The 69802-nt window shown below is 50.5% G+C and overlaps 3 protein-coding genes and 1 pseudogene across 3 annotated transcripts in view; 3 read left to right on the top strand and 1 right to left on the bottom strand.

Moving 5' to 3' along the window:
• Window positions 1-661, top strand: part of LRRN4 (leucine rich repeat neuronal 4) — a 6603-nt gene extending 5942 nt beyond the window's left edge. The window contains exon 5 of the mRNA XM_088531286.1: window positions 1-661. This exon is cut by the window's left edge and continues 561 nt beyond it. Coding sequence (XP_088387412.1) covers window positions 1-626 — 626 coding nt within the window. The 3' untranslated portion in view covers window positions 627-661.
• A 44657-nt stretch (window positions 662-45318) lies between these two features.
• On the top strand, window positions 45319-54216 carry CCT4 (chaperonin containing TCP1 subunit 4). The gene is made up of 15 exons (XM_088531284.1): window positions 45319-45385; window positions 45464-45734; window positions 46185-46237; window positions 46523-46612; window positions 47369-47477; window positions 48884-49026; window positions 49720-49841; window positions 49930-50062; window positions 50430-50569; window positions 50865-50961; window positions 51241-51351; window positions 51600-51730; window positions 51826-52060; window positions 53599-53712; window positions 54042-54216. The coding sequence occupies exons 2-15, from the start codon at window positions 45614-45616 to the stop codon at window positions 54054-54056; spliced, it is 1614 nt and encodes a 537-aa protein (XP_088387410.1). The 5' UTR covers window positions 45319-45385; window positions 45464-45613; the 3' UTR covers window positions 54057-54216.
• Window positions 54217-55410: 1194 nt separating this feature from the next.
• On the top strand, window positions 55411-65423 carry FAM161A (FAM161 centrosomal protein A). The gene is made up of 7 exons (XM_088531228.1): window positions 55411-55446; window positions 56702-56976; window positions 57413-58585; window positions 59002-59169; window positions 62589-62688; window positions 64092-64246; window positions 64852-65423. Exons 1-7 carry the CDS (start codon window positions 55411-55413, stop codon window positions 65282-65284), a joined length of 2340 nt encoding a protein of 779 aa, XP_088387354.1. The 3' UTR covers window positions 65285-65423.
• A 3360-nt stretch (window positions 65424-68783) lies between these two features.
• Window positions 68784-69802, bottom strand: part of LOC148593377 (uncharacterized) — an 11834-nt pseudogene continuing 10815 nt past the window's right edge.

Below are 69802 nucleotides of genomic sequence, written 5' to 3'. Positions count from 1 at the left end.
ATCAGACGACAGAAACCCCAGTGCAACCAGCGTACACCTCCTGTGACTACAACCCTTGCAGGCACCTTCAGAAGCCGTGCAGTGAGCTCCAGAGTGCATCCCAGTGTTTGTGTCCTGGCATTTCGAGAGAAGATGAGGTTCCAGATCCGCCAAGACTCAGAGACGTGTCTGAGGTTACAGACAGCTCTGCACAGATACACTGGTGCGCCCCAAATTCGGTTGTTCACACCTACCAGCTGATGCTTCATGCCCAAGGCAGTGAGGAGGGGCAGGTTGTCCTGGACAATATTTATTCCACAGCACGGCAGTACACTCTGTATAACCTAATACCATACACCACTTACCACATCTGCGTGACTGCTTTAAACAAAGCAGGATCAAGCCAGACAGCAAGTCAGGAAGTTTCAAATAATCCATGCACCAAGTTTAAAACGAAGCTAAGCTACAAGTCTGTCTTTGCTGCTCTGGCTGCAGCAAGCGGACTCTTTCTCATTTCCACTATTGTATTGTCTATATGTCTGTGTAAGGCACAGAAAAAGCCTTCCAGTGAGCAATTTGGTACACACCTAGTCTCTTATAAGAACCCAGCATTTGATTATCCCTTAAAATCGCAAACAACCAACTAGCAAATGCTCAACACATTCAAACTCACTGTCTTTATTACTCTGGTGTGTTTCCCTGAGACTCTCAAAGTGTTCTTCAGCAAATGTAGGAAACAGCAGACTTTATTAGGGAAAGGAATACTGAAGGAGAAAAAAAAACTCACAAAAAAACTGAAGGTAGCTGAACAGAAAGAAGACTTTGGGCTCTTGCTCATGCGCTAAATAGCAGCAAACTTGGACACTAACCTTGCAAAGTTACCTTTTATAATAATCTACAAATGGCACACTGGACATTCCACCCAGTGAAATGTTGTCTTGCCAGCTGTCTGCCTCCAGAAGCTCTTACGGATAGCCTGGGCATAAGCATAATCCAGGGCTTATTTATCCAAGAAAGATAAATAGCAACTTCACTCTTGTCAATAAAATCAGTGTCTGAGCTCTTCTAAAGCCTATTTAAAGGTATCACCCAGAAAGATAGTATTACTGGAAGGAGCAAAATAAAGAACTGCTTGAACTCAGCTGCATGGTGCTGTGCACATCCAACTGCAGTAAATAACACCAGTGATCACAACTGCTCAGTCCACCTGCAGATCAGGAAGAAGAAACATCAAAATTAAGTGCAAATACAGAGAGCAAGACCCTGCACAATCCTTAAGGGAAGGATAATTGTTTTGTTGTGACTTCATATGATGTCCTCCACAACAGAGGCTCCTACGTGCTACCGCGGTACCAGTTACAGGCAGTGAGCAGGTAGCAAGGAGCCTGAAATACAGCAGTGACCCACAGAAGGGGAAAGTGCGTTTGCCTTTGCTTCACAACAGATTTTAAATGGACTCCCCAGTTCCATCTACAGATTTAGCAAGCAGATGATTTACCTCATGCAGAGGCAAAGATCAAAATAATGAAATATTTTAATGTGTATGTTGCTATGACTCAAAAAACTGAAATCCCATCCACTAGCAGCAGAGATTTTTATGTATTTATGCAGATATTTTTCAGATGTACCTTTGGGTGCTAATTTATGCTACAAAGATTATAATAGATGCTGAGAATCCAAGTTTTTTCAGCAGCTTTGGGAGATCTTGCCATTAGAGAGAGTTTTTATAAGAGCTGTTTTTATAAGAGGAGGATTTTTTCCTAATCAAACATTTCCCTTTAATTATCGCTGTTTGAAGTCCCCTGTGTTTATGTTCCAGTAACTGCATGTTTCTGCTGCTGTATAGATACAACCTGTAAATTCCCTCCAGATCTGTGAGAATGAAGGGTGCTATACAGTATAAAAGAGTTTCTGTTCTCTGTCAGTTATTTTTATTGTCTCCCTCTATTAATGAAAATAAAAGCTACAGAGTAAGATCTACAGCCTGTTTCTTTACTAAGGAACTGACCTTTTGTTGACTTAATCATTTACAGTGTTTAAGCAGAGAAACGAACTCCAATACTTTGTTGTTTTGGAGACTTAAGTATATAGTAAAGCATAATTTTTATTACGGAAAATTTGTGTTATTTGATGTCATGATAGTTTTCATACTGCATGCGCCTGGAGCAGGGGGCACCATCCTCCCCGCTGAGGGCTTGCAGCCCCCTCATGCAAACCTGGCCTTTCCCTACACCAGTGCTGGGAACCATGCGTCTTCACAGAGGTGCCCGGGGCCAACTCCTGCTGTGCCCATCCTCAGCTGCTGAGCACCCCGTGACTAGAGCTTACAATCAAAGTGATTTGCAAACGAAGCAACCAGGACAGCATCAACTTTCTCTTCAGAAATCTCTTTTGTTTTCGCTTGCTGCTAGACTAGAGCTTTTTTGGTTTGCACTTTTTACACATTTATCACTCTTTCATATTTTTCATATTTTTCAGGCCCCTTTTCTTTTTTTCCTCTGCTTTTTCTGGGAATTCTAATAAATAGGCAAAAAAGCGATATTTCAACTTTGGTCAAAATGAGCAGGAGCCTTGAGTCATTTACTGTGTTTTTCCAAACTGGGGCAGGGGTCAGATACTTCCCTGTGTTTGTTCAACACAGCATCCAGAGACCTTGACTGGGGTCTCTGGTATTGCTATAAAAAGAAACGCAGTGGACCAAAATAAGAGATTTCTGAATAGCAATATATTCTTGAAGATTAACTTAAGATATGATCCTGCAACTAGAAATAAAGAAGACTGTTCCACTTTAAATGGAGCTAGTCCAAAGCAATAAGACATCATCTACAACGAGATTTTGAGAGAATGCTTCTATCTACGCTGTACTAAAACGTAACATACTGCAAAAGTGACCTAGAAAGCCACAACACTCATTGGAAGAAGGCCTTTGAGTACCACAGATCTAGTCTCTAGGATGAGTTGCTCCATCACCTTTCCTACGATGGAGGTGAGGCTGACCGGCCTGTAGTTTCCCAGGTCCTCCCTCTTGCCCTTTTGGAAGACTGTAGTGACGACTTTCTTCCAGTCCTCAGGAGCTTCTTCCGCCCTCCATGATCTTTTGAAGACGATGGAGAGAGGCTAAGTAATAAGACCCACTGGTTCCCTCAGCGCTCTTGCCGCACCCCACCCAGGCCCATAGATTTATTGGTGTCCACTTTGCGTAAATAATCCCTAACCCAGTCCGCCTCACCCAGCGGAAAGTCCTCCTCTCTCCTGGTTATCTCTCTTTTCTCCGGGCTCTGCAGGTCATGGAGACGAGCCTTAGCAGGAAAGACAGAGGCAAAGGCGGCATTTAGTAACTCTGCCATCCCTACATCCTCCGCTACCAAGGCACCCACCCCATTCAGCAGCGGACTAACATTTTCTCTAGTCTTCCTCTGGCTGCTGATGCATTTTTAGAAGCCTTTCCTCTTGTCCCTGACATCCCTCGCTGACTCTAATTCCAAAAGGGCCTTGGCTTTCCTCGTTGCATCCCTGCATTCTCTGACAATGTTCCTCTGTTCTTCCCATGTGTCCTGGCCCTTCTTCCATATTATGCATGTGCTCATTTTCTCAGTAACTTTACCCAAGAGTTCCTTGCCCATCCACACAGGTCTCCTGCACAGTGCACAAATGTTTATTGCATGTTTATTGCACTGACCCGAGCTTCAGTGGACCCTGGGCTCAGCGCGGGGCTCATTAGTCAAGCTTCTGCCCTGGCACGGAGCTCTCCAGTGTCTCGTAGCAGCTCCCCCTGCCTCATGGGCTCCACCAAGTTCAACTAGACTACAGCCAGCAGGAGCTGGGGAGTCCCCCGCTATCTGCAAGGCTTCCCCAGGCGTCTCCCTGAGCACAAGCCTGAGCTGCTCTATTCTGCCACTTGTCAGGCCACCTCCTGGCTGCTCAGCTCATTCGCTCTTCCTGAGGTGCCTGAGGATGTTGCAATGGAAGCCAGTGCTCGGGGAGGTGTTGCTGCTGCCAGGAGCAGGGTCAGAAGCAGCACTTCCTGCAGCTCTGTGCTGGTGCTCCCTGCCTGCCTGGCTGTCTGATGAAGGTGAGAGGAGAGGCCAAGGGAGAGGCACTGGTATCCTGCGTCTCTCCCCGATGATGCTGGCCTCAAGTCCCTTAGTGCAGCACACAGACGTTTTTGCACCACCCCAAGGGCACAGGGGCACCGGCCTCAGCCCGCTGATGTTCCGCCTGGCCCGGCTGGCAAGCAGCAAAGCAAACAGGTAGTACCGTCTGGACACAGTCCCGGGCAATGTGCTGGAGGTGCCCTTGCTTGAGGAGTGGGCAATCTCATTTCCAGAGGTCCCTTCCAACCTCAACCATTCTCTCATTCAGTGATTCTGTGAGTATGTGCTCTCTCACTAACTATTGGCTCAGGGAGGGGCAGGAGGTGTATATTTGGCCCATCACTTTCCTGCCCAAAATCAACTTCCTTACATGGACTTTCCACACAGAGACAGCGCTGATGGATGCAGGGCCTTTTTAAGAAGTAAACTATTTGGCGTCTCATCCCCACTGGCCTTCCCTGCATGGACTGCCGGGCAAAGGCCACGGCCTGCACAAGGGCTTGGCCATGAGGCGTCTCTGCTGCCGCTGGGTTTGTGCTGCCAGAGCCGCCTTGGGCTTCTCCTTGTGGTGCAGGGAAGCCTTGGTGTTTGGGTGACCGTAGTGTCAGTGCAGCACTGGGGTGTCACCAGCAACAGGGGTACTGCCATGACATCGTCACATCATAACCCCAGGCCCTGGGGTGTTGCCAGGCCCAGGGATGTCAACATGACATCCTATCGCATCACAATCCTGGGCCCTGGGGTGTCACCAGGCCCAGGAACGTTGCCATCACAACATCACATCACAATTCCAGGCCCCTTATAAAGGTGGCGCTGGGGCAGCCTCGGGTGTCTCTTTGCCCATGAGCAAGCAAGTTTGCGAGCGAGCGGGCAAAGAGCTTGTCGGAGGACGAAGGAGTGAGGCAGCGGGGTAAGAGCTGGCTCCTGGGCTCCCGCCCCAGACCCTCTGCCCTCACAGCTCTCCCTGTCCTCGACGGCATCCCCATAGCCACCAACCACTGCCAGGAGTAAGAGCAGGAGCTCTGGATGTGCTGCTGCTGGGGCTGCAGCCAGGCATGGGCTGTCCCTGCCTCAAGATGCCAAGGACATGGACCGGAGTCACGGGAAGGTCCCCACAATGAGGGCCCGCAGCCTTGGGGATCAATCTGGGCACTTGTGGCCAGGGATCGGGCGTCCTGGTGCGGCCACGGGAAATTCAACCCAGCAGCGGCCACTGGGGCGGGCACATGGAGTGAGCGCACGGCGCCCTTCTCTTTCCAGATTTCTTCTCAGTGGCCTTCGCTCCTCTCCTGGGGTGGCAAATTGCCAGTTTTGTTCTCCGACGCGGACATTGCTGCTGAGGGTGAGCCCCAGAGCAGAAGGGCCAGGACCGGGAGGGAAGTACAGCGGGTGGGAAGGGAGCTGCTGAGCGGGACTGTGGCTGCTCCGTGGCCTGGGGCAGGCAGGCTGAGCATCACTGCTGGGGAGCACCATCATGAGCTGCTCTGTGTTTTCTTTGCCCTCTGCAAACAGGACTTGAGCTCAGAGGTGGCACACAGCTGCGGGCCGAGGCTCAAGCGCCTCGGCGCCATGGAGCCTCGTGCGCGAGCTGTGAGCGAGCTGGTGGCAGTGAGCCTCGTGCTCTTCTGCCTGCTCGGGGTCCCATGGACATGCAGTGTCCTCACGACCTTCATCTTGGTCGTGATGTTAGTGCCAGGCCTGAGGCTCCGCTGGCCCCAGGTAAGTTTTCAGGGTGCACAGGCTGCCTCCCGCTCGCGCTCTCCCTCCCTTCCTCCCTCCCTCCCTCCCCATACAGCCCTGCCCAGAGCCAGTCCTGGGCGCCGCAGGGCTGCTCCCCACTAACCCGGCGCTCCCTGGGCCTCTGCAGGAGCCCATGGGTGCTTCTGGCAGCGTGGGCAGCGTAGCCAGCATGGAGGAGCCCCAAGGTGAGTGGCCCCGTCCCCGAGTGCAGCCGCGGTAGCACCTCCCTGTGAGCAGCCCTACCGCCGGCGCCCACACCGCTGCCGGCCCGGGCTGCACAGGGGCTGCTGCCCCACGTTGCTCACGGCCTCTCGACTCCCTCTCTCACAGCCTCCACACTCCCCACGGTGGTGCCGGAGGAGCCTGCAGGGAGGGAGACAGCTGGGTAAGTGGAGCACCAAGGCATCCTGCTGGGAGACAACGGGCAGCCCCGGGCCCCCTCCTCACCTCCCTTCTCCCTCCCAGGTGCCCACACACGGATGGCGAGGTGGCTCGGGGGCCTCAAGACACATCCCTGCCTCGCCGTCGTGTGCGCTTCGGGGCCAACCAGATGGTGCTCCTCGGGGAGGGCGAGGAGCACGAGCTCCTCAACTGCCTGCCCCGGAAACCGCATCTGGACTGGCCCCCCAACATGGTGCGCAAGTCCATCTTACAGCGCACCTCGGCACCCATCCTGCTGGCCGCTCGGGCTCCCTCACCGCCTGAGTCCATCAGCAGCGCCAGCAGCGAGGAGCCCTCGGGAGCAGCAGGCCTCCGTCGCTGGGACACCGTGGAACTGTGGTCCCCGGACGCCGAGGCTCCCTCTCCTCCTGCAGCCGGCACCGGCTGGAGAGCTGTGCTGGGCTCCCTGCTCTGTCCTGGATGCCCTTGCGGGGGCTTCCGAGCGCTCAGCAGGGGGCTCCGAAGATGCGCCGCAGCCCTCAGGAGGAGACGAGGGCGCCGCCGGGCCAGGAGGAACATCAGCGGGCCGCTGTAAAGCTCGCTCAGCCCGGCGCCCCTGTGCCCTTGGGGTGGTGCAAAAGACATCTGTGTGCTGCACCAAGGGACTTGAGGCCAGCATCATCGGGGAGAGGTGCAGAACACCAGTGCCTCTCCCTCGGCCTCTCCTCTCACCTTCACCAGACAGCCAGGCAGGCAGGGAGCACCAGCACAGAGCTGCAGGAAGTCCTGCTTCTGACCCAGCTCCTGGCAGCAGCAACACCTCCCCGAGCACTGGCTTCCATTGGAACATCCTCAGGCACCTCAGGAAGAGCAGAGGAGCTGAGCAGCCAGGAGGTGGCCTGACAAGTGGCAGAATAGAGCAGCTCAGGCTTGTGCTCAGGGAGAGGCCTATGGCTAGAGGAGGCCTCCCCAGCTCCTGCTGGCTGTGGTCCAGTTGAACTTGATGGAGCCGACGAGCCAGGAGGAGCCGCTACGGGGCGATGGAGAGCTCCGCATCGGGGCAGAGATTCCACTAATGAGCCCCGCACTGAGCCCAGTGTCCTTCTCACCTCGGGCCAATAAACACGCAATAAACATTTGCACACTGTGCACTGGGCGTCAAGAGTGATTCTTCTTCCCTAATCTCACCCTCCTCTCCATCACAACAGTCCCAGAGGCAGGGATCATGGGGATGGAACTGCATCAAGTACCCCTGCTCCTGACCCTGCTCACGGCAGCAGTGATGCCTCCCTGAGCACTCTGCCCAGCGCTGCAAGCATGGGAGCTCCGGCTGCGGGACCAGCTCCTGCCAGGCCAGGCCCCTCGGCAACTGCAGTCCAGGTAGCTGTATCTCCAGCCCTGAACAAGCCACGCAGACATGCCAGCTCAAGCCTGGGAAGGAGGAGATCAGGGTAGTCACGTGCATTCCCAAGGCCTAACGACTCTGGGAGCTCTCTATGATGGCTGGCTACAGGAGGGGAGAGATGAATGTGTGGTCTACCTCATCTTCAGCAACACTTTGGGCACTGTCTCCCTTACTCGGCTTGTGAAATGGCAAAATGCCACAGCTCAGGGTTGTGCTCTGCAGAAGAAAGTCTAACGGGAGGCCTGTGCCCTGCCAGGTCAGCCCTGGCTCCAGTCTTGTTCAGCTGTCATCCAGGAGAGGTGCAGGATGAGGTCCACTTCGCCTAAATAATCCCTAACCCAATCCTCCTCGCCCAGCGGAAAGTCCTCCTCTCTCCTGGTTATCTCTCTTTTCTCCGGGCTCTGCAGGTCATGGAGACGAGCCTTAGCAGGAAAGACAGAGGCAAAGGCGGCATTTAGTAACTCTGCCATCCCTACATCCTCCGCTACCAAGGCACCCTCCCCATTCAGCAGCGGACTAACATTTTCTCTAGTCTTCCTCTGGCTGCTGTTGCATTTTTAGAAGCCTTTTCTCTTGTCCCTGGCATCCCTCGCTAACTCTAATTCCAAAAGGGCCTTGGCCTTCCTCGTTGCATCCCTGCATTCTCTGACAATGTTCCTCTGTTCTTCCCATGTGTCCTGGCCCTTCTTCCATATTATGCATGTGCTCTTTTTCTCAGTAACTTTACCCAGGAGCTCCTTGCCCATCCACACAGGTCTCCTGCACAGTGCACAAATGTTTATTGCATGTTTATTGCACTGAACCGAGCTTCAGTGGACCCTGGGCTCAGTGCGGGGCTCATTAGTCAAGCTTCTGCCCTGGCACGGAGCTCTCCAGTGTCTCGTAGCAGCTCCCCCTGCCTCATCGGCTCCACCAAGTTCAACTAGACTACAGCCAGCAGGAGCTGGGGAGTCCCCCGCTATCCACAAGGCTTCCCCAGGCGTCTCCCTGAGCACAAGCCTGAGCTGCTCTATTCTGCAACTGCTCAGGCCACCTCCTGGCTGCTCAGCTCATTCGCTCTTCTTGAGGTGCCTGAGGATGTTGCAATGGAAGCCAGTGCTCGGGGAGGTGTTGCTGCTGCCAGGAGCAGGGTCAGAAGCAGCACTTCCTGCAGCTCTGTGCTGGTGCTCCCTGCCTGCCTGGCTGTCTGATGAAGGTGAGAGGAGAGGCCAAGGGAGAGGCACTGGTGTCCTGCGTCTCTCCCCGATGATGCTGGCCTCAAGTCCCTTAGTGCAGCACACAGACGTTTTTGCACCACCCCAAGGGCACAGGGGCACCGGTCTCAGCCCGCTGATGTTCCGCCTGGCCTGGCTAGCAAGCAGCAAAGCAAACAGGTAGTACCGTCTGGACACAGTGCCGGGCAATGTGCTGGAGGTACCCTTGCTTGAGCAGTGGGCGATCTCATTTCCAGAGGTCCCTTCCAACCTCAAGCATTCTCTCATTCAGTGTTTATGTGAGTATGTGCTCTCTCACTAACTATTGGCTCAGGGAGGGTCAGCAGTTGTATATTTGGCCCATCACTTTCCTGCCCTAATCAACTTCCTCACATGGACTTTCCACACAGAGACAGCGCTGATGGATGCAGGGCCTTTTTAAGAAGTAAACTATTTGGCGTCTCATCCCCACTGGCCTTCCCTGCATGGACTGCCGGGCAAAGGCCACGGCCTGCACAAGGGCTTGGCCATGAGGCGTCTCTGCTGCCGCTGGGTTTGTGCTGCCAGAGCCGCCTTGGGCTTCTCCTTGTGGTGCAGGGAAGCCTTGGTGTTTGGGTGACCGTAGTGTCAGTGCAGCACTGGGGTGTCACCAGCAACAGGGGTACTGCCATGACATCGTCACATCATAACCCCAGGCCCTGGGGTGTTGCCAGGCCCAGGGATGTCAACATGACATCCTATCGCATCACAATCCTGGGCCCTGGGGTGTCACCAGGCCCAGGAACGTTGCCATCACAACATCGCATCACAATTCCAGGCCCCTTATAAAGGTGGCGCTGGGGCAGCCTCGGGTGTCTCTTTGCCCATGAGCAAGCAAGTTTGCGAGCGAGCGGGCAAAGAGCTTGTCGGAGGACGAAGGAGTGAGGCAGCGGGGTAAGAGCTGCCTCCTGGGCTCCCGCCCCAGACCCTCTGCCCTCACAGCTCTCCCTGTCCTCGACGGCATCCCCATAGCCACCAACCACTGCCAGGAGTAAGAGCAGGAGCTCTGGATGTGCTGCTGCTGGGGCTGCAGCCAGGCATGGGCTGTCCCTGCCTCAAGATGCCAAGGACATGGACCGGAGTCACGGGAAGGTCCCCACAATGAGGGCCCGCAGCCTTGGGGATCAATCTGGGCACTTGTGGCCAGGGATCGGGCGTCCTGGTGCGGCCACGGGAAATTCAACCCAGCAGCGGCCACTGGGGCGGGCACATGGAGTGAGCGCACGGCGCCCTTCTCTTTCCAGATTTCTTCTCAGTGGCCTTCGCTCCTCTCCTGGGGTGGCAAATTGCCAGTTTTGTTCTCCGACGCGGACATTGCTGCTGAGGGTGAGCCCCAGAGCAGAAGGGCCAGGACCGGGAGGGAAGTACAGCGGGTGGGAAGGGAGCTGCTGAGTGGGACTGTGGCTGCTCCGTGGCCTGGGGCAGGCAGGCTGAGCATCACTGCTGGGGAGCACCATCATGAGCTGCTCTGTGTTTTCTTTGCCCTCTGCAAACAGGACTTGAGCTCAGAGGTGGCACACAGCTGCGGGCCGAGGCTCAAGCGCCTCGGCGCCATGGAGCCTCGTGCGCGAGCTGTGAGCGAGCTGGTGGCAGTGAGCCTCGTGCTCTTCTGCCTGCTCGGGGTCCCATGGACATGCAGTGTCCTCACGACCTTCATCTTGGTCGTGATGTTAGTGCCAGGCCTGAGGCTCCGCTGGCCCCAGGTAAGTTTTCAGGGTGCACAGGCTGCCTCCCGCTCGCGCTCTCCCTCCCTCCCTCCCTCCCTCCCCATACAGCCCTGCCCAGCGCCAGTCCTGGGCGCCGCAGGGCTGCTCCCCACTAACCCGGCGCTCCCTGGGCCTCTGCAGGAGCCCATGGGTGCTTCTGGCAGCGTGGGCAGCGTAGCCAGCATGGAGGAGCCCCAAGGTGAGTGGCCCCGTCCCCGAGTGCAGCCGCGGTAGCACCTCCCTGTGAGCAGCCCTACCGCCGGCGCCCACACCGCTGCCGGCCCGGGCTGCACAGGGGCTGCTGCCCCACGTTGCTCACGGCCTCTCGACTCCCTCTCTCACAGCCTCCACACTCCCCACGGTGGTGCCGGAGGAGCCTGCAGGGAGGGAGACAGCTGGGTAAGTGGAGCACCAAGGCATCCTGCTGGGAGACAACGGGCAGCCCCGGGCCCCCTCCTCACCTCCCTTCTCCCTCCCAGGTGCCCACACACGGATGGCGAGGTGGCTCGGGGGCCTCAAGACACATCCCTGCCTCGCCGTCGTGTGCGCTTCGGGGCCAACCAGATGGTGCTCCTCGGGGAGGGCGAGGAGCACGAGCTCCTCAACTGCCTGCCCCGGAAACCGCATCTGGACTGGCCCCCCAACATGGTGCGCAAGTCCATCTTACAGCGCACCTCGGCACCCATCCTGCTGGCCGCTCGGGCTCCCTCACCGCCTGAGTCCATCAGCAGCGCCAGCAGCGAGGAGCCCTCGGGAGCAGCAGGCCTCCGTCGCTGGGACACCGTGGAACTGTGGTCCCCGGACGCCGAGGCTCCCTCTCCTCCTGCAGCCGGCACCGGCTGGAGAGCTGTGCTGGGCTCCCTGCTCTGTCCTGGATGCCCTTGCGGGGGCTTCCGAGCGCTCAGCAGGGGGCTCCGAAGATGCGCCGCAGCCCTCAGGAGGAGACGAGGGCGCCGCCGGGCCAGGAGGAACATCAGCGGGCTGCTGTAAAGCTCGCTCAGCCCGGCGCCCCTGTGCCCTTGGGGTGGTGCAAAAGACATCTGTGTGCTGCACCAAGGGACTTGAGGCCAGCATCATCGGGGAGAGGCGCAGAACACCAGTGCCTCTCCCTCGGCCTCTCCTCTCACCTTCACCAGACAGCCAGGCAGGCAGGGAGCACCAGCACAGAGCTGCAGGAAGTGCTGCTTCTGACCCTGCTCCTGGCAGCAGCAACACCTCCCCGAGCACTGGCTTCCATTGGAACATCCTCAGGCACCTCAGGAAGAGCAGAGGAGCTGAGCAGCCAGGAGGTGGCCTGACAAGTGGCAGAATAGAGCAGCTCAGGCTTGTGCTCAGGGAGAGGCCTATGGCTAGAGGAGGCCTCCCCAGCTCCTGCTGGCTGTGGTCCAGTTGAACTTGACGGAGCCGACGAGCCAGGAGGAGCCGCTACGGGGCGATGGAGAGCTCCGCATCGGGGCAGAGATTCCACTAATGAGCCCCGCACTGAGCCCAGTGTCCTTCTCACCTCGGGCCAATAAACACGCAATAAACATTTGCACACTGTGCACTGGGCGTCAAGAGTGATTCTTCTTCCCTAATCTCACCCTCCTCTCCATCACAACAGTCCCAGAGGCAGGGATCATGGGGATGGAACTGCATCAAGTACCCCTGCTCCTGACCCTGCTCACGGCAGCAGTGATGCCTCCCTGAGCACTCTGCCCAGCGCTGCAAGCATGGGAGCTCCGGCTGCGGGACCAGCTCCTGCCAGGCCAGGCCCCTCGGCAACTGCAGTCCAGGTAGCTGTATCTCCAGCCCTGAACAAGCCACGCAGACATGCCAGCTCAAGCCTGGGAAGGAGGAGATCAGGGTAGTCACGTGCATTCCCAAGGCCTAACGACTCTGGGAGCTCTCTATGATGGCTGGCTACAGGAGGGGAGAGATGAATGTGTGGTCTACCTCATCTTCAGCAACACTTTGGGCACTGTCTCCCTTACTCGGCTTGTGAAATGGCAAAATGCCACAGCTCAGGGTTGTGCTCTGCAGAAGAAAGTCTAACGGGAGGCCTGTGCCCTGCCAGGTCAGCCCTGGCTCCAGTCTTGTTCAGCTGTCATCCAGGAGAGGTGCAGGATGAGGTCCACTTCGCCTAAATAATCCCTAACCCAATCCTCCTCGCCCAGCGGAAAGTCCTCCTCTCTCCTGGTTATCTCTCTTTTCTCCGGGCTCTGCAGGTCATGGAGACGAGCCTTAGCAGGAAAGACAGAGGCAAAGGCGGCATTTAGTAACTCTGCCATCCCTACATCCTCCGCTACCAAGGCACCCTCCCCATTCAGCAGCGGACTAACATTTTCTCTAGTCTTCCTCTGGCTGCTGTTGCATTTTTAGAAGCCTTTTCTCTTGTCCCTGGCATCCCTCGCTAACTCTAATTCCAAAAGGGCCTTGGCCTTCCTCGTTGCATCCCTGCATTCTCTGACAATGTTCCTCTGTTCTTCCCATGTGTCCTGGCCCTTCTTCCATATTATGCATGTGCTCTTTTTCTCAGTAACTTTACCCAGGAGCTCCTTGCCCATCCACACAGGTCTCCTGCACAGTGCACAAATGTTTATTGCATGTTTATTGCACTGAACCGAGCTTCAGTGGACCCTGGGCTCAGTGCGGGGCTCATTAGTCAAGCTTCTGCCCTGGCACGGAGCTCTCCAGTGTCTCGTAGCAGCTCCCCCTGCCTCATCGGCTCCACCAAGTTCAACTAGACTACAGCCAGCAGGAGCTGGGGAGTCCCCCGCTATCCACAAGGCTTCCCCAGGCGTCTCCCTGAGCACAAGCCTGAGCTGCTCTATTCTGCAACTGCTCAGGCCACCTCCTGGCTGCTCAGCTCATTCGCTCTTCTTGAGGTGCCTGAGGATGTTGCAATGGAAGCCAGTGCTCGGGGAGGTGTTGCTGCTGCCAGGAGCAGGGTCAGAAGCAGCACTTCCTGCAGCTCTGTGCTGGTGCTCCCTGCCTGCCTGGCTGTCTGATGAAGGTGAGAGGAGAGGCCAAGGGAGAGGCACTGGTGTCCTGCGTCTCTCCCCGATGATGCTGGCCTCAAGTCCCTTGGTGCAGCACACAGACGTTTTTGCACCACCCCAAGGGCACAGGGGCACCGGCCTCAGCCCGCTGATGTTCCGCCTGGCCCGGCTAGCAAGCAGCAAAGCAAACAGGTAGTACCGTCTGGACACAGTGCCGGGCAATGTGCTGGAGGTACCCTTGCTTGAGCAGTGGGCGACCTCATTTCCAGAGGTCCCTTCCAACCTCAAGCATTCTCTCATTCAGTGTTTATGTGAGTATGTGCTCTCTCACTAACTATTGGCTCAGGGAGGGTCAGCAGTTGTATATTTGGCCCATCACTTTCCTGCCCTAATCATCTTCCTTACATGGACTTTCCACACAGAGACAGCGCTGATGGATGCAGGGCCTTTTTAAGAAGTAAACTATTTGGCGTCTCATCCCCACTGGCCTTCCCTGCATGGACTGCCGGGCAAAGGCCACGGCCTGCACAAGGGCTTGGCCATGAGGCGTCTCTGCTGCCGCTGGGTTTGTGCTGCCAGAGCCGCCTTGGGCTTCTCCTTGTGGTGCAGGGAAGCCTTGGTGTTTGGGTGACCGTAGTGTCAGTGCAGCACTGGGGTGTCACCAGCAACAGGGGTACTGCCATGACATCGTCACATCATAACCCCAGGCCCTGGGGTGTTGCCAGGCCCAGGGATGTCAACATGACATCCTATCGCATCACAATCCTGGGCCCTGGGGTGTCACCAGGCCCAGGAACGTTGCCATCACAACATCGCATCACAATTCCAGGCCCCTTATAAAGGTGGCGCTGGGGCAGCCTCGGGTGTCTCTTTGCCCATGAGCAAGCAAGTTTGCGAGCGAGCGGGCAAAGAGCTTGTCGGAGGACGAAGGAGTGAGGCAGCGGGGTAAGAGCTGGCTCCTGGGCTCCCGCCCCAGACCCTCTGCCCTCACAGCTCTCCCTGTCCTCGACGGCATCCCCATAGCCACCAACCACTGTCAGGAGTAAGAGCAGGAGCTCTGGATGTGCTGCTGCTGGGGCTGCAGCCAGGCATGGGCTGTCCCTGCCTCAAGATGCCAAGGACATGGACCGGAGTCACGGGAAGGTCCCCACAATGAGGGCCCGCAGCCTTGGGGATCAATCTGGGCACTTGTGGCCAGGGATCGGGCGTCCTGGTGCGGCCACGGGAAATTCAACCCAGCAGCGGCCACTGGGGCGGGCACATGGAGTGAGCGCACGGCGCCCTTCTCTTTCCAGATTTCTTCTCAGCGGCCTTCGCTCCTCTCCTGGGGTGGCAAATTGCCAGTTTTGTTCTCCGACGCGGACATTGCTGCTGAGGGTGAGCCCCAGAGCAGAAGGGCCAGGACCGGGAGGGAAGTGCAGCGGGTGGGAAGGGAGCTACTGAGCGGGACTGTGGCTGCTCCGTGGCCTGGGGCAGGCAGGCTGAGCATCACTGCTGGGGAGCACCATCATGAGCTGCTCTGTGTTTTCTTTGCCCTCTGCAAACAGGACTTGAGCTCAGAGGTGGCACACAGCTGCGGGCCGAGGCTCAAGCGCCTCGGCGCCATGGAGCCTCATGCGCGAGCTGTGAGCGAGCTGGTGGCAGTGAGCCTCGTGCTCTTCTGCCTGCTCGGCGTCCCCTGGACATGCAGTGTCCTCACGACCTTCATCTTGGTCGTGATGTTAGTGCCAGGCCTGAGGCTCCGCTGGCCCCAGGTAGGTTTTCAGGGTGCACAGGCTGCCTCCCGCTCACGCTCTCCCTCCCTCCCTCCCTCCCTCCCTCCCTCCCCATACAGCCCTGCCCAGCGCCAGTCCTGGGCGCCGCAGGGCTGCTCCCCACTAACCCGGCGCTCCCTGGGCCTCTGCAGGAGCCCATGGGTGCTTCTGGCAGCGTGGGCAGCGTAGCCAGCATGGAGGAGCCCCAAGGTGAGTGGCCCCGTCCCCGAGTGCAGCCGCGGTAGCACCTCCCTGTGAGCAGCCCTACCGCCGGCGCCCACACCGCTGCCGGCCCGGGCTGCACAGGGGCTGCTGCCCCACGTTGCTCACGGCCTCTCGACTCCCTCTCTCACAGCCTCCACACTCCCCACGGTGGTGCCGGAGGAGCCTGCAGGGAGGGAGACAGCTGGGTAAGTGGAGCACCAAGGCATCCTGCTGGGAGACAACGGGCAGCCCCGGGCCCCCTCCTCACCTCCCTTCTCCCTCCCAGGTGCCCACACACGGATGGCGAGGTGGCTCGGGGGCCTCAAGACACATCCCTGCCTCGCCGTCGTGTGCGCTTCGGGGCCAACCAGATGGTGCTCCTCGGGGAGGGCGAGGAGCACGAGCTCCTCAACTGCCTGCCCCGGAAACCGCATCTGGACTGGCCCCCCAACATGGTGCGCAAGTCGATCTTACAGCGCACCTCGGCACCCATCCTGCTGGCCGCTCGGGCTCCCTCACCGCCTGAGTCCATCAGCAGCGCCAGCAGCGAGGAGCCCTCGGGAGCAGCAGGCCTCCGTCGCTGGGACACCGTGGAACTGTGGTCCCCGGACGCCGAGGCTCCCTCTCCTCCTGCAGCCGGCACCGGCTGGAGAGCTGTGCTGGGCTCCCTGCTCTGTCCTGGATGCCCTTGCGGGGGCTTCCGAGCGCTCAGCAGGGGGCTCCGAAGATGCGCCGCAGCCCTCAGGAGGAGACGAGGGCGCCGCCGGGCCAGGAGGAACATCAGCGGGCCGCTGTAAAGCTCGCTCAGCCCGGCGCCCCTGTGCCCTTGGGGTGGTGCAAAAGACATCTGTGTGCTGCACCAAGGGACTTGAGGCCAGCATCATCGGGGAGAGGCGCAGAACACCAGTGCCTCTCCCTCGGCCTCTCCTCTCACCTTCACCAGACAGCCAGGCAGGCAGGGAGCACCAGCACAGAGCTGCAGGAAGTGCTGCTTCTGACCCTGCTCCTGGCAGCAGCAACACCTCCCCGAGCACTGGCTTCCATTGGAACATCCTCAGGCACCTCAGGAAGAGCAGAGGAGCTGAGCAGCCAGGAGGTGGCCTGACAAGTGGCAGAAAAGAGCAGCTCAGGCTTGTGCTCAGGGAGAGGCCTATGGCTAGAGGAGGCCTCCCCAGCTCCTGCTGGCTGTGGTCCAGTTGAACTTGACGGAGCCGACGAGCCAGGAGGAGCCGCTACGGGGCGATGGAGAGCTCCGCATCGGGGCAGAGATTCCACTAATGAGCCCCGCACTGAGCCCAGTGTCCTTCTCACCTCGGGCCAATAAACACGCAATAAACATTTGCACACTGTGCACTGGGCGTCAAGAGTGATTCTTCTTCCCTAATCTCACCCTCCTCTCCATCACAACAGTCCCACAGGCAGGGATCATGGGGATGGAGCTGCATCAAGTCCCCCTGCTCCTGGCCCTGCTCACGGCAGCAGTGATGCCTCCCTGAGCACTCTGCCTAGCGCTGCCCGCATGGGAGCTCTGGCTGCGGGACCAGCTCCTGCCAGGCCAGGCCCCTCGGCAACTGCAGTCCAGGTAGCTGTATCTCCAGCCCTGAACAAGCCACGCAGAGGCTCAGTGTACATGCCAGCTCAAGCCTGGGAAGGAGGAGATCAGGGTAGTCACGTGCATTCCCAAGGCCTAACGACTCTGGGAGCTCTCTATGATGGCTGGCTACAGGAGGGGAGAGATCAATGTGTGGTCTACCTCATCTTCAGCAACACTTTGGGCACTGTCTCCTTTACTCGGCTTGTGAAATGGCAAAATGCCACAGCTCAGGGTTGTGCTCCGCAGAAGAAAGTCTAACGGGAGGCCTGTGCCCTGCCAGCTCAGCCCTGGCTCCAGTCTTGTTCAGCTGTCATCCAGGAGAGGTGCGGGACAGCAATGCCTCTCCCTGGGCCCCGCCCCCTGGAGATGTCACTGGGGAACTGCTCTTTATGGGACCGAGCAACTGGAAGGCATGCATCTCTGCCTAGGGGCGGATGAAGAGTGAGAGCTTCTGGGTAAGGTTTAAAGAGTGGGCAAACATGGGAGATGCCGTTGAGAGTGTTCACTACAGGCCACCTGACCAGGAAAAGGAAGTAGATGAGGCTTCTACAGACACATGAAAGTAGCCTCATGATCACAGGACCTGCTTCTCCTGGGGGAATCCAGCTACCCTGATATTTGATTTATAAGATAAGAACACAGCTAGGCACAAACACTCCAGGAGGTACCTGCAGAGCATTGATGATCCCTTTTTCTCACAGGTGATCACAGAATCACACACAGAAGCACAGAATGCTTAAGGCTGGAAGGGCCCTCTAGAGATGATCTAGTCCAAGCCCCCTGCTCCAGCAGGGAAAACTACAGCACATGGCACAGGGTCGCATCAGGTGGATTTTGAAGATCTCCAGAGAAGGAGACTCCATAAACTCTCTGCGCAGCTTGTTCCAGGCTTCTGTCATGCTCACAGTAAATCAATTCTTCCTCACATGGAGGTGGAACTTCCTGTGTTTCAACTTGCACCCATTACCCCTTTTCCTATCACTGGACACCACCGAGAAGAGTTTGGCCCCATCCTCCCTACATTCAGCTCTCAGACACTTGTACATGTTGGTCAGATCTCCTCTCAATCTTCTCTTCTCTAGGCTAAACACACCCACGTGGCTTAGTCTTTCCTCATAAGATAGATGCTCCAGTCCCTTAACCACGTTTGTGGCTCTATGCTGGACCCTCTCTAGAAGCTGCATGTCCCTCTTGTACTGGGGAGCCCAGAACTTCACCCAATACTCCAGGTGTGGCTTCACCAGAGCTGAGTAGAGGGGCAGGATCATCTCCCTGCACCTGCTGGCAACACTCCTCCTGATGCAGCCACGATCCCATTGGCCTTCTTGGCCACGAGGGCCCATTGCTGACTCACGGTTAGCTTGCTGTCAGCCAGGACTCCCAGGCTCCCAAATCCCTCTCCGCGGAGATGCTTTCCACCAGGTCAACCCCTAATCTGTACAGGTGCCTGGGGTTATTCCCCTCTAGGTGCAGGACCCTGCCCTTGTCCTTGTTGAACCTCATGAGGTTGCTCTCTGCCCAGCTCACCAGCCTGTCTAGCTCTCTCTGAATGGCAGCACAGTCCTCTGGATTGTCAGCCACTCCACCCAGTTTGGTATCATCTGAAAACTTTCACAGGTGGCTGCACTCTGTGCCCTCGCCCAAGTCATTGATGAACAAGTTGAACATCACTGGTGCCAGTATTAACCCCTGCGGGACACCACTGGCCACATGCGTCCAACTAGACTTGCCCCATTTATCACCACCCTCTGAGCTCTGCCATCCAGACAGTTCTAAATACACTTCACTGTCTACTCGAGCAGTCCACACTCCCGCAGCTTTCCTATGAGAATCTTATGGGAGACTGTGTCGAAAACCTTGCTGAAGTCAAGGTAGACAACATCCACGGTTCTCCCATCACTTGTCCAGTCAGTCACTCCATCGTGGAAGGCTAGGAGGTTCGTCAAACACCACTTTCCTTTGGTGAATCCATGCCGACTACTCCTGATCACCTTGTTTTCCTTTACACGCCTAGAGATGGTCTCTAGGATGAGTTGCTCCATCACCTTTCCAGCGATGGAGGTGAGGCTGACCGGCCTGTAGTTTCCTAGGTCCTCCCTCTTGCCCTTTTGGAAGACTGCGGTGACATTGGCTTTCTTCCGGTCCTCAGGAACTTCCCCTGTCCTCCATGACCTCTTGAAGACAGTGGAGAGCGACTAAGCAATAACCCCCACCAGTTCCCTCAGCACTCTTGCCGCACCCCACCCGGGCCCATAGATTTATTGGTGTCCACTTCGCCTAAAAAATCCCTAACCCAGTCCGCCTCACCCAGCGGAAAGTCCTCCTCTCTCCTGGTTATCTCTCTTTTCTCCGGGCTCTGCAGGTCATGGAGACGAGCCTTAGCAGGAAAGACAGAGGCAAAGGCGGCATTTAGTAACTCTGCCATCCCTACCTCCTCCGCTACCAAGGCACCCTCCCCATTCAGCAGCGGACTAACATTTTCTCTAGTCTTCCTCTGGCTGCTGATGCATTTTTAGAAGCCTTTTCTCTTGTCCCTGGCATCCCTCGCTAACTCTAATTCCAAAAGGGCCTTGGCCTTCCTCGTTGCATCCCTGCATTCTCTGACAATGTTCCTCTGTTCTTCCCATGTGTCCTGGCCCTTCTTCCATATTATGCATGTGCTCTTTTTCTCAGTAACTTTACCCAGGAGCTCCTTGCCCATCCACACAGGTCTCCTGCACAGTGCACAAATGTTTATTGCATGTTTATTGCACTGACCCGAGCTTCAGTGGACCCTGGGCTCAGTGCGGGGCTCATTAGTCAAGCTTCTGCCCTGGCACGGAGCTCTCCAGTGTCTCGTAGCAGCTCCCCCTGCCTCATCGGCTCCACCAAGTTCAACTAGACTACAGCCAGCAGGAGCTGGGGAGTCCCCCGCTATCCACAAGGCTTCCCCAGGCATCTCCCTGAGCACAAGCCTGAGCTGCTCTATTCTGCCACTTGTCAGGCCACCTCCTGGCTGCTCAGCTCATTCGCTCTTCTTGAGGTGCCTGAGGATGTTGCAATGGAAGCCAGTGCTCGGGGAGGTGTTGCTGCCGCCAGGAGCAGGGTCAAAAGCAGGACTTCCTGCAGCTCTGTGCTGGTGCTCCCTGCCTGCCTGGCTGTCTGATGAAGGTGAGAGGAGAGGCCAAGGGAGAGGCACTGGTGTCCTGCGTCTCTCCCCGATGATGCTGGCCTCAAGTCCCTTAGTGCAGCACACAGACGTTTTTGCACCACCCCAAGGGCACAGGGGCACCGGCCTCAGCCCGCTGATGTTCCGCCTGGCCCGGCTAGCAAGCAGCAAAGCAAACAGGTAGTACCGTCTGGACACAGTGCCGGGCAATGTGCTGGAGGTACCCTTGCTTGAGCAGTGGGCGATCTCATTTCCAGAGGTCCCTTCCAACCTCAACCATTCTCTCATTCAGTGTTTATGTGAGTATGTGCTCTCTCACTAACTATTGGCTCAGGGAGGGTCAGCAGTTGTATATTTGGCCCATCACTTTCCTGCCCTAATCAACTTCCTTACATGGACTTTCCACACAGAGACAGCGCTGATGGATGCAGGGCCTTTTTAAGAAGTAAACTATTTGGCGTCTCATCCCCACTGGCCTTCCCTGCATGGACTGCCGGGCAAAGGCCACGGCCTGCACAAGGGCTTGGCCATGAGGCGTCTCTGCTGCCGCTGGGTTTGTGCTGCCAGAGCCGCCTTGGGCTTCTCCTTGTGGTGCAGGGAAGCCTTGGTGTTTGGGTGACCGTAGTGTCAGTGCAGCACTGGGGTGTCACCAGCAACAGGGGTACTGCCATGACATCGTCACATCATAACCCCAGGCCCTGGGGTGTTGCCAGGCCCAGGGATGTCAACATGACATCCTATCGCATCACAATCCTGGGCCCTGGGGTGTCACCAGGCCCAGGAACGTTGCCATCACAACATCGCATCACAATTCCAGGCCCCTTATAAAGGTGGCGCTGGGGCAGCCTCGGGTGTCTCTTTGCCCATGAGCAAGCAAGTTTGCGAGCGAGCGGGCAAAGAGCTTGTCGGAGGACGAAGGAGTGAGGCAGCGGGGTAAGAGCTGGCTCCTGGGCTCCCGCCCCAGACCCTCTGCCCTCACAGCTCTCCCTGTCCTCGACGGCATCCCCATAGCCACCAACCACTGCCAGGAGTAAGAGCAGGAGCTCTGGATGTGCTGCTGCTGGGGCTGCAGCCAGGCATGGGCTGTCCCTGCCTCAAGATGCCAAGGACATGGACCGGAGTCACGGGAAGGTCCCCACAATGAGGGCCCGCAGCCTTGGGGATCAATCTGGGCACTTGTGGCCAGGGATCGGGCGTCCTGGTGCCACCACGGGAAATTCAACCCAGCAGCGGCCACTGGGGCGGGCACATGGAGTGAGCGCACGGCGCCCTTCTCTTTCCAGATTTCTTCTCAGCGGCCTTCGCTCCTCTCCTGGGGTGGCAAATTGCCAGTTTTGTTCTCCGACGCGGACATTGCTGCTGAGGGTGAGCCCCAGAGCAGAAGGGCCAGGACCGGGAGGGAAGTGCAGCGGGTGGGAAGGGAGCTACTGAGCGGGACTGTGGCTGCTCCGTGGCCTGGGGCAGGCAGGCTGAGCATCACTGCTGGGGAGCACCATCATGAGCTGCTCTGTGTTTTCTTTGCCCTCTGCAAACAGGACTTGAGCTCAGAGGTGGCACACAGCTGCGGGCCGAGGCTCAAGCGCCTCGGCGCCATGGAGCCTCGTGCGCGAGCTGTGAGCGAGCTGGTGGCAGTGAGCCTCGTGCTCTTCTGCCTGCTCGGCGTCCCCTGGACATGCAGTGTCCTCACGACCTTCATCTTGGTCGTGATGTTAGTGCCAGGCCTGAGGCTCCGCTGGCCCCAGGTAGGTTTTCAGGGTGCACAGGCTGCCTCCCGCTCGCGCTCTCCCTCCCTCCCTCCCCATACAGCCCTGCCCAGCGCCAGTCCTGGGCGCCGCAGGGCTGCTCCCCACTAACCCGGCGCTCCCTGGGCCTCTGCAGGAGCCCATGGGTGCTTCTGGCAGCGTGGGCAGCGTAGCCAGCATGGAGGAGCCCCAAGGTGAGTGGCCCCGTCCCCGAGTGCAGCCGCGGTAGCACCTCCCTGTGAGCAGCCCTACCGCCGGCGCCCACACCGCTGCCGGCCCGGGCTGCACAGGGGCTGCTGCCCCACGTTACTCACGGCCTCTCGACTCCCTCTCTCACAGCCTCCACACTCCCCACGGTGGTGCCGGAGGAGCCTGCAGGGAGGGAGACAGCTGGGTAAGTGGAGCACCAAGGCATCCTGCTGGGAGACAACGGGCAGCCCCGGGCCCCCTCCTCACCTCCCTTCTCCCTCCCAGGTGCCCACACACGGATGGCGAGGTGGCTCGGGGGCCTCAAGACACATCCCTGCCTCGCCGTCGTGTGCGCTTCGGGGCCAACCAGATGGTGCTCCTCGGGGAGGGCGAGGAGCACGAGCTCCTCAACTGCCTGCCCCGGAAACCGCATCTGGACTGGCCCCCCAACATGGTGCGCAAGTCCATCTTACAGCGCACCTCGGCACCCATCCTGCTGGCCGCTCGGGCTCCCTCACCGCCTGAGTCCATCAGCAGCGCCAGCAGCGAGGAGCCCTCGGGAGCAGCAGGCCTCCGTCGCTGGGACACCGTGGAACTGTGGTCCCCGGACGCCGAGGCTCCCTCTCCTCCTGCAGCCGGCACCGGCTGGAGAGCTGTGCTGGGCTCCCTGCTCTGTCCTGGATGCCCTTGCGGGGGCTTCCGAGCGCTCAGCAGGGGGCTCCGAAGATGCGCCGCAGCCCTCAGGAGGAGACGAGGGCGCCGCCGGGCCAGGAGGAACATCAGCGGGCCGCTGTAAAGCTCGCTCAGCCCGGCGCCCCTGTGCCCTTGGGGTGGTGCAAAAGACATCTGTGTGCTGCACCAAGGGACTTGAGGCCAGCATCATCGGGGAGAGGCGCAGAACACCAGTGCCTCTCCCTCGGCCTCTCCTCTCACCTTCACCAGACAGCCAGGCAGGCAGGGAGCACCAGCACAGAGCTGCAGGAAGTCCTGCTTCTGACCCTGCTCCTGGCAGCAGCAACACCTCCCCGAGCACTGGCTTCCATTGGAACATCCTCAGGCACCTCAGGAAGAGCAGAGGAGCTGAGCAGCCAGGAGGTGGCCTGACAAGTGGCAGAATAGAGCAGCTCAGGCTTGTGCTCAGGGAGAGGCCTATGGCTAGAGGAGGCCTCCCCAGCTCCTGCTGGCTGTGGTCCAGTTGAACTTGACGGAGCCGACGAGCCAGGAGGAGCCGCTACGGGGCGATGGAGAGCTCCGCATCGGGGCAGAGATTCCACTAATGAGCCCCGCACTGAGCCCAGTGTCCTTCTCACCTCGGGCCAATAAACACGCAATAAACATTTGCACACTGTGCACTGGGCGTCAAGAGTGATTCTTCTTCCCTAATCTCACCCTCCTCTCCATCACAACAGTCCCACAGGCAGGGATCATGGGGATGGAGCTGCATCAAGTCCCCCTGCTCCTGGCCCTGCTCACGGCAGCAGTGATGCCTCCCTGAGCACTCTGCCTAGCGCTGCCCGCATGGGAGCTCTGGCTGCGGGACCAGCTCCTGCCAGGCCAGGCCCCTCGGCAACTGCAGTCCAGGTAGCTGTATCTCCAGCCCTGAACAAGCCACGCAGAGGCTCAGTGTACATGCCAGCTCAAGCCTGGGAAGGAGGAGATCAGGGTAGTCACGTGCATTCCCAAGGCCTAACGACTCTGGGAGCTCTCTATGATGGCTGGCTACAGGAGGGGAGAGATGAATGTGTGGTCTACCTCATCTTCAGCAACACTTTGGGCACTGTCTCCTTTACTCGGCTTGTGAAATGGCAAAATGCCACAGCTCAGGGTTGTGCTCCGCAGAAGAAAGTCTAACGGGAGGCCTGTGCCCTGCCAGCTCAGCCCTGGCTCCAGTCTTGTTCAGCTGTCATCCAGGAGAGGTGCGGGACAGCAATGCCTCTCCCTGGGCCCCGCCCCCTGGAGATGTCACTGGGGAACTGCTCTTTATGGGACCGAGCAACTGGAAGGCATGCATCTCTGCCTAGGGGCGGATGAAGAGTGAGAGCTTCTGGGTAAGGTTTAAAGAGTGGGCAAACATGGGAGATGCCGTTGAGAGTGTTCACTACAGGCCACCTGACCAGGAAAAGGAAGTAGATGAGGCTTCTACAGACACATGAAAGTAGCCTCATGATCACAGGACCTGCTTCTCCTGGGGGAATCCAGCTACCCTGATATTTGATTTATAAGATAAGAACACAGCTAGGCACAAACACTCCAGGAGGTACCTGCAGAGCATTGATGATCCCTTTTTCTCACAGGTGATCACAGAATCACACACAGAAGCACAGAATGCTTAAGGCTGGAAGGGCCCTCTAGAGATGATCTAGTCCAAGCCCCCTGCTCCAGCAGGGAAAACTACAGCACATGGCACAGGGTCGCATCAGGTGGATTTTGAAGATCTCCAGAGAAGGAGACTCCATAAACTCTCTGCGCAGCTTGTTCCAGGCTTCTGTCATGCTCACAGTAAATCAATTCTTCCTCACATGGAGGTGGAACTTCCTGTGTTTCAACTTGCACCCATTACCCCTTTTCCTATCACTGGACACCACCGAGAAGAGTTTGGCCCCATCCTCCCTACATTCAGCTCTCAGACACTTGTACATGTTGGTCAGATCTCCTCTCAATCTTCTCTTCTCTAGGCTAAACACACCCACGTGGCTTAGTCTTTCCTCATAAGATAGATGCTCCAGTCCCTTAATCACGTTTGTGGCTCTATGCTGGACCCTCTCTAGAAGCTGCATGTCCCTCTTGTACTGGGGAGCCCAGAACTTCACCCAATACTCCAGGTGTGGCTTCACCAGAGCTGAGTAGAGGGGCAAGATCATCTCCCTGCACCTGCTGGCAACACTCCTCCTGATGCAGCCAGGATCCCATTGGCCTTCTTGGCCACGAGGGCCCATTGCTGACTCACGGTTAGCTTGCTGTCAGCCAGGACTCCCAGGCTCCCAAATCCCTCTCCGCGGAGATGCTTTCCACCAGGTCAACCCCTAATCTGTACAGGTGCCTGGGGTTATTCCCCTCTAGGTGCAGGACCCTGCCCTTGTCCTTGTTGAACCTCATGAGGTTGCTCTCTGCCCAGCTCACCAGCCTGTCTAGCTCTCTCTGAATGGCAGCACAGTCCTCTGGATTGTCAGCCACTCCACCCAGTTTGGTATCATCTGAAAACTTTCACAGGTGGCTGCACTCTGTGCCCTCGCCCAAGTCATTGATGAACAAGTTGAACATCACTGGTGCCAGTATTAACCCCTGCGGGACACCACTGGCCACATGCGTCCAACTAGACTTGCCCCATTTATCACCACCCTCTGAGCTCTGCCATCCAGACAGTTCTAAATACACTTCACTGTCTACTCGAGCAGTCCACACTCCCGCAGCTTTCCTATGAGAATCTTATGGGAGACTGTGTCGAAAACCTTGCTGAAGTCAAGGTAGACAACATCCACGGTTCTCCCATCACTTGTCCAGTCAGTCACTCCATCGTGGAAGGCTAGGAGGTTCGTCAAACACCACTTTCCTTTGGTGAATCCATGCCGACTACTCCTGATCACCTTGTTTTCCTTTACACGCCTAGAGATGGTCTCTAGGATGAGTTGCTCCATCACCTTTCCAGCGATGGAGGTGAGGCTGACCGGCCTGTAGTTTCCTAGGTCCTCCCTCTTGCCCTTTTGGAAGACTGCGGTGACATTGGCTTTCTTCCGGTCCTCAGGAACTTCTCCTGTCCTCCATGACCTCTTGAAGACAGTGGAGAGCAGCTAAGCAATAACCCCCACCAGTTCCCTCAGCACTCTTGCCGCACCCCACCCGGGCCCATAGATTTATTGGTGTCCACTTCGTCTAAAAAATCCCTAACCCAGTCCGCCTCACCCAGCAGAAAGTCCTCCTCTCTCCTGGTTATCTCTCTTTTCTCCGGGCTCTGCAGGTCATGGAGACGAGCCTTAGCAGGAAAGACAGAGGCAAAGGCGGCATTTAGTAACTCTGCCATCCCGACCTCCTCCGCTACCAAGGCACCCTCCCCATTCAGTAGCGGACTAACATTTTCTCTAGTCTTCCTCTGGCTGCTGATGCATTTTTAGAAGCCTTTTCTCTTGTCCCTGGCATCCCTCGCTAACTCTAATTCCAAAAGGGCCTTGGCCTTCCTCGTTGCATCCCTGCATTCTCTGACAATGTTCCTCTGTTCTTCCCATGTGTCCTGGCCCTTCTTCCATATTATGCATGTGCTCTTTTTCTCAGTAACTTTACCCAGGAGCTCCTTGCCCATCCACACAGGTCTCCTGCACAGTGCACAAATGTTTATTGCATGTTTATTGCACTGACCTGAGCTTCAGTGGACCCTGGGCTCAGTGCAGGGCTCATTAGTCAAGCTTCTGCCCTGGCACGGAGCTCTCCAGTGTCTCGTAGCAGCTCCCCCTGCCTCATCGGCTCCACCAAGTTCAACTAGACTACAGCCAGCAGGAGCTGGGGAGTACCCCGCTATCCACAAGGCTTCCCCAGGCATCTCCCTGAGCACAAGCCTGAGCTGCTCTATTCTGCCACTTGTCAGGCCACCTCCTGGCTGCTCAGCTCATTCGCTCTTCTTGAGGTGCCTGAGGATGTTGCAATGGAAGCCAGTGCTCGGGGAGGTGTTGCTGCCGCCAGGAGCAGGGTCAAAAGCAGGACTTCCTGCAGCTCTGTGCTGGTGCTCCCTGCCTGCCTGGCTGTCTGATGAAGGTGAGAGGAGAGGCCAAGGGAGAGGCACTGGTGTCCTGCGTCTCTCCCCGATGATGCTGGCCTCAAGTCCCTTAGTGCAGCACACAGACGTTTTTGCACCACCCCAAGGGCACAGGGGCACCGGCCTCAGCCCGCTGATGTTCCGCCTGGCCCGGCTAGCAAGCAGCAAAGCAAACAGGTAGTACCGTCTGGACACAGTGCCGGGCAATGTGCTGGAGGTACCCTTGCTTGAGCAGTGGGCGATCTCATTTCCAGAGGTCCCTTCCAACCTCAACCATTCTCTCATTCAGTGTTTATGTGAGTATGTGCTCTCTCACTAACTATTGGCTCAGGGAGGGTCAGCAGTTGTATATTTGGCCCATCACTTTCCTGCCCTAATCAACTTCCTTACATGGACTTTCCACACAGAGACAGCGCTGATGGATGCAGGGCCTTTTTAAGAAGTAAACTATTTGGCGTCTCATCCCCACTGGCCTTCCCTGCATGGACTGCCGGGCAAAGGCCACGGCCTGCACAAGGGCTTGGCCATGAGGCGTCTCTGCTGCCGCTGGGTTTGTGCTGCCAGAGCCGCCTTGGGCTTCTCCTTGTGGTGCAGGGAAGCCTTGGTGTTTGGGTGACCGTAGTGTCAGTGCAGCACTGGGGTGTCACCAGCAACAGGGGTACTGCCATGACATCGTCACATCATAACCCCAGGCCCTGGGGTGTTGCCAGGCCCAGGGATGTCAACATGACATCCTATCGCATCACAATCCTGGGCCCTGGGGTGTCACCAGGCCCAGGAACGTTGCCATCACAACATCGCATCACAATTCCAGGCCCCTTATAAAGGTGGCGCTGGGGCAGCCTCGGGTGTCTCTTTGCCCATGAGCAAGCAAGTTTGCGAGCGAGCGGGCAAAGAGCTTGTCGGAGGACGAAGGAGTGAGGCAGCGGGGTAAGAGCTGGCTCCTGGGCTCCCGCCCCAGACCCTCTGCCCTCACAGCTCTCCCTGTCCTCGACGGCATCCCCATAGCCACCAACCACTGCCAGGAGTAAGAGCAGGAGCTCTGGATGTGCTGCTGCTGGGGCTGCAGCCAGGCATGGGCTGTCCCTGCCTCAAGATGCCAAGGACATGGACCGGAGTCACGGGAAGGTCCCCACAATGAGGGCCCGCAGCCTTGGGGATCAATCTGGGCACTTGTGGCTAGGGATCGGGCGTCCTGGTGCCACCACGGGAAATTCAACCCAGCAGCGGCCACTGGGGCGGGCACATGGAGTGAGCACACGGCGCCCTTCTCTTTCCAGATTTCTTCTCAGTGGCCTTCACTCCTCTCCTGGGGTGGCAAATTGCCAGTTTTGTTCTCCGACGCGGACATTGCTGCTGAGGGTGAGCCCCAGAGCAGAAGGGCCAGGACCGGGAGGGAAGTGTAGCGGGTGGGAAGGGAGCTACTGAGCGGGACTGTGGCTGCTCCGTGGCCTGGGGCAGGCAGGTTGAGCATCACTGCTGGGGAGCACCATCATGAGCTGCTCTGTGTTTTCTTTGCCCTCTGCAAACAGGACTTGAGCTCAGAGGTGGCACACAGCTGCGGGCCGAGGCTCAAGCGCCTCGGCGCCATGGAGCCTCGTGCGCGAGCTGTGAGCGAGCTGGTGGCGGTGAGCCTCGTGCTCGTCTGCCTGCTCGGTGTCCCATGGACATGCAGTGTCCTCACGACCTTCATCTTGGTCGTGATGTTAGTGCCAGGCCTGAGGCTCCGCTGGCCCCAGGTAGGTTTTCAGGGTGCACAGGCTGCCTCCCGCTCGCGCTCTCCCTCCCTCCCTCCCTCCCTCCCCATACAGCCCTGCCCAGCGCCAGTCCTGGGCGCCGCAGGGCTGCTCCCCACTAACCCGGCGCTCCCTGGGCCTCTGCAGGAGCCCATGGGTGCTTCTGGCAGCGTGGGCAGCGTAGCCAGCATGGAGGAGCCCCAAGGTGAGTGGCCCCGTCCCCGAGTGCAGCCGCGGTAGCACCTCCCTGTGAGCAGCCCTACCGCCGGCGCCCACACCGCTGCCGGCCCGGGCTGCACAGGGGCTGCTGCCCCACGTTGCTCACGGCCTCTCGACTCCCTCTCTCACAGCCTCCACACTCCCCACGGTGGTGCCGGAGGAGCCTGCAGGGAGGGAGACAGCTGGGTAAGTGGAGCACCAAGGCATCCTGCTGGGAGACAACGGGCAGCCCCGGGCCCCCTCCTCACCTCCCTTCTCCCTCCCAGGTGCCCACACACGGATGGCGAGGTGGCTCGGGGGCCTCAAGACACATCCCTGCCTCGCCGTCGTGTGCGCTTCGGGGCCAACCAGATGGTGCTCCTCGGGGAGGGCGAGGAGCACGAGCTCCTCAACTGCCTGCCCCGGAAACCGCATCTGGACTGGCCCCCCAACATGGTGCGCAAGTCGATCTTACAGCACACCTCGGCACCCATCCTGCTGGCCGCTCGGGCTCCCTCACCGCCTGAGTCCATCAGCAGCGCCAGCAGCGAGGAGGCCTCGGGAGCAGCAGGCCTCCGTCGCTGGGACACCGTGGAACTGTGGTCCCCGGACGCCGAAGCTCCCTCTCCTCCTGCAGCCGGCACCGGCTGGAGAGCTGTGCTGGGCTCCCTGCTCTGTCCTGGATGCCCTTGCGGGGGCTTCCGAGCGCTCAGCAGGGGGCTCCGAAGATGCGCCGCAGCCCTCAGGAGGAGACGAGGGCGCCGCCGGGCCAGGAGGAACATCAGCGGGCCGCTGTAAAGCTCGCTCAGCCCGGCGCCCCTGTGCCCTTGGGGTGGTGCAAAAGACATCTGTGTGCTGCACCAAGGGACTTGAGGCCAGCATCATCGGGGAGAGGCGCAGAACACCAGTGCCTCTCCCTCGGCCTCTCCTCTCACCTTCACCAGACAGCCAGGCAGGCAGGGAGCACCAGCACAGAGCTGCAGGAAGTCCTGCTTCTGACCCTGCTCCTGGCAGCAGCAACACCTCCCCGAGCACTGGCTTCCATTGGAACATCCTCAGGCACCTCAGGAAGAGCAGAGGAGCTGAGCAGCCAGGAGGTGGCCTGAGCAGTGGCAGAAAAGAGCAGCTCAGGCTTGTGCTCAGGGAGAGGCCTATGGCTAGAGGAGGCCTCCCCAGCTCCTGCTGGCTGTGGTCCAGTTGAACTTGACGGAGCCGACGAGCCAGGAGGAGCCGCTACGGGGCGATGGAGAGCTCCGCATCGGGGCAGAGATTCCACTAATGAGCCCCGCACTGAGCCCAGTGTCCTTCTCACCTCGGGCCAATAAACACGCAATAAACATTTGCACACTGTGCACTGGGCGTCAAGAGTGATTCTTCTTCCCTAATCTCACCCTCCTCTCCATCACAACAGTCCCACAGGCAGGGATCATGGGGATGGAGCTGCATCAAGTCCCCCTGCTCCTGGCCCTGCTCACGGCAGCAGTGATGCCTCCCTGAGCACTCTGCCTAGCGCTGCCCGCATGGGAGCTCTGGCTGCGGGACCAGCTCCTGCCAGGCCAGGCCCCTCGGCAACTGCAGTCCAGGTAGCTGTATCTCCAGCCCTGAACAAGCCACGCAGAGGCTCAGTGTACATGCCAGCTCAAGCCTGGGAAGGAGGAGATCAGGGTAGTCACGTGCATTCCCAAGGCCTAACGACTCTGGGAGCTCTCTATGATGGCTGGCTACAGGAGGGGAGAGATGAATGTGTGGTCTACCTCATCTTCAGCAACACTTTGGGCACTGTCTCCTCTACTCGGCTTGTGAAATGGCAAAATGCCACAGCTCAGGGTTGTGCTCCGCAGAAGAAAGTCTAACGGGAGGCCTGTGCCCTGCCAGCTCAGCCCTGGCTCCAGTCTTGTTCAGCTGTCATCCAGGAGAGGTGCGGGACAGCAATGCCTCTCCCTGGGCCCCGCCCCCTGGAGATGTCACTGGGGAACTGCTCTTTATGGGACCGAGCAACTGGAAGGCATGCATCTCTGCCTAGGGGCGGATGAAGAGTGAGAGCTTCTGGGTAAGGTTTAAAGAGTGGGCAAACATGGGAGATGCCGTTGAGAGTGTTCACTACAGGCCACCTGACCAGGAAAAGGAAGTAGATGAGGCTTCTACAGACACATGAAAGTAGCCTCATGATCACAGGACCTGCTTCTCCTGGGGGAATCCAGCTACCCTGATATTTGATTTATAAGATAAGAACACAGCTAGGCACAAACACTCCAGGAGGTACCTGCAGAGCATTGATGATCCCTTTTTCTCACAGGTGATCACAGAATCACACACAGAAGCACAGAATGCTTAAGGCTGGAAGGGCCCTCTAGAGATGATCTAGTCCAAGCCCCCTGCTCCAGCAGGGAAAACTACAGCACATGGCACAGGGTCGCATCAGGTGGATTTTGAAGATCTCCAGAGAAGGAGACTCCATAAACTCTCTGCGCAGCTTGTTCCAGGCTTCTGTCATGCTCACAGTAAATCAATTCTTCCTCACATGGAGGTGGAACTTCCTGTGTTTCAACTTGCACCCATTACCCCTTTTCCTATCACTGGACACCACCGAGAAGAGTTTGGCCCCATCCTCCCTACATTCAGCTCTCAGACACTTGTACATGTTGGTCAGATCTCCTCTCAATCTTCTCTTCTCTAGGCTAAACACACCCACGTGGCTTAGTCTTTCCTCATAAGATAGATGCTCCAGTCCCTTAACCACGTTTGTGGCTCTATGCTGGACCCTCTCTAGAAGCTGCATGTCCCTCTTGTACTGGGGAGCCCAGAACTTCACCCAATACTCCAGGTGTGGCTTCACCAGAGCTGAGTAGAGGGGCAGGATCATCTCCCTGCACCTGCTGGCAACACTCCTCCTGATGCAGCCAGGATCCCATTGGCCTTCTTGGCCACGAGGGCCCATTGCTGACTCACAGTTAGCTTGCTGTCAGCCAGGACTCCCAGGCTCCCAAATCCCTCTCCGCGGAGATGCTTTCCACCAGGTCAACCCCTAATCTGTACAGGTGCCTGGGGTTATTCCCCTCTAGGTGCAGGACCCTGCCCTTGTCCTTGTTGAACCTCATGAGGTTGCTCTCTGCCCAGCTCACCAGCCTGTCTAGCTCTCTCTGAATGGCAGCACAGTCCTCTGGATTGTCAGCCACTCCACCCTGTTTGGTATCATCTGAAAACTTTCACAGGTGGCTGCACTCTGTGCCCTCGTCCAAGTCATTGATGAACAAGTTGAACATCACTGGTGCCAGTATTAACCCCTGCGGGACACCACTGGCCACATGCGTCCAACTAGACTTGCCCCATTTATCACCACCCTCTGAGCTCTGCCATCCAGACAGTTCTAAATACACTTCACTGTCTACTCGAGCAGTCCACACTCCCGCAGCTTTCCTATGAGAATCTTATGGGAGACTGTGTCGAAAACCTTGCTGAAGTCAAGGTAGACAACATCCACGGTTCTCCCATCACTTGTCCAGTCAGTCACTCCATCGTGGAAGGCTAGGAGGTTCGTCAAACACCACTTTCCTTTGGTGAATCCATGCCGACCACTCCTGATCACCTTGTTTTCCTTTACACGCCTAGAGATGGTCTCTAGGATGAGTTGCTCCATCACCTTTCCAGCGATGGAGGTGAGGCTGACCGGCCTGTAGTTTCCTAGGTCCTCCCTCTTGCCCTTTTGGAAGACTGCGGTGACATTGGCTTTCTTCCGGTCCTCAGGAACTTCTCCTGTCCTCCATGACCTCTTGAAGACAGTGGAGAGCGGCTAAGCAATAACCCCCACCAGTTCCCTCAGCACTCTTGCCGCACCCCACCCGGGCCCATAGATTTATTGGTGTCCACTTCGCCTAAAAAATCCCTAACCCAGTCTGCCTCACCCAGCGGAAAGTCCTCCTCTCTCCTGGTTATCTCTCTTTTCTCCGGGCTCTGCAGGTCATGGAGACGAGCCTTAGCAGGAAAGACAGAGGCAAAGGCGGCATTTGGTAACTCTGCCATCCCTACCTCCTCCGTTACCAAGGCACCCTCCCCATTCAGCAGCGGACTAACATTTTCTCTAGTCTTCCTCTGGCTGCTGATGCATTTTTAGAAGCCTTTTCTCTTGTCCCTGGCATCCCTTGCTAACTCTAATTCCAAAAGGGCCTTGGCCTTCCTCGTTGCATCCCTGCATTCTCTGACAATGTTCCTCTGTTCTTCCCATGTGTCCTGGCCCTTCTTCCATATTATGCATGTGCTCTTTTTCTCAGTAACTTTACCCAGGAGCTCCTTGCCCATCCACACAGGTCTCCTGCACAGTGCACAAATGTTTATTGCATGTTTATTGCACTGACCCGAGCTTCAGTGGACCCTGGGCTCAGTGCAGGGCTCATTAGTCAAGCTTCTGCCCTGGCACGGAGCTCTCCAGTGTCTCGTAGCAGCTCCCCGTGCCTCATCGGCTCCACCAAGTTCAACTAGACTACAGCCAGCAGGAGCTGGGGAGTCCCCCGCTATCCACAAGGCTTCCCCAGGCGTCTCCCTGAGCGCAAGCCTGAGCTGCTCTATTCTGCCACTTGTCAGGCCACCTCCTGGCTGCTCAGCTCATTCGCTCTTCCTGAGGTGCCTGAGGATGTTGCAATGGAAGCCAGTGCTCGGGGAGGTGTTGCTGCTGCCAGGAGCAGGGTCAGAAGCAGGACTTCCTGCAGCTCTGTGCTGGTGCTCCCTGCCTGCCTGGCTGTCTGATGAAGGTGAGAGGAGAGGCCAAGGGAGAGGCACTGGTGTCCTGCGTCTCTCCCCGATGATGCTGGCCTCAAGTCCCTTAGTGCAGCACACAGACGTTTTTGCACCACCCCAAGGGCACAGGGGCACCGGCCTCAGCCCGCTGATGTTCCGCCTGGCCCGGCTAGCAAGCAGCAAAGCAAACAGGTAGTACCGTCTGGACACAGTGCCGGGCAATGTGCTGGAGGTACCCTTGCTTGAGCAGTGGGCGATCTCATTTCCAGAGGTCCCTTCCAACCTCAACCATTCTCTCATTCAGTGTTTATGTGAGTATGTGCTCTCTCACTAACTATTGGCTCAGGGAGGGTCATCAGTTGTATATTTGGCCCATCACTTTCCTGCCCTAATCAACTTCCTTACATGGACTTTCCACACAGAGACAGCGCTGATGGATGCAGGGCCTTTTTAAGAAGTAAACTATTTGGTGTCTCATCCCCACTGGCCTTCCCTGCATGGACTGCCGGGCAAAGGCCACGGCCTGCACAAGGGCTTGGCCATGAGGCGTCTCTGCTGCCGCTGGGTTTGTGCTGCCAGAGCTGCCTTGGGCTTCTCCTTGTGGTGCAGGGAAGCCTTGGTGTTTGGGTGACCGTACTGTCAGTGCAGCACTGGGGTGTCACCAGCAACAGGGGTACTGCCATGACATCGTCACATCATAACCCCAGGCCCTGGGGTGTTGCCAGGCCCAGGGATGTCAACATGACATCCTATCGCATCACAATCCTGGGCCCTGGGGTGTCACCAGGCCCAGGAACGTTGCCATCACAACATCGCATCACAATTCCAGGCCCCTTATAAAGGTGGCGCTGGGGCAGCCTCGGGTGTCTCTTTGCCCATGAGCAAGCAAGTTTGCGAGCGAGCGGGCAAAGAGCTTGTCGGAGGACGAAGGAGTGAGGCAGCGGGGTAAGAGCTGGCTCCTGGGCTCCCGCCCCAGACCCTCTGCCCTCACAGCTCTCCCTGTCCTCGACGGCATCCCCATAGCCACCAACCACTGCCAGGAGTAAGAGCAGGAGCTCTGGATGTGCTGCTGCTGGGGCTGCAGCCAGGCATGGGCTGTCCCTGCCTCAAGATGCCAAGGACATGGACCGGAGTCACGGGAAGGTCCCCACAATGAGGGCCCGCAGCCTTGGGGATCAATCTGGGCACTTGTGGCCAGGGATCGGGCGTCCTGGTGCCACCACGGGAAATTCAACCCAGCAGCGGCCACTGGGGCGGGCACATGGAGTGAGCGCACGGCGCCCTTCTCTTTCCAGATTTCTTCTCAGCGGCCTTCGCTCCTCTCCTGGGGTGGCAAATTGCCAGTTTTGTTCTCCGACGCGGACATTGCTGCTGAGGGTGAGCCCCAGAGCAGAAGGGCCAGGACCGGGAGGGAAGTGCAGCGGGTGGGAAGGGAGCTACTGAGCGGGACTGTGGCTGCTCCGTGGCCTGGGGCAGGCAGGCTGAGCATCACTGCTGGGGAGCACCATCATGAGCTGCTCTGTGTTTTCTTTGCCCTCTGCAAACAGGACTTGAGCTCAGAGGTGGCACACAGCTGCGGGCCGAGGCTCAAGCGCCTCGGCGCCATGGAGCCTCGTGCGCGAGCTGTGAGCGAGCTGGTGGCAGTGAGCCTCGTGCTCTTCTGCCTGCTCGGCGTCCCCTGGACATGCAGTGTCCTCACGACCTTCATCTTGGTCGTGATGTTAGTGCCAGGCCTGAGGCTCCGCTGGCCCCAGGTAGGTTTTCAGGGTGCACAGGCTGCCTCCCGCTCGCGCTCTCCCTCCCTCCCTCCCTCCCTCCCTCCCCATACAGCCCTGCCCAGCGCCAGTCCTGGGCGCCGCAGGGCTGCTCCCCACTAACCCGGCGCTCCCTGGGCCTCTGCAGGAGCCCATGGGTGCTTCTGGCAGCGTGGGCAGCGTAGCCAGCATGGAGGAGCCCCAAGGTGAGTGGCCCCGTCCCCGAGTGCAGCCGCGGTAGCACCTCCCTGTGAGCAGCCCTACCGCCGGCGCCCACACCGCTGCCGGCCCGGGCTGCACAGGGGCTGCTGCCCCACGTTGCTCACGGCCTCTCGACTCCCTCTCTCACAGCCTCCACACTCCCCACGGTGGTGCCGGAGGAGCCTGCAGGGAGGGAGACAGCTGGGTAAGTGGAGCACCAAGGCATCCTGCTGGGAGACAACGGGCAGCCCCGGGCCCCCTCCTCACCTCCCTTCTCCCTCCCAGGTGCCCACACACGGATGGCGAGGTGGCTCGGGGGCCTCAAGACACATCCCTGCCTCGCCGTCGTGTGCGCTTCGGGGCCAACCAGATGGTGCTCCTCGGGGAGGGCGAGGAGCACGAGCTCCTCAACTGCCTGCCCCGGAAACCGCATCTGGACTGGCCCCCCAACATGGTGCGCAAGTCGATCTTACAGCGCACCTCGGCACCCATCCTGCTGGCCGCTCGGGCTCCCTCACCGCCTGAGTCCATCAGCAGCGCCAGCAGCGAGGAGCCCTCGGGAGCAGCAGGCCTCCGTCGCTGGGACACCGTGGAACTGTGGTCCCCGGACGCCGAGGCTCCCTCTCCTCCTGCAGCCGGCACCGGCTGGAGAGCTGTGCTGGGCTCCCTGCTCTGTCCTGGATGCCCTTGCGGGGGCTTCCGAGCGCTCAGCAGGGGGCTCCGAAGATGCGCCGCAGCCCTCAGGAGGAGACGAGGGCGCCGCCGGGCCAGGAGGAACATCAGCGGGCCGCTGTAAAGCTCGCTCAGCCCGGCGCCCCTGTGCCCTTGGGGTGGTGCAAAAGACATCTGTGTGCTGCACCAAGGGACTTGAGGCCAGCATCATCGGGGAGAGGCGCAGAACACCAGTGCCTCTCCCTCGGCCTCTCCTCTCACCTTCACCAGACAGCCAGGCAGGCAGGGAGCACCAGCACAGAGCTGCAGGAAGTCCTGCTTCTGACCCTGCTCCTGGCAGCAGCAACACCTCCCCGAGCACTGGCTTCCATTGGAACATCCTCAGGCACCTCAGGAAGAGCAGAGGAGCTGAGCAGCCAGGAGGTGGCCTGACAAGTGGCAGAATAGAGCAGCTCAGGCTTGTGCTCAGGGAGAGGCCTATGGCTAGAGGAGGCCTCCCCAGCTCCTGCTGGCTGTGGTCCAGTTGAACTTGACGGAGCCGACGAGCCAGGAGGAGCCGCTACGGGGCGATGGAGAGCTCCGCATCGGGGCAGAGATTCCACTAATGAGCCCCGCACTGAGCCCAGTGTCCTTCTCACCTCGGGCCAATAAACACGCAATAAACATTTGCACACTGTGCACTGGGCGTCAAGAGTGATTCTTCTTCCCTAATCTCACCCTCCTCTCCATCACAACAGTCCCACAGGCAGGGATCATGGGGATGGAGCTGCATCAAGTCCCCCTGCTCCTGGCCCTGCTCACGGCAGCAGTGATGCCTCCCTGAGCACTCTGCCTAGCGCTGCCCGCATGGGAGCTCTGGCTGCGGGACCAGCTCCTGCCAGGCCAGGCCCCTCGGCAACTGCAGTCCAGGTAGCTGTATCTCCAGCCCTGAACAAGCCACGCAGAGGCTCAGTGTACATGCCAGCTCAAGCCTGGGAAGGAGGAGATCAGGGTAGTCACGTGCATTCCCAAGGCCTAACGACTCTGGGAGCTCTCTATGATGGCTGGCTACAGGAGGGGAGAGATGAATGTGTGGTCTACCTCATCTTCAGCAACACTTTGGGCACTGTCTCCTTTACTTGGCTTGTGAAACGGCAAAATGCCACAGCTCAGGGTTGTGCTCCGCAGAAGAAAGACTAACGGGAGGCCTGTGCCCTGCCAGGTCAGCCCTGGCTCCAGTCTTGTTCAGCTGTCATCCAGGAGAGGTGCAGGATGAGGTCCACTTTGCCTAAATAATCCCTAACCGAATCCTCCTCGCCCAGCAGAAAGTCCTCCTCTCTCCTGGTTATCTCTCTTTTCTCCGGGCTCTGCAGGTCATGCAGACGAGCCTTAGCAGGAAAGACAGAGGCAAAGGCGGCATTTAGTAACTCTGCCATCCCTACATCCTCCGCTACCAAGGCACCCTCCCCATTCAGCAGCGGACTAACATTTTCTCTAGTCTTCCTCTGGCTGCTGATGCATTTTTAGAAGCCTTTCCTCTTGTCCCTGACATCCCTCGCTAACTCTAATTCCAAAAGGGCCTTGGCCTTCCTCGTTGCATCCCTGCATTCTCTGACAATGTTCCTCTGTTCTTCCCATGTGTCCTGGCCCTTCTTCCATATTATGCATGTGCTCTTTTTCTCAGTAACTTTACCCAGGAGCTCCTTGCCCATCCACACAGGTCTCCTGCACAGTGCACAAATGTTTATTGCATGTTTATTGCACTGACCCGAGCTTCAGTGGACCCTGGGCTCAGTGCGGGGCTCATTAGTCAAGCTTCTGCCCTGGCACGGAGCTCTCCAGTGTCTCGTAGCAGCTCCCCCTGCCTCATCGGCTCCACCAAGTTCAACTAGACTACAGCCAGCAGGAGCTGGGGAGTACCCCGCTATCCACAAGGCTTCCCCAGGCATCTCCCTGAGCACAAGCCTGAGCTGCTCTATTCTGCCACTTGTCAGGCCACCTCCTGGCTGCTCAGCTCATTCGCTCTTCTTGAGGTGCCTGAGGATGTTGCAATGGAAGCCAGTGCTCGGGGAGGTGTTGCTGCTGCCAGGAGCAGGGTCAGAAGCAGGACTTCCTGCGGCTCTGTGCTGGTGCTCCCTGCCTGCCCGGCTGTCTGATGAAGGTGAGAGGAGAGGCCAAGGGAGAGGCACTGGTGTCCTGCGCCTCTCCCCGATGATGCTGGCCTCAATTCCCTTAGTGCAGCACACAGACGTTTTTGCACCACCCCAAGGGCACAGGGGCACCGGCCTCAGCCCGCTGATGTTCCGCCTGGCCCGGCTAGCAAGCAGCAAAGCAAACAGGTAGTACCGTCTGGACACAGTGCCGGGCAATGTGCTGGAGGTACCCTTGCTTGAGCAGTGGGCGATCTCATTTCCAGAGGCCCCTTCCAACCTCAACCATTCTCTCATTCAGCGATTCTGTGAGTATGTGCACTCTCACTAACTATTGGGTCAGGGAGGGGCAGGAGGTGTATATTTGGCCCATCACTTTTCTGTCACGTTCAACTAGACCGCAGCCAGCAGGAGCCGGGGAGTCCCCCGCTATCCACAAGGCTTCCCTAAGCCTTGCCCAAGCAATATTTGGGTAACATTACCTTGAAGCACATTTTCTAGCTTCAACATTATCCAAGTATAATTGCAGAAAATTCAATCCAAATTAGTCAGTGTCATTTTCACTACCCCAATCCAAAAGGCAGTGCTGTTACTTTTGCTGCTTTACAAAAACAACTAGGAACTGGTTCAGAGGTTTCCTTACTACAGGTTTGCAAACTAAGTATTTGGCACTGCTCTCACAGCGCTGGTTAGCAAGGAGGCAGCAAGGAGAGTACCTGGGGAACAAATCAGGAACTTTTCCTGAAGTAAAGCCTATTTAGAAAGCTCCCTCTGTCCCAGCTCTTCTCCACTTATTCCTCCCCATCTTCCTATTCACACTCAACACCAAATCTGTTCCTGTAGTTCCATATAAACGCATGACACAGTGACTGGGTCACTTTTAAATGCCTCTGAAGGCATTTAAATGCCTTTGCAATCTAATAAAAGCCAAGCTATTAAAAAAAATGATGACCAATAATCCACCAACTGTTTAACAGTTCAATCATGTTCATCTCCATGACAGGAAAACAATTTGAAAAACAAAAGCACAGAACATTTTAACCTGCTTTCTGACAGCTTGGGTAAGTTTTCTCTGGCTTTTCCTCCTTAAGCCCATTGCTATCTGCAGTCCTGAGAACCATCTCCGTTGGCTTGTCAATTCTTTTCTTCTTTCCATAATGCCCAAGTCCAAGGAAAGGAAGCCAGAAACAGTGAAAGGGTCATGTGGACACATCCCCTGAATGCCATGGCAGAGGGGCTTGATGTTTCCTCTCCCAGCTCAGGATTTGAAAACCAGTCAAGTCTTGTGGAGCCTCACAGGAAGCAGAAATACTCAGCTTGATGCTGAAAAAAAATGAGGCTCTTCGGGGGCCAGAAGACATTGCTGTCTGTGGGGGAACAGAGAAGGACTTCTCTGTCTTCAGTGCCACCAACACGGTTTGGAAAAGTAGCCACCCAGAGCTGCATTTAGGGCAGCACAAGCAGGTGGGTAGGAGAGCCAAGCACAGTAGCAGGACAAGGTGCTTCACCCAACTCACCTATGCTTCTGAGAGGCACCCCAGCTAGGTGGCTGCGAAGGGCAGGAGCCTTTTAACACGCCTGCTTCAAAAGAGGGAGCCACATCAGCCCCCAGACTGCGCCAAGCCCTTCATGGAAGGAAGCAAAATTAAACCACTCCACTCACTTGGCAAGTGCAGCACTGGGTGAACTCCACAGTAATCTCCAGAAAAATGCACTTACTGGTGTTAGAAATGAGGATGCCCCCCTGAGGGTTCAAGCTCATGCTTGTCAAGAAGCATCTAGCACTTTACCTGTGAAATACTGAGACATTTGTCACAGGTGTGAACACGCTTGGTGTTTGCAGAAACAAACTTCATATGGTGCTTTTTCTTTTCATGAATCGGCCAAAATATGCAGCGAATGTTCTGAAGTAGGGCTATATATTGCAAGAGTAATTCCAGCTTCCTTAAAAAATAATCAAGTAGGACAACAAATATTATTATTATTTTGAAATACAATTAGTAAAAATGAAGTCTTTACAGCAAGGCTGGTATTGTGCCGTCACCTAGAGGAAGAGGGAGGAATCATGTCTTCTAGGTACTATTGCATGTGAGAATACTTTATTCTTCCACAGAAGAACTTCAGACTGCACCTTACGAAGACCAGGACTACTACTCTACGCTATCCATGTACCCGCATGTGTGCACCTGGGTGTTCTTACCCATTAGTATCTGAAAATCAGCTGATTTCAACAAAATATAAAAGAGCGACACACGTGTCAGGGATGTTCTGACGTTTCACTGATCACAGAAGCCATTGGACCCTTTAGAGAAATTTTAGAACTCTTTGTAGGATTGGTAGCATTTAGAGTAACATTATTATATTAGTATCACTTATTCCCAGTGCTCCAGGAGGATTTAACTCCCACAAATTGCATTTGTCCTGCTCAACCCTTTCTACACAGACAAACTCTCTGCAGAGATGCTATTGATGTCCAATAAGGGAAAAACTTCCATCAGAACTTCAGTCTTCAGATAGAAAAACAGACTTGCTTTGTGCCACTATTCACCTTGTTATTGGTTTTGTACTGAAGAGCTCATTTGTTTTTATTCAGAAAGAGCAGAAGTGCTGAGAATTAAGAGCAGCAATAATCCATGTCCTATAGACTGTTAATTTACAGTTTCTGTCCATGTGTCGAACTACACTTAGTTCTCATAGACCAATTTAAGAATTTTTCTTTTCTCAGACAGTAATATTGGTCTTAAGAAACAGACCTTTATTTTACAGTCTCCCCTACCAGTGTCAGGCTGGCACAGCAATAAGATTTTTTAGACACTACATAGTAGAATGTTGAGATTTTGGAACCAGACATCAGATCACGTTCTGTGCATTTACAAAAATAAAAGGCAAGAATCAACTGTTTTGTGTTGTTGTTGTTTTTTGTTTTATCACAGATAAGTGATCAGAACAAGTTTTCACACAATAAGCAATATTTATCCTAGCTGAATATCATTACCATGAATTGCATTTAGTCAGCCCCTGTATGCTTCTGTTTCTATTAAATACAGTATTTTTCTTCTCTTCCAAACCAGAATGTAATGTCATATTTTGTACTGCTATAAAATCATCATACTTCAGTGGTGAATAATATTACCTACTTGCACATATACAGAGAAGATAACACTTTATGCATTTTCCAACACACTACCACAACATATGTCCTCATTTTTCCAGTCGTCTTTAACAGGTGAATATCCTTTTCATCTGCTTACCATGGGTCTCAGAGATTTTTTTTTAAAAAAAAAGAATGTAAAAGAGAAAAAAAAAAGTCTCAGAAAAGGAGATTGTGAGAAAAGGGACAAAAAGCACACAATAGACAGGACTTGGATACACTCAGAACAGAAGGGAATCAAAGAAAACCAAAAGAAAACCAAGAGAAATCACAGAGAAAAAAAAAAAAAAAAACTAAAATCTTGATTAGCGCCTTTTCCTGTAGGTGGCGGCACCGCGGCAGCTATAGCTGCTTCCCTGGAGCTTCAACCAGGGCAGCCTGGGAGGCTGAGAGGGCAAGAGTTACCGCCTCGCAAGAAATAAGGCAGAAGAAAAATCACATTTCCGTTCCTACAATAAGCACAAGGTACCAATTTCATTATTCTTGGCATAATCTACTTACTGTACAAAATATTTTGCACTGGGGAGTACCTGCAAAAAAAGAGCCTCATTAAATTTATTACATGTTCAGAAGCTATTCAGTTTTACCAGAGAAAAAAAAAAAAAGCTAACTAAGAGTGTTTAAAACTTAAAGCCATTAGATTAAATGATGTCCCCCTCTCTTTCGTACTGCTCCCCTGAGAGCTGTAGGCAAGTGATCTTCAGGGAACAAAGAAAAATTCTTTATATGACATTAAAGTTCACACTCAACCTGATATAAAGCAGCAGAGGATATAGCAAAGGTATATCTTGCAGGTGTTTTTCACCTCGTAAAAAAGAAGACAGATGGAAATACTTCTAGAAAGCACATTTTGTCCTAATCACACCTATACAATTCACTGATGTTTTTTGTGCTGAGAAGGTTATCAAGCAGAGTGCAGTAGAATTAGCAAGGCTTACCTCGCATTACAGCTCTGTTTTACAAGACACTACACAAATAGGTAGTAAAAGGTTTTATTCTACACCAGACAAGAAATAGTTGGGCAAGAAAATCAAGCAGTAGAGAAGATGGTCAGAAAAAAAAAAAAAAGAGAGAAAAGTAAATGTTGACATTGCTTATTGCTGGTGCTCAAGCAAACTACAACGCTGAAAGCCACCGAAACTTCACACCACTCATGGGCACTAGCAGGTAAGTAAGAGGCAGGATTACCTTTGACTAAATTTAAAGGAGGCAAAACAATAATAAAATATAATGCAAAACACACTTTGTGTCACTACAACACCTTAAACCCTGAACGACCTTAACCCAATCCCTAGGCAAGGAATTTCTAGCATACAGGATAGGGCACATAAAGGAGACAGTGGCTGACAACAACCTTTAAACCAGCAGACAACTCCTTTTGAATGTAGCCCAAACCTAATCACACAGGCAACACTCCGAGAAGCCTTCGTGCTGCCTCTGCCCTAAGACTCAGCCTCAGCTCTGACCAGGCAACCCTGCCAGACCAAAATTATTAGTAACAAGGTAGCCACTAACCATAGAGGCCCTAAACTGAGCTCAGCAACTTGCCATATACCTATTAAAAACCCAGCATCTCCATCTCCCCCCAGGAATGGAACAAACTCTATTCCCAAATTACTCTCAACACCGGAAAGGCTGTTTTTGCCAAACACAGTTAAGTGTAACTCCTGAATAACAAACAGCACAGATTTAGCTTTAACATTACATTAGTGTTAAATGTCCAGGATTTAGTATTGTTGCCATCAGAGCTTAATGTATTCTAAGAATAGGTTAGAGATCCCAAGGGTTTTAGTCATTGAGGATGTGCTTTTGATGACTTTTTTAAAATAAAAATCCAGGTTAAGAGTAGACAAGGTCCCCAGGCCACAGCTCTTGACCCAGATGTATGAAGCAGCTTATCTTTAAACTTACAATTCCTGATACAGATTTACTTGGAAATGGAAAGCAAGCTCAAGAGCTCCCAGCCCCTGCCTGTTTCTTAAGAGTACAGTATCTAAGCTGTGAACACCTCACTGATGCAGGGATGCATTTCTGGTTGTGTAATTTCCTCTACACATGAGCAATTTATTGGCACTGCCATACTATAAGCTCTAACTCCTCGCAGCCGGTCTGGAAGACATATGCCATAAAAAAATCCACATTTAAAGACATTGCTTGAGCATTCTCATTTCAGGCAAAGCTCTTCTGAGCTGCTGTAACACTAGCAATAATCTACTGAGTCATTCAAAGACTGCAGGTTGTTTTCCTATAAACTTTTCCAGATGTATCTCTCTTTGCCCTCAGAAATCCTTACTAAGAACACACATTTTTTTCTTATTTTGAACACAGTTTAAAAGTAATTCACTCCGCAGATTCAAGTGCATTCAAACCCTGTTTGGTTTATATTCTGCTCAAGATGGGGAAAAATAATTCCAAATATATATTCAGAAATACAGTAGTTGAGGTAAGATCAACTCAACAGTTAAATATGAGCTACCTTCCAACTCTGATGATTTTTGCTGATATAAAGCATACCTTTATCAACCTGACTATACCAGCTGTCCCTCAGACACACAGGATGATCAGGATGTGACAGAAAACCATACAAGTGTAATTTCCCCTGTGATAAAGCAGCTGCTTAAAATCCTTTTTTGTTCATCTTTAAGGAGGCTGTTGGTCAGTCTCTTGGGGTAATAATCTCTTGGGTTTTCCCTGCAAAAGGAAAAACACAGGTGCTCAAAATCTAATAAAAACAGCTGAGAGCATAGTGGGTCTTCATCTCAGCAGGGAGAAACTGCAAGATGCCATCCTGAGACCAATAAAAACCAGGGCCTGAACCCACAAAATACTGGGATAGACCACAAAACCAGCTAAGCTGCACGGCCACTAACATCACTGACTTATCATATGGGCTCTGAAATCAGGAGCTTTCAAAAGGCTACCTGTCAGAGTTTTTTTCTAAACTAGGGATGTATTAGCAAATGTTTCTAACATAGCTGCAACCTACTATGGTCAAACAGTTGTAAATAGACAATACTGGGAATTTTGGTGACAATGCAGGAAATAGTACACTTCTTGTAATTGTTTTAATTAAGTAAATTGACTTTCAGAATGAACACCAGAAAAGCAGCACAGAAGAGGTTTCCTCTGATGGAACTGAATCACTCCATAGGGCAAGGCCAACTTTCTGGCTCTTCTAAACCAAGGAACCCAGGAAACTGCCAGAGCTTCTATAAAGATGCTTCTTTTAAGAAAAGATGTTTAAATGATGCTCTACTTGTCCTCCAGCATTTTGGAAAATTATATCCCTGACCAACCTAAGTAGTAAAGTGGGGCCATTTCACTTACTTTCATTTCACCGAGCTCTGCTGAGCTCTGAAAGGATGACTATGCTACTTCCAAGGCACTCTAGCACTCCACGAGGATGCCCCAAGCGCTGCCGGGCTCTGCTCAGTTTCTCCCTCGTAACTTCTTCTCCTCCCTTGCTTCAAGCCCCTCTTAAAGCCTTAGCTCACAGCGCTCTACCAGCGCCGCCGGCCCCCCTTATTTCTCTATTTTCCCCACGCGAGGGGTAGCAGCAGCCGTTACACCCCGCCCCTAACGGCTGAGGAAGCCCGTTAGGGGCGAGGCGGCAGGCGGAGCTTCGCCATTGGAACAGCGGCACCACGTGGTCCTCAACACCCCGCCCCCTTCGCCCCCTCCCGCTGCCCCGGCGCGCGAGAGGCTCCGCGCAAGGCCCCACGCGGCCCCTTATAGAAGCCGCCGCCGGCACTGCCCCTTCCCCTTAGGTGTCCGCGGCGTTCGCCGGCAGCGCGTTGTTCTTCCCTCCTCCTTGGCGCAGGCGCACGAGTGGGCAGCCCCTGAGTGACGTCAGGGCGCGCGCCGGCCGCGAGGACCCGGGCGCGGCGGCTGCGGCGCCTTCTGGAAGCTTCGCGGCGGCGGTGCTGGTTCCGCGGCTCATCCGCGTCCATCGTTGCGGGGCAGCCGGTTCCGCGGCCCATCCGCGCCCATCGGTACAGGGCAGCCGGTTCCGCGGCCCATCCGCGCCCATCGGTACAGGGCAGCCGGTTCCGCGGCCCATCCGTGCTCAGCGGCGCCGGGTTCTGCGGGCTCCTCCGCAGCCAGCAGCGGCTAGTAGCGCGGGACGGATCTGTGTGCAGCGGGCGAGGATGCCGGAGAACGCGGGGCCCAAAGCGCACGGCGGCGGCGGCGGGAACCGGGCCAAGGGCACCTACCAGGACCGGGACAAGCCTTCCCAGATCCGCTTCAGCAACATCGCCGCCGGCAAAGGTGCGCGGGGCCGCGCCCTGCTCTGCGGCAGCGCCGCGGCCCGGGGGGAAGCCCCTCTGCCGGCCCCGCACCTCTTCTCTCGCCGCGTTTTGTGTCCCTGTGTAGCTGGAGGTGGGCCGGGGGTGGTGATTTTTAGCGCCTGGTGGTGGGACAGGAAGCCGAATTTGGCAAACCCCGGTCAGGTTACAGACACATAACATTTCAAGTCAATTTTAAAATGGCTGTAACCACGCAGTCACATGCTAATACATTTTTAAATCCCAGCTGTAGGAGTTGGTCCTGAAGTCCAGCATCTTATATAAATTTGCTGTTAATGAGGATGGTTTAATGCTGGTAGGATCAGGTGTGAACTGTGTGATACTGTGGGCCTCCCTCTGCAGAGGAAATGGTGTGGAGCGATGGAGCACTAGTTGCTTCTTAGATCAATTTGCAAATGTATTTCTTTTCTAGCTGTCGCTGATGCTATTAGAACCAGCCTTGGACCAAAGGGAATGGATAAAATGGTAAGCAATATGCTGAAATTTTAGATACTAAATTGTAATTTAGATACTAAATTTGTAATGACAAAGCGTTTTGCATAGTATAGCTTTTTTTTTTTGTTTTGATCTTAATTCCTAAGCATGAAAAATACAAAAATCAAAAGCATTCTATAAAATCTTGTTTCCATAAAGAATGCACATCCTAACTTCAGAAATAATGTTGACAATAAAACGCTTAATGCTTAGAATCAAATTCCCTTTGAGATTTGTAATTACTGATCAGAACTGTGTTTTCTTCCTTCTTGCTAGATTCAGGATGCTAAAGGAGATGTGACGATCACTAATGATGGTGCTACTATTCTGAAACAAATGCAGGTTCTTCACCCTGCTGCCAAGATGGTAAATAATTATCCATGGCTTGGACAGTGTTGCATGTTAGAGCTTCATTTCCAGGCTAGAAAACATCTTGCATTCCGTATACGTAATCTCTTCCAGACCTAAAAGAATCTAGCCTTATCATCTTTCTCTTGGCCAAAAAAGAAAAGTCAGTCATGTCCCAAAGCAGTAGCATGTAAAGATTTAAATAAAATGAGCTAAGTTATGGTCAGGTGGTTGTAGGAAGCAGCCTGCATCCCTGCTTCTGAATCAGTCCTTGCTGCATGTTCTCTTCTGTGTCCCAGCCATGCTAAATAATAAAGATAATTAATAAAGATACTGATCTGACCTGGTTTTGAGGGGTGAGAGGGGAAGAGTCTTCAGTAACTGTCTAGCCTTGCAGCAAGTTTGTGTCCCAGTGCGTAAGCAGAAAACACCGGCATAGTCTTTTGAGAACTGAAATGTGGGCTTCAGGCCTGAGCTGTGGTTGGAGATGAGATGCCCAGGATCCTTCTAAGGGAAAAGCTGGACTTCTTCAGATCAGCTCTAGCTTGGGGGAAAAGCTTCTTGACTTCCACAGGAGATTGGATTTACATCAGTTGTACTTCAACCAGAATATATAGAGGCGTAATAAGTTGAGCTGCAAAAGGTACAAATTTCTAATGAGGAAAGGCAGGATTGATTTCAGAAACACCACTTTTTTTTTAAAAAAAAAAAAAGTAGTTTTCAGTATTTCCTTTAAGCAGTGTTACCAAGCTAATGTCATAATGTCTTGTTCAGTTGGTAGAGCTGTCAAAAGCACAAGATATTGAAGCTGGTGATGGCACTACATCTGTCGTCGTCATTGCTGGAGCTCTTCTGGATGCCTGTTCCAGGCTTCTTCAAAAAGGCAAGTTTTTTTTTTTTTACCCAGAAAGAAAGCTTTAAACATAGAAAGAAACTCAGGTTTTCAAATCCAGATTTCACCAATGTCCCAGTTTGATAAAAATCTCGCTCTTTATGTTTTGCGTTGTGAATGCTTTGTTTTTGATACAGGAAATGGTGTCTAGGTGATGTGCTGAATATTGCCTTGGAAAACTCACCCTGTAAAAGCTCGCCTAGATGATACTTTATTTCTCTCATAAGCATAGATGTAGTGTTCTTTGCTTTTAAGAAAGGAAAGTACTTAAATCTCTTAACAAAAAATCTGAAGCAGTAGTTGTTGTTGTTGTTTTTTGAAATGGAAATCATCCTATCAAAAACGTAGAGGCTAGGCTTTCTGGTCAGGCAGTGATGTAGAAAGAAGCACACAGGTACATCTAAATGCCAGATATATGTAAAGCCATTATATAGTAGCCCAGCATATACCTTTACAGCAGTATGCTGACTTACTGGATAACTTGGGATAAAGGTGTGTGTGATAGAAAATGTAGATTATCTGAAGTTTTTAGGAAGATGTCTTTGTGTTAAAACTTTGCCCATCTTTCCTTTTTGGGGAGCCCTCCACTGACCAAATCTGCAAAGAATTGTTGATACCTCCTCTCCTCAGTTTTTCCTCATAATCAGTTTCCGTCCAGGTCAGCTGTCTGACCTGTCCGACTTGGTATCTTTAGGATTCTGTGTACACTGGAATTAGAGAAAGGATGAGTGGACCTAGAGAGTCCCTTTGTGTCTCAGGTTTGGATTTCTTAGCCATTTAGTCTCATCTTGGTACACACCACTTGGCTTGTTGTCCTCATTCTGGCTCTCCTCTCCCAGTACTGGTGGCACCTGGGTGTTCTCCATACGTTCCAGTCCTGCTGTGGTTAGGACCAGCTGCCTGGTATCCCTGAGGTAGTTAGAAAATACTTTTTAAAAATGGTTTCCAGTAAGCTGCCTGTTTTGAAAATACAAAGGCTGTATCAAGCACTGTAGAGAAATCTGGAAAATTCTGTAGGCAGCAGTGGAAAACCAGACTTCAAACACTTTGGAAAAAAAACAGGCATTACCTGAATAGCAGCAACTTTAAGAATGGCAAAGCGAAAGAAAATTTTGAGAACACGTAAGTGTGCAATGTTTGATGTTGCAGGGTAATGTGTACTACTGCCTGTGAGAACAAATTATTAGGAATACTATAGCTTTTTTTTCTTCAGAGTTTTAACAGCAGAAAGGAATAAGTCACCTGTTCACAAAGAATACATTTTGCTAAAATAGTTTTGATTTATTCTGACATCAGAGTCTCTCTAAATTAAAATGGAAAAAAAAGGTAGTGGAGGGGAGAAAAAGGTTTTTGGTTTGAAAACATGACCTTCTAACTATGTTTTATGCAATTTGCAGGAATTCACCCCACCATCATTTCAGAGTCATTCCAGAAAGCTTTGGAAAAAGGTATTGAAGTGTTGACCAACATGGCACAACCAGTTGAACTGAGTGACAGAGAAACCTTGCTAAATAGCGCAACTACTTCACTGAATTCAAAGGTGGGACTGATGCCCAAACTCCCTGCCTTCAGCCTAGGTGGTCCTTTCAGTTATCCCCAGCTAATGCCACTATTCACTTGTTTAAAATCATGGATCTGGTTGCTGAGACCATGCTACTTCTTGTTAGACTGTCTTATTTTTAAAGCTGTGCTTGACTGAAATTGATTTGAAGAACTTTTTTTTTTTTTTTTTCCCTCTGGAGCAACTGGATTTCAGAGCTCCTTGTTTTCCCTAGAGTTCCCAGCAGCTGCAAAACAGGAACCATGATTTTTTTTTTCCTCTTCCCTACAGTATTTTTTGTTGTAGAGTCACTTTAAAAAAAAAGGTGGTCTTCTCCCAAGGGAATATGTGCAGCTTGCTAAGACTTATTCCAAGAGTTTAAAAAGGAGGAATTCACATTTCTTAATCATTCCTAAAGCATAGATTTTCCCCACCAAAATAGCTGGGGTTTTTGTTGCTTTTTTTTTTTTTCGCTTTCTTTTTTCCTCTCCTTTTTTCTTCTTTTAAATTGGGCAGCACGTGAAGAAACTGCAGTAAGACATCTGGCTGGATGATGGGAAGCAAAATTTGTTTTAAAATTAAAAAGTCAAATGCAGATGTATAAAATACAATAGCATTGTGAAATTACTAGCAAGTGCTTATCACCAGTAAATATCTCACCCCATTGATGGTTTTCCTTATTAAATCCCCTAGGTTGTGTGTCAGTATTCTAGTTTACTTTCTCCAATGAGTGTGGATGCAGTGATGAAGGTGATTGACCCATCAACAGCTAGTAGTGTGGACCTCAGAGATATTAAAATTGTTAAGAAGTTGGGGTAAGAAACAGTTTGTAAACAGAGATTTTTTGACTTTGTTTTTTTTGTTTCCCAAAATAGTTGATTCATGAGTTATTCTTGTTTCCAGAGGAACAATTGATGATTGTGAACTGGTGGAAGGCTTAGTCCTGACTCAGAAAGTGGCAAATACTGGAGTAACTAGAGTGGAAAAAGCCAAAATTGGCCTAATTCAGTTCTGCTTGTCTGCTCCAAAGACAGATGTAAGTTTAAAAAATTGTTGCAGTGAAAGTTTTTCTACTCTAGTGCTTGAGAGATGCAAATGATATGAAAATACATCTTCCTAAAGTGTTGTGAGGTCAGCTGTATTCTACAGCTGTGATAAAGGTCTATTAGTGTGATGTGCTAGGAAATGGTGAGATGGTCATAATTCTTAAAGGAAATGTGTTAGAAGTTTGCTATTTATCATCATTTTAACAAACCTCCAAGTCATCTTTTTGCTCAAATCTGTGTTGGGGGTCTCTTTGCCTTGAACCACAAACTCCTAAAGTTACAATGTAGAGCATCTTGACTGCCTTTTGAAGTTGGCACTTCTTTGTAATACTTGGGGTTTGTTTCTGTTTTTAATAGATGGACAACCAAATTGTTGTTTCTGATTATGCTCAAATGGACAGAGTACTGCGTGAAGAGAGAGCCTATATTCTAAACCTAGTTAAGCAAATTAAGAAGGCTGGCTGCAATGTGCTGCTGATTCAGAAGTCTATTCTGCGGTACGTTAACTACTGATTTACTAACCTGTTGTGTGTTTTTGGAGAACAAATGGAATTGATTTGAATACCTGGAGAACTGAAGCCAAGAATTAGCACAGAACGGGACCTGGGGCATCAGACTAACTTAAGAGGCGCCATGCTCTTACAATGCACTGATGTTTTTCTGTGTTCTGGATTTAATAACATCCCTACTTCAGAATCCGAAGAATTTGAGCACTGCCAGTGAGAGCCAAGTGACTGGCTAGTATAACCCAAACTTAACACCACATGCTGACTGCTTCCTTCTTGTTTGTAGGGATGCTCTTAGTGACCTAGCTCTACATTTCCTCAACAAGATGAAGATCATGGTGGTTAAAGACATTGAAAGAGAAGACATTGAATTTATATGTAAGGTAAAGTGAATTATGTGAGTGCCTATATGAGTAACAGCCACATTTAAACTGGATACCTGGCCAATGCCAGTTAATTATGATGAGTTCACAGGTTTCAAGCCAACAAAATGCAAAATTCTGATGGCAGTGTAAAAGTAGGCAAGACATTCTCTTCTCTAGGGCAGTCAAGTTTGTAGATGGATTAGCAGTGGCTGTAAAAGCTGCAGTCTATCTGTATTGCTCACAGAATCTGCAGATCAGGTTCTGATTGTTTGTTTGTTTTTCCCTTATCCTATCCAGACAATTGGAACAAAGCCTGTTGCTCACATAGACCAGTTTACTCCTGATATGCTAGGGTCTGCTGAGCTGGCTGAAGAGGTTAACTTGAACAGTTCTGGAAAGCTAATAAAGGTGAGTGAGGGATACAGGAATACTGTTTTAACATTTGTGAATTCTTTAATATTAGCTATTAACTTAAGCATAATAACTTCAATAAGAACAAACATTAAAGCACCTACCTCTAATCATTGTCTAGCCACTGACTGCAAGCTTAGTGGGTTTGCTTAGCCAACCTCAGTGCTATTTCCAAAGTTTAACATGGCAACTGATGTCTTTGTCCAGAATTTTTTTTTTAGTTCTTTTTTTTTGATTTATTTTAGATTACAGGCTGTACCAACCCTGGCAAAACTGTAACAATTGTAGTACGTGGATCCAACAAACTTGTTCTTGAAGAAGCTGAGCGTTCAATTCATGATGCTCTGTGTGTCATAAGATGCTTAGTTAAGAAAAGGTAACATCTTTTATCAGATAGTGACTTAGTGTTCTCATAATACGGAAAGGCAGTCATTAATGTACAAGACTCTAATTCTAAGTCTCTGTTCTCAGAGCTTTAATTGCAGGAGGTGGAGCACCAGAGATAGAGCTAGCGCTGCGCCTGAACGAGTACGCTCGCACTTTGAGCGGGATGGACTCCTACTGTGTCCGTGCATATGGGGATGCGCTGGAAGTCATACCCTCTACCCTGGCTGAAAATGCAGGCCTCAATCCTATTTCAACAGTTACAGAGCTGCGGAACAGACATGCTCAAGGAGAGAAAACAGCTGGCATTAATGTCAGAAAGGTAATAAGTTACACATGCCCAGGATGACTTAAAAAAGACATGGCCCCATAAATGGAAAATGCTAAGCATTAAGAACTGAAATAAGGAAAGACCAAATTTGTCTCCTGGCTGTATTATCCCTAAATCTCCAGTGTCCACGTAGATCATACTTGCTCTTTTAGGTTTTAACAGCTTATTTAAATGCCATGCACACAGAACAAGACACTTGCCATTTATCACAGATTTGGGTAGCACAAGAATATCTTTGAAAAACCTAGTTCTTGTGTATGAGAACAGATACTTTGTTGTATTCACTCACAAAGAACAGTTTTGTGAAACAGTTTTTGTCATAAAGCACAGAGTTTGTCCACAGAGGTAAGAACAAGCAGTATCAGTGCTGGAATTGTAGCCTAAGAAAATTTACAAGCTTAAGTAGCTTCACCAACATAGGGTGAATGAGAAATAAAAGGAGAATAGAAAAGAGAATAGAGTAAGGAGGATAACTTTGAAATTTAGAATTCATAGTGTTTACAGCTCTCAGTACTAGACTAACCATAGAATCATAGAATGCTTAGGGTTGGAAGGGACCTCTAGAGGTCATCTAGTCCAACCCCCCTGCACACGCAGGGTCACCTAGAGCACGTGGCACAGGACTGCATCCAAGCGGGTTTTGAAGATCTCCAGAGAAGGAGACTCTACAACCTCTCTGGGCAGCCTGTTCCAGTGCTCTGTCACCCTCACTGTTAAGAAATTTTTCCTTAAGTTCCTATGGAATTTTTGATGTTTCAGTTTCCGGCCATTTCCTCTAGTCCTATCAGTGGCCACCACTGAAAAGAGACCATCCCCGTCCTCTGCACTCCCTCCCTTGAGGTACTTGTAGACACTGATTAGATCCCCTCTCAGCCTTCTCTTCTCCAGGCTGAACAGGCCCAGCTCCCTCAGCCTCTCCTCATAGGGCAGATGTTCCAGGCCCCTGATCATCCTTGTGGCCCTGCGCTGGACTCTCTCCAGCAGCTCCACATCCCTCTTGTACTGTGGAGCCCAGAACTGGACACAGTACTCCAGATGCGGCCTCACCAGGGCTGAGTAGAGGGGCAGGATCACCTCCCTCGACCTTCTGGAGATGCTCTTCTTAATGCAGCCCAGGATTCCATTGGCCTTCTTGGCCATGAGGGCACACTAACAGCTCCTTAAATAACATTCTTAAGTTTAGAATGCATTCCTTAAAGAAAATAGATAAGACAGGGCTTTTTTTGTTCATTTTGTGTTAATTTTAACACCTTGTTAGCAGCACAGTGGGCCAGCTTCCTATTGGTATATTTTTGCTATGTTTAAGCTAGCATAGCTATATTTGTCATACTCTTGGCTAACTTTGAGCAGATAGATCAAATACTTGAAGGAAGAAGACCTCTGGTGTAATGTTCTTGCTGAGAATTGAACAAAGTACAAGCCATTTGATGATTGTACTTGAATGCCTTTTCCAAGGTTCTGTTAAAAGACAGCTTGTTAAAGCTGGCTGTGGTGGTCACATTCACCCAGTAACCTCCTTGTTCTTTTAGGGTGGGATCTCCAACATCTTGGAGGAGTTGGTGGTCCAGCCACTGTTGGTGTCTGTTAGTGCCCTGACTCTCGCAACAGAAACTGTGCGCAGTATTCTTAAGATTGATGATGTGGTGAGTAATGTTTGCATCACACTCCACTGTTTATACAAGCACCAGAATAATTGCTGCCATCCAACTCACTGTATTTCACGATGTTTCATTCTGTAGTGTCAATTTAAATGCTGCAGCTTTCTAGTGACTGCTGATGGTAACTATAGAAGGATAGATAAAACCAAGTCAGACTCCTGTTAGTTATGTGAATACTGTACTGTACAGTAAGAAGCTAGTAAAGTGACAAGAAAATACACAAGTCTTTAAACAGAGGAGTAGAGGTAAAATGCTTTGTACTTTGTGTGTGACTTAAACTTCTTATGCCTGATTTTGTGAATTCTTTTTTGCAGGTGAATACTCGGTAAGATGAATAAAGGAAATGGGACTGTGCCCAAGAGTACCTTCCTGTAGTTTGGAATATGGTTTCCTTACCAAAAATGCCCATGTGAATCATCTTAAAGACTGCGAACACTTATGTACTTTTCTCACATTAATTTAATAAAATCTCTGGTTTCAAAAAGCAAATGCTTATGATTATCAATAATACATTATGAAAATACCTTTAAAGGAGCTGCTATTACCCCACTAATTTACAGTTACCTGTAATGAAAGGATGTTTGCCTCTTAACTTTGACTGGAGTTAGGCTGAAACAACACAACAGTCTCCTTAGCGCTTTACTGCATGCTGAAAGGGAGTAAAATTGGCCAAGTCCTGCCTGCAGTGTGGTTGTCCATTTCTGTTCACAGGGGAAGGAGTGAAAGGGATCTTGCACAACTCCTTGGGGCAATGAAGGCTAGTAGTGGGTGATACTGCTATCACCACTAAGCCCTCTTCTTATAAAAAATAGTTTTATTTAAAATCAGTTTTTCCAGCTGCCTGAGCTAGAACATACAAGCCTAACTTATCGGTCATTTCCATAATCTTGTTCAATTTACAGGCCTATGCCAAAATCATAGGAGTGAAGCCTTATACAACAACCAGGGTGTTTTGTGTGTGCTCATACCCTGAATGCCAGGATGGATGACGAGGAACCAGGGTGATGAGAGTCCTTAAGAAAAGGGTTAATAGCTGTGCTAGTAACTTACAGTCTTTCAGACTGCAGTAATAATTAGTAGGTTTTCTCAAAACAGTCTGGGAGTCAAATTGTAAATTACCTTATTTTATTCTATTACAAAGGACACCATTTTATGAAACAATTCATCAAAAAGATCATAAATTCCATTAATGGCTAAAGGAAACACATACCTTGGCTTGAGAAGGCAGCTTAGGAGTTTTGCTGCATCAGAGATGGTGCCAGCCAGCACTGCACAACATGAGGACAGTCACCTCCTTGGGCAGAGGTGGCAGTGGCCAACAGGACCACAATGGTTTTACAATCTTGGCTAAGGAGAGGCTCCTGGCTGCATGGGAAATTCATTCAATCCAGGGCAACGTTTGCTGCATTTTATGGCTTAGAGTAAAAAACATTTCAACTCGTTAGCAGGTTGAAAGTGTGAATTCATGCTTTAGTCATTACTGCTCTTTGCATAATTTCCATAATATAAATTACGCCTTGTCCCCCAGGATTACTCCCAAGAGATGAGCTCAAGATTCGCTGCCCAGCTCGGGAGCTGATTCTTGGTTAAACCTTCTTCTCCCCCGTCCCCACCGCCTTCCTGCTCCCGACCAGCCCCTTGAGCTGCTGCCGCCGCCCCGCCCCGCGGAGCCGCCCGGGCGCCATGTCGGCCGCGCTCCCGCCCGGGGCCGCCCTGCAGGTAGCGCGGGCCGGGGGCGGGCGAGGAAAGGGGCTGGAGGCCTCGGGAACGGAGGGCGGGAGGAAGGGAGTACCCGGGGGTACCGGGCACAGCCGCGCTGAGCCCGCCCTGCAACTCCGTTGCCGCGGGGCCTAAACTCTCCTCGGCGTAAAAAGTACCCGCGGAGGCCGACAGGTTTGTTCGTGGTGTTTTTAAAGGCCGCCCGGTTGCCCGGTCCGCGGGGGGCAGGACCCTCCATCCCCCGAGCCGGCAGAAGGTCGCGCTGCGGCGCCGCCCGTCCGCGCAGGCGCTTGTTGCGCGCGGAGGGAGCGCGGGGAAGCGGCGGGAAGGGAGGGCGCCCGGGCCGCGGAGCCGGAGCTCGACGGGGAGATGCGGACACCGAGGGGAGAGCGGCAGGTTCGGCAGGAGGCGGCGGCGGCGCCTTGTGCCGCGCGGGCCGGGGCGCGTTTTAAACGCGCGCACTTGTTCGTGCCGTCCGCTTTATGCTCCAGCACCGCAGTGTGAAAGAAAGAGAAGTTTTGGCACTGAAAACATGACAAAACATTAAAAAAAGTTTTTTTTTTTTTTTTAACTGGAATGGAAAAGCCTATTAAAATTCCTCTGTGTGGAAGAGGATTATCCTGTTTACAGGAAGGACTTAATCCTCTAACTTTTTTAAGCATAGTGCCTAAGAATAGCTCGAAGGATCCCTTCCAGTGTAATCTATTTCTTTTAAAGCTTTCTTTAACTTTTTCAAACTAAAACAATACTTAAACAATGTGCTCATTTGCCCCAAAGTGCAAGCTGATAAAACACTATTTAGAATGAAAGTCATGCAGAATGCTTTCAATTTCCACAAGTCCTTGTGAAATAATAGGAGAAAAATTTTATGCAAAAGATAGCAGATGGCTTATTACCAGACTAGAGCCAGAAATGAGAGGCAGACAAGTTTGTTTTAAAAAAATGTGGGTTTTTTCTTAAGCTACATGTAGTAATCAAGGCAAAATTACGATTCCAAAAAGGTTGTACTTTTACTAACTCCTTTTTTTGTCTTATTTCCTGCTATAATATCCCGACTGCAGGGATAGACCATTAAGAAATTCACGTGCTTTAGATAAAAACCCTTAGGATAAAAATTATGATGTAATAAGATTATTCCATATAACTTTGCATTCAAGTCTATACATATGTTTATCTATTTGATATTACTGTATCACCCATTGAATTTAATCAAATTAAGTGATATTATGAACTTTGTTCCTTTTTTTTCTAACAGTCTGAAAAATCTGACAAAAATCTCTTCTGGGATGGATTTAATTTGGATTCAAATGCTGTCAAAGAGCAGACCTTCTCTGCAGATGGGGATCATGATGAGTGGATAGACTTCTCCAAAATGTGCAGTTCAAACCAAGAATATTACTTGAAGCTGGAAGAACTGAAGAATGCCCACATGGAGACCATGGCAAAATTAGAAAGTATGTGTAAGAGTAGGCTACACTTAAAAGGAGTACAATCCTTGGGCAAAACAGATGCTTCTAATATATGTTATAGGTAAGTTTCTTCACAATCTGCAGTTTGCTACTGCTTTCTAGTCTAGTGTAGCATGCAAGGGCTTTGCAGACATCACAAGTAGGACTTTTTTTTTTTTTCTGAAGATGGCAAGTTACTGTCACCATTTCCTATAAGCACATAAAATCCTTGCTAATGAACAACTGTGAGATTTACAGTGTATTTGAAGCTGAAACCAGGCAACTTGTTTAGCATGGTGCCTTTCTTTAATAAATGCTGATTTGTTCATAATCTAAATTTCTTTTAAAGTATGATCTTTTGTGAATGCCCCATCCCCTTCTCTTTTCCTTTGCTTCTTTCCGCTTCCCCATCAGCTCTGTCCATTTTGTTTTCATGATGACACTGGCAGTGGAAATCACTGGCTTTGCATGAGTGTCTGTTGGATTTGACTCAAAACATTTTTTTTTTTTTTAAACAGGTCAACTTGGAAGAAGAGCTTGTATCAGCCTCTAATTTTGCACAGATCCTTTTCTGAATCTGACTTAAATGATCCCATAAGTTCAAATATATCTGGTGAGTTTGACAGAGAATTAATGTTTGAAGAAAATGGTAGTGAAACTGAAACATCAGCGTTTGCCAAGCAACAGATTGAAAATATGTGGGATGGGTTTTCTGTGGAAGACTATGTCCCCCACACCAAGCATAGCCTACCGAGCTCACCAGTGCTCAGAGTGTTGAGGAAGAAGCAGAAGACATGGTCCCCAAAAGTCACCGTGCCCAAGCCTTTCCAAATGACTATTAGGGAAGCGAGGAAGAAAGAACAGAATGTCAAATCAAAGTCACAGCTTGAAATGGAAAATAACTTACTGAAGAAGCGACTCGAGGAAGAAGCAGAATGTCAAAAAAAGTTTCGAGCCAACCCAGTGCCAGCATCCGTTTTCCTTCCGCTCTACCGTGAAATTGTGGAGCAAAATGAAGAACGCAGGAAATCTGTGAAAGAGAGAAGCAAGCTTATGCTTTTGGCTTCTCAGAAGCCATTTAAGTTCATTGAAAGAGAGAAGCAAAAGGATGAAATTAGAAAAATGCAATTGAAAGACCTTTTTGTGCCTGAAAAGAAAACAAAACTTTTCAAGGCAAAACCAGTTCCTAAGTGTGTTTACAGTCCAGCTGTTAATGACAAGTTAAAGGAGGAAGAGCTTTATAGGGAAATAAGGATCAAAATGAGAGCTGAGGAGCTGCTACGTAATTCATCTCTGCCCAGCAGCAGGCTGGCTATTAAAGACGTCGGTAAAAAGAAGAAACACAAATGCCTTGAACCAAAGGAAACCGAACACAAACCCAGGATCAAGTCACACGTTCCCGATTTTGAAATACTACACCAACAATTTCAGAAACGGCTCCTGCAACAAAAACAAGTAAAACACATCACAGTCTGTGAACCTTTCGATCTTCGAACTCCATATATTCCCTCCAACAAAGGGAAGATTTTGAGGGATATTCAAGAGGATGAAGAAAAATTGAAAGAAACTCGCTGGCCATATGCCTCTCCAAGACGTAAGCCTTCAAGAGCAAATTCACTTCGCTCAAGATTTGGAGAATCCAAATCACCCAAAATCACAGAATCCACAAAAAGACGGCTACAAGCCATAAGGTGACCCCCTTACATGGTGCACTGCACTTTGTAAATACTTAAAGAGTGTTTACAAAATAAAGAGTAGACTTTTTTTTTTGTACTTCTAGATAAGTAGTTAATTCTTCTTTGCAGTAAATATAAGAGCAATATAACGACATAATTACTATATAGGGTTAAATAACTTAAATAAAAGACTTAATTAGTATTTATGGCTTCTACAGAAGCAGTAGAACATTTTTCTCCAAATGTCCATAGGAAATGGACAAATGCCTGCTGTTTCCCAGTATATGCCTTAATCATTTAAAATAGGTTGCCCTTTTCCCAACCCTGTTTCCTCCCCCGCTTTTCTTTTTTGAATTTTCTTTGCAGAATTTTCTTTGAAGTCTTGTTCTTGCCTTAAAATGAGTTCAGCCTTAGTTTATTTTTCCACCCAGGAATTCACTTCAGGAAAAGAGAAAACTGGAAGAAGAACAAAAACGGAACAGAACAAAGCAGAAACAAAGAGCGAGAAAACTGCAGAAAATTATAACAACCCGGGCTGAGGCCAATGACCCACATCAGAGTCTAGCTCAGATGTCTAAATCCAAATTAAAAACATTCAGGTATTTTGTTGCATTCCCCCAAATCCCGAACCTCTCACTGTAAGTTGTAGACTAAACATACAACGTAAAATCTGCTGCAGTCTAAGTTTACATAATTACACATTTGATAAATTATACATTGTACAAGCAACTAGTTTTAAAAAAAAAAGGCCAAATTTAGTATTTCCACTGGGAATCTGTTGCCCATTGTAGTGCTTTTAATCTATGTGTTTTCCCTTATATAATTAGAAGTCAGCTAACAAGAGGCTCATTTTTTTGCTAAATTGACATACCAACTAGAAAGGAAAATCAGTTTAAAAAAATCAGGAGGAGGAATGAAGCCTAGTTACAAACCATCCTTGCACTTTGGACTGATAGACAGTGGTACAACTTTGGTCCTGTCTTGCTACTCCTCATGTAGGGAATGCTTCACTTCTCTGTCCTGGTGCTTTCCCTCTTGAGAGGAGCAAGAGCAGCAGTAACAGATTCCAACTTTAGCACATATATTAACAGCTAACCAGGGTGCTGATGGTCCTCAAGAGGGGTGGGATCTAAAGTTACCCTTAGTAGAGATACAAGCATATGGTTTTAAGTGATTTAGAAGGATTTAAGTGATTTAATAGGAAAAAAAAAATCAGAGCCTTCTTAAATATGCTGTAGGGTAGCAGTGAATGGGTTCATCAAGGTCTGAGGAAGCTGCAGCCACGTGTAGAGCTGCTGCTTGACCTTGTGCACCTATCTAAGTTAGTATCTCTGTGCCTCGTTCTTATTGGTGCTGGAAGCAGCATTACAAATGAACCTTCAGGGAGCATTTGGAGCCTGTTTGCACTGCAGCACTGTCCTCTGCCTAGGGCACGGTTTTGGGGAGGTGCGAGGGGCACTAACAGCTCTGGCGTTTCAGGCACGGGCAGCCCGTGGGCAGCAGGGGAAGAGGCAGTGCCTGCACCACAGGGCAAAACGTCACCAGGAGGCCTCATCGTGTAGGGTGACTGGTTGGGAGATATGCCTAACTATAAGATTCATAGCTTATAGTGGCAACCTTTACATTAATGTATTACATTTTAGGGAAGGTGTTTGGAATATTGTCCAGGGTAGAGGTGGTTCAGAGATCTCTTTAGAGAGAGGCTAGAGGCCAGGGCTGTTTTTGTGGCTGAGAATTTAAAGGTAACAGTGAAGTTTTGCATTCTCTTTTGCTTTATACAGATCTCTTCTTGCTTTAGAGTTAAAATAGAATTAGCTAAGTATAAGTATAGTTAAAATAGAAATAAACCCCCTATTTTCTTAACAGCCCTTTTTTACACTCTGCTGTAATGAGCAAATTTACTGAAATGCTGCAGCACCTTCTGCCAGACAATAGTACATACTGTTTTGCCAGTTATTCACCACCAATATTGCTGCAGTGTGACCAGAGATAGAACAAGCACCATAAACAGAAGCACATGGTCTCATGCACTAAAAGCATGAAGTGTAGTGGCCAAGCAATGCACATGAGGGTGTCAGAACACCGCTGCAATGAGCATCTTCCTTGGCCGTGGGACAGACCATGACTGGCCAGGATACCTTGAGGACACCAGGATACCTGCAACCTTCCTCAGGCAGCTGAAGCCAAAGCACAAGGAGGAAGCAGCAACAGTCTTCGAAGTAGCAGGGCTGAAGCAGAGTCCTAGGGAGCAGACGAGCAGTGGGAGAGGTGCGTGGCAAGAGCAGCAGTGGTTTCCATGCGGTTTGCCTGAGCCCAGAGCTCTAGCACAACTAGTTTTGCTCCATACCAACAGGTTAATAGCAAGAACTTGATCAGGCACGTGGAAACGTTTCCATTTGGACAGCGTCTCCTTGGGCACAGGATGACTAGGAGAGATGCAGAAGTGAATTTGAGTTACAGTAGCGAGGTGGAGATTTGAGAGAGACAATAAGAATATTTGCAGGTTTGATTTGAGTTCATTCAGTAGCAAACCACCTTTTGATATTTAGCTTAAGCAGATTTTCTTAGTATTGTGAAGCACTTATGTTTAATTCTTGTCTGCACATGTAATTATGCTATTACACAGCAAGTCTGCTTCCCTAGTGCTGATGCATAAAGGCTGGTATAAGGGCTTAACTTGATAATAGTTATTTCAGCATAGGCTGGGTAATAAGGTATATTAATATAAGTGCTCTTCTAACAGATAATTGGGTTTGTAGAAAGCCTTCTGAGAGAACTTGCAAATGACAGTGATGTTCACTCCTTCAGCCTGATGGAAAATTGCCTCAAAACACTGCAATTTCTGCAAATATTCCAGAAATTGAGAAAATGGTAGATGAAAGGAGGAAGGAGACATAGGAGTATAATGTGCCCTACTTATCCCCACACACTTGAACTTACCCTGAAATATCTTTGACTTAGTAATGCCAGAGCTTGACTGGTGCAGAGGGACCTTGGATCAGGAAGATTTATTAACTGTGCAGCAAACGCAGCCGTGTGACTGCCAGGGCCTGCCCAGAAAGGGAGTCACTTCCAACACGAGCTAATGAGCGGTGAGTCCAGCTCTGCTTCACACAGCAGCGCTCGACACGGCCTCTCCTGCATCTCCCACCACTCCAGCTGCATGAGATTTATTAGCTCAGGTGCAAGCACAGCTGGCTGCATGCCTGTCCGTGGGGCCCGATCAGATGAGCCACCCTACAACTGAGGCATTGAACTGCATCTGCAAGTAAATAGCAAAAAAGTTTAGTGCTATGGTAAAGACAAAAGCCTTAATGGATCCGAATCAAGCCTGCCTACTCAGGGTCCTCCTCACACACCAGGAGGACTACATGCACCTTACTTGGATTATCTAATGCTTACAACCAGCTAAACTATGATTTAAGTTGATGAATCAACAGTTCAGTCATTCCACTATATTGACTGGACCCTGGAAGAGCCAGCTAGGAAAAAAATTAGCAACCCTGCTAAAAAGGTTACACTGTTCAAGTAGCAAAGGATTCTTCTCATTAAGCAGAAACTTATAGTGCTGTTTTTGTTTGTTTTTTGCTTTATGATATCAAATTAATTTCTTATAGTGTATGCTAATTTTAGCAGTCCTTTCATGCTTCAGTTTGCTTAGAACAACTGGAATTTTTGTCAACATATGAATTCAGCATTTAAGGAAAAACTTAAGAATTCTTAAGAATCCAGACTCAAAAAGACCCTTATATTTAACCCCATTAGCAAGGACCTTTCTCTGCAGATGCAAAGTGCCTAGTTCAGAGTTAATTTTGTTCAGCACTTCCAGGCAAGCAACTGCTGTGAAATGAGACAATTTTTCTCAGACTGGGTAACCAACATAAAATAATTTATCTTTTATGTGTTTTTAAGTAGGATGATATTTAGTTTGTCATGAGCAATTAAATCTTAGCTGTTGTAAGAAATTACTTCTGTATTATAAAGTAATAATCAGAATAATGCACTATATTTCTCTTAGGAATTATGAGAAGCAGAGAATGCAAGAGTATTTGCAAGAATTGCAAGAAATGGAAGAACGAGTAGAGCAAAGGCCATTGCTTTTGGAAAGAGCCACTCAGGTTGTCTTGAATTACATCTTAATGTTATCTTCAAATGATGCCTGAAACATTTGTAGTACTAGCCAAATAGACTTGAGAGTAGTAATTGCCCATTTTAATCTCTATTGTCATGTCTCCATAGAAGTACTACTATTATCTGTGGTCAAGCTTTCATGGCTGGCTTGCACAGAGGACTGAGATGGCTCTTGTAAACATGGTCTTTTTTTCTCCCAAAGACTATTCTAGTTATGATGCAGTGTCTTTTTTGTTTTTTAATACTGAGTGTACTTCGATAGTCAACCCTGTAATACTAGGGTTGCAAGAAATTGTAGCTTGTTATCTTCTCTGTTTGACTGCAGTCTTTATTTTTCCAATAGCTCTCTCTTGTTGTAAGCAACTTATAACACAGACTTGAAGATAATTTGTTATATTTTTACTAAATAATTCTATTATTATCAAAATCTCACAGTAAGAACTGGCAGAGAGTACCTACTTAGATTTTTTTTGTTTACATTAAACAAAAGCTACCAATACAAGCACTGAAATTGCCAGATTTTTTTAATTACTTAAAACTTAAAAATTTGTATCTAATTCATATCTCACACCTCTGAATAAAATGTACTTAAACAGCATAAAGACTTGATTTTTTTTTCTGACACATGCCACGCACAAGTCTTTGATGCTGAAGTTGAACTGAATGCTAGTTAATGGCTTGCCCAAGGAAATGAGGAATACTGTTAAATGTAGCATGTGAATAGCACTGTCAAGTGTGAGGTTCAGAAAATGTTGCAATAGTCATTTAGTCTTTTAAGAGGCCACCATTGCAAACACTGGCACAAAAAAAACTTCTTTGCATGCTTTTGTCTTGAAGGGAAAACCCCATTCTGTCTGATTCACTTACAATGTGAGTAGTTCTAAATACAGCAAAAATTCAGAGTAAAATCATGAGAGCTGCAAGTTGAGAGAAAAGGTGAAGAGGTACAGGTGAACTCTTTGTGCCTACTAGGAAGTTAGATGGTTTTATCATTTTATATATCTATATACGCTATGTACACTACACACACGATATTGTTCACGTACTCTGTGTGTGTATATAGATTCACACATACACACTATATATATTCACTTTGTATATGTGTGCGTATGTATATATATGTGTGTGCATATGTAAATTGTATGTAAATAATATAGCTTTTAATTAGCCAATGGGGGCAGGAACCAAAGGGGACAAAACCTAATGCAAAGAAGGAAAAATCAGTGTAAAATTTTTGAGTATTTTTTGCCTTTCTTATCTGCGGAGAATAATCGTTTAACCTGCTACATGCAATTAAACAGAGCATTAGTTATCTAAACAAAAGTATCAAAAAGCCAGGCATTTAATGCATCTAGGTAATATTTAACCTTTTTTTTTTTTCTTCCTACAGATAAATGCAAGAATAGCTGCAGAGAAGCATTATGCTAACACCCTGAGAGAACTCGGAATATGCACAGAGTTTGTTTCAAGGAAAGGACAAGCATCAAGTTTGATAGAACACCCCAATCCTGGAGATTTTAAAATCTTGACTAGTTTTAAAAAAAGGTAGGGATTACCAAAGACTTTTCCTTTCCTTTTTTTTTTTTTTTTTTTTTGCCATTGCATACCTAATAATTAGCTTCATCAAAAAACATTAAAAATAGCTTTCTAACTGTGTTATTTCCCATATAACTAACTATAGGTTAACATTACTTTTTTTTTTCCTGAGTATTATTTAATAAGACAGAGGAGTTCACTGTAATAAACTTCAAAAGAAAATGAAGACAAATAGTTTTGATACTTCTTTTTTTTTTTTTTACTAAAAAAGTTTGGCAGCTCACTGTTAAGTCTTGGTTCATTCTGCATTACCTTTGCTGCATTTTTAAAATATGCCTTTAAAAAAAAAACTTTTTTTTTCCCCGACATTATACTATAGAAAGAAATAGAAGTGGGGAAAATGGAAATACATGAGCAATGATTATTAGAAGTACTTAGTAGCATAAAAAGATAATCTAGTGCTCCCCCTTGCGTTTCCTCCCCCAGTGTTACCCCATCTTAGTCTATCAGGATTTATCCTAGATTACACAAAAGTAGTATTCCTTTAAAAGTTACCAGGAAGAAAAAAAATCTCACCTAGAAAAAGAAATCTTAAGTACAAATTATCTTTTCAGAATCACCAAAGATTTGGCCAGAGAAAGCAAATCCCCTGAGGAAGCAGCAGCCAGCAGTCCCCAGTCTGAGCAGTCCTGCACTGAGGAGGAGGAAGGGAAGAGAAAAGCGGTCAGAGCCTCCACCCAGGATGACCACTGCAGTGAGGAGGAGGAGGCAAGAGGCAGCCTTCATGCTCACCAGCTTTGCCATGACGGGGAGGCCAGCACCAGCCCCAGCTCTGACCAGGGCTGTGAAGAGGAGGAGGAGGAGGAGAAGGAGGAGGACGAGGAGGAGGAGGAGCATGGGGAAAGATCCAGCTCTCAGTCTGACCATCCTGGTGAACAGGAAGAGGGTCAGTCTGATCCTGAGGCTCAGGATGCCTTCAGGTATGATGATGATGAGTATGAAAATGATGATTCAGAAGAGAAAGCCAGTGATGATGAAGGTGACTGAAAGGAAGATAGGAAGGCTGAGGCTCAAACACACATTTCATTGCTGGCAGTGAAATAGATAGCAAAGGAAAACATGGGTTTCTGATAACAATACAAAGTTTTGAGAATTTAAAGTGCTTGACCTACAGTCTTTCCTGGACAGAACTGTAAGAAAGATCAAGTTTTACATTTCCATCAAGAAATTTCCTTGGTTACCTTTATATTTACCTTTTTTATTCTAGAGTTTCGTGACATTAGTGTACCTCCATCTATAATTGAACAGCAGACACTGTTTACAAATAATGTCTTGCATACTGTGACAGTAAGTACTAAGGTTTTAACATGTCCAGCTTTTTCTGTATGCTGGCAAAGCCAGATGAGATATTAATTGAATAATTTGCAACCCCTTTTCAAGCATTTCAGTATTTCTATGATCTGTTCCTGTAATATATCCTACTATAGCAACAAACTGACAGGAGGATTTCACATGCAAGACCTCTTGAGTGTTATTGGAGAGTTGGCATAAGGAGGACAACTTGTGTAGGCAGAAGAAATGACTGAATTAGTCTATTTGCTTCTTCCCTCTACTTCCAGTACATGGGGTTCATCTTCTGCCTGTTTAAATCAGATAAACATGCTGACGGGTCAGAAGAGTGCCAGCACCAGAAAAGCAGAGGGAGCACAGCTTTTCCAGGGAGGAGGCTGTTAGATCTGCTAGACTACTTCGTCTAGCTAAAATATTAACAGGATCTCAGGTGCTAAGGACTGTCCCTATAGAATAGAAATAAAATGTCCAGAATAGTCTGAGTCCCTTAATTAAACTTCCACAGATTTTCTTAATGCTTAGAAATGAATGCAGTAGGAAAAGTGAGTAGAACTTATTCTTAAGAAAAGAAGATACACTACATGCTGCAGATTCTATATGAGTGTCTATCTGTCACCAAAACTGGGGATGAACCTCTTAACAGCAATGTAGCATTAAGAAGACAGCATTCTCTTTACTGCAGTGCAGGATGCTCAGGGGATCACTCTACCTATCATGCACCCCATGTGTTGCGTTAGCCACAGCTTGTATCTCGTTGTTACATACATAGGTATTGAATTTCCCAGAGTGATCATACATAATCATTCTGTTTCCTGGAACTAATCACAGCACCCTCACACGCAAGTGCCCTGGGGGTCTTTTGGGACCCTTGGTGCTCATCTTTGTATCCTTTTGATGAACTTTTGCAGCTTCCTTCCAGCAGTCCAGTTTTGGCTTGGGGTGCTCTGTTTGGCTTCATCATTCAGTTTTGACCAGCTTCAGGCAGTTCCTTCAAGTTACAGCATTCCTTAACAACTGGTGTTTGCTGTTTTGGCTATGCTCATTCAGGATGTACCAGTAGCAGCTACAGAAATCAGGTCCTGGGTGCATGCTTGGCTGAAGCCCCTTAGAACATAACCAAGCTCCAAAATTGTGTTTTAACACCAATTGGTTTTCAAGAGCAATTCGTATGGTCATGTAAAATAATTATTTATAATGTAATGACAAATACTGACATTAATTTTCAAATTTCTTTGAGACAGTAAACAGATACTGTAAAAATAGAAATTATTACATCAGGATAAAGGTGCAACCAGCAACTGTAGATATCTGCATAAAAGTATGGTAAGGAAGGGTTTTATTTTTCTTCACCTGCTACTCAGAACCGCAGCTACCACACAGCAGCAACAAAAAGGAAAAGCAAACAGAGGTTTTTTTCAGCCCTGTTCTTTGCTTTCCTGCTAACCATGTCACATCCAATACTAGGACAGAAAATAAAACTATATATATATATATATATATATAAACAGACAGCTATCAAGGATTTCAGACAAGTTTTGTGGGCTTAGTAGAGAACAGACTAAAATGTTACATTACACAGGGTCTCAAAATACACACACACTGAAATAGTAGAAAACACTGTTCTTGTTAAAACTACGAAGTTTGCAAAGGCATCTGAAATGACTAACAATGGGGATTTCTTGTAATCTTCTACATCATATGGAAGAACACCAACTACATCAGCTACTATTCATGTTCCTCCAGACTTCGAGTAATTGTGCACTACTGCTTGGGAGTTTTATCATTATTTTTATTTATTTCTGAAGTGTGGAATGATTAATACCAATTTCAAACTCTGATTTTGTATTTAAATAAAATATCCCTTTTATATGTATCATGCATGAAAATAATGATCATTACCCCACAGTAAAAGCCATCATTTACCCTCTCCAGTTTCACCCCACAAGGCCACCACACAGCCTCATGGCTGGACAGCTCTTCAGCAGTACAGAAGGTGAGAGTGTGCTAGTGCATTCACAGCCACATACAACTACTACTTATCTCTTTAGTAAACCTTCTTATTTGAAGGAAGGCAGAGCAGCTTTGGATTTTATTTCCTCCCACAGAGGCTACTTGAGGGATTTTCAAATGTATTAAGTTCAGATAGCACTCAAGCATGTGCTCTAAAAGAGCACATATATAATTTATATAGTCGTTGGACCTCTTAAGGTAGGGAGTAATAACCATTACTTTAAAACTGTAGTCTTTGTAGAAGGAGAGACAGCAATAAATACAAGGATATCTTAAAAAAAAAAAAGTCCTGAGAGAGGACTTGAGGACCTATGTAGAATTTAGATTTACCTTTTCAATGATTGTTACCATATTTCCTTAATAATGAGCAGTATTAAAGAACATAGGTAAATGTGATAACAAAGAAGTGTCAATGCATCTTTTGATGCATACAGACACCATGTTCTCATGAGATGACGGGTAGACTGGCCTTAAAACTAAGTAATTATTTGACCTTCTTTTTCATCAACAGTATGATTTAAAATGCAGGCAAAACAGCGAGAACTTAATAGGACTGAAATGAACATGACTATAATTTTAAAAAAGGAAAAAATCCAGTAACCCTAAAATGAAAATCCCAATACACCTGAAAAGCTTTGGTAAATTGCCAAGAGGCAGAGTAAGACCACAGGAGAGATGACTAGAATACATCATAATTTCCTGTTTGCTCAAGACTATTTGATGCAGTTAATATGGAAAAGCAAATCATTCGATCAAAAAAGAATGTTTGGTTAGAAGCATTTTAAAGGAAGAAGCTCATTAGAATGGAACTGATAAGTTATGGTTTCAGGAAAGCCCCTTATGAAGGGGGAAGATTAATAGGAAAGTTTCTCACAGATTATTTAATTTTATGACTGTAATATGATAATTAATAGCAAAAAAAAAAAAAAGAAATATGATCTAGAAATTTGCAAAAATATATCTTTTCAGATGGGGAAGTTAGTATGAAAAGAAAGAGTTCATATACAAGTGCTGCCTGAACACTTGTTCCAAAAACAACACATCCAACTTTAAAAAACAGACTCCAAAGCACAAGACCTGGCTGGACTCCAGCCCTGCTGTGGGAGCAAGAAGAGATGCTACTGCAGACACCATGTCCTCTGCTTTGCCTAGTTAACATCCCTTCTTTAAGGGGTGCTTCCATATTTCAGTTGCTGTCTTCTAAATTTACCCCGCTTTTCCCAAGTGTTCTTCATCCACACAGCACCACTTCTTCCAGAAAGCGTCTTCTTATGTACATGATGAGCATAACATCAAGCAGGAGGTTATATTCTCTTTCCCTTTGAGGAAAAGAATATTACACTGTTAGCATAAATGTCTGAATTAAACACAATGTACCAGTTTTTCCTAACACAGGAGAGAAAAAAAAAAAAGACATTTTGAAAAAAAAAAAAAAAGAAAAAGTTTTGAAGTGATTAAATTGTCTCATTTGCTCATTTAGATTTCTTAGGCTTTCAGAATGGCAGGAAGTAAAACAATTTGCCCAGCTGAGTTTGAATTGAAATGTCATGAACCTTCATTGAAAATGCCAGTCTTCCGTCTCTGTTTTTTTTTAATCTTTTGCTAATCTCTTGGTTTAGGGCAGAAATAGGTTGTTGGAAACTCCAGCTGCAGTCAAAATCATTTCCTCCTTCAATACAAAGTTTAGGTCTTTGAGGAATGTCAGATCAGAACCAAGACTTATAATAGCATCCAAAAAATCCCCTTCCTAATGTGTACCAAAAAAGACAAGCAAATAGATGAAAAAACAGAGAAATAATGGATTACATGAATGAGGCAAACTGCACACATACAAAGTTGCAGGACCTGATGTACTGTTTTAGATGCTAGTTTTGCATTATGGAATAACAGCATTAAAGCAGCCGTGCGCTAAGTGTGCACAAACACTCAGAGATAAAGCTCCAACTCCAGGGCTATTCTTGGAGAACATCTCTGTGTACCTCAGAGGAAGCACATGATGTTTAATCAGAGAGGTAAATCCTTGCATAGACAGCTGAGCAAATACAAGAGTTTGCTTGTGCCCACAGCAGGAGTCCCTCCTCTCTCCCCCCATCCTTCCTTTTTATCCATGTTTTTCAGATTCCACAGTGAGTCACTAAAGTCCCTAAAACAGCCCTGCCAAAAGCAGGGTGTGAAGTTAGGAGACAAGAGGAACAAGCAGGACTT

This window comes from Tinamus guttatus, unplaced genomic scaffold, assembly GCF_059628265.1.
Source record: "Tinamus guttatus ecotype Peru unplaced genomic scaffold, ASM5962826v1 Tinamus_guttatus_pri_ptg000403l, whole genome shotgun sequence".
NCBI lineage: Eukaryota > Metazoa > Chordata > Aves > Tinamiformes > Tinamidae > Tinamus > Tinamus guttatus.
Note: the sequence above shows the minus strand (reverse complement) of the source record. Positions and strands in the feature narration are given on the sequence as shown.

Coding starts and splice junctions, on each gene's coding strand:
- FAM161A (XM_088531228.1), top strand. CDS start 55,411: ATGTCGGCCGCGCTCCCGCCCGGGGCCGCCCTGCAG. Junction 55,447..56,701: donor CGCCCGGGGCCGCCCTGCAG/GTAGCGCGGGCC, acceptor TTTTTCTAACAG/TCTGAAAAATCTGACAAAAA. Junction 59,170..62,588: donor TCCAAATTAAAAACATTCAG/GTATTTTGTTGC, acceptor TATTTCTCTTAG/GAATTATGAGAAGCAGAGAA.
- CCT4 (XM_088531284.1), top strand. CDS start 45,614: ATGCCGGAGAACGCGGGGCCCAAAGCGCACGGCGGCGGCGGCGGGAAC. Junction 46,238..46,522: donor CAAAGGGAATGGATAAAATG/GTAAGCAATATG, acceptor CCTTCTTGCTAG/ATTCAGGATGCTAAAGGAGA. Junction 50,063..50,429: donor TGTCTGCTCCAAAGACAGAT/GTAAGTTTAAAA, acceptor TGTTTTTAATAG/ATGGACAACCAAATTGTTGT.